Source organism: Vitis vinifera, chromosome 12, assembly GCF_030704535.1.
Source record: "Vitis vinifera cultivar Pinot Noir 40024 chromosome 12, ASM3070453v1".
In the NCBI taxonomy this organism is placed as follows: domain Eukaryota; kingdom Viridiplantae; phylum Streptophyta; class Magnoliopsida; order Vitales; family Vitaceae; genus Vitis; species Vitis vinifera.
This window is the reverse complement of record NC_081816.1, coordinates 14,639,836-14,711,924: the sequence shown is the minus strand read 5'-3', so window position 1 is coordinate 14,711,924 and position 72,089 is coordinate 14,639,836. Positions and strand designations below refer to the sequence as shown.

At 32.0% G+C, this 72,089-nt stretch overlaps 2 protein-coding genes and 1 pseudogene across 2 annotated transcripts; 2 read left to right on the top strand and 1 right to left on the bottom strand.

Moving 5' to 3' along the window:
* The first annotated feature begins 16,908 nt into the window (after nucleotides 1-16,908).
* On the top strand, nucleotides 16,909-18,081 carry LOC132254727 (disease resistance protein RGA2-like). Its single transcript, XM_059740934.1, has one exon. It carries the CDS (start codon nucleotides 16,909-16,911, stop codon nucleotides 18,079-18,081), a length of 1,173 nt encoding a protein of 390 aa, XP_059596917.1.
* A 1,774-nt stretch (nucleotides 18,082-19,855) lies between these two features.
* On the top strand, nucleotides 19,856-41,256 carry LOC104880965 (diacylglycerol kinase 1). Its single transcript, XM_059741342.1, has 11 exons — nucleotides 19,856-20,114; nucleotides 20,191-20,295; nucleotides 20,930-21,058; nucleotides 21,153-21,235; nucleotides 23,731-23,827; nucleotides 30,241-30,289; nucleotides 38,697-38,748; nucleotides 39,348-39,422; nucleotides 40,352-40,439; nucleotides 40,578-40,694; nucleotides 40,941-41,256. Exons 1-11 carry the CDS (start codon nucleotides 20,034-20,036, stop codon nucleotides 41,136-41,138), a joined length of 1,074 nt encoding a protein of 357 aa, XP_059597325.1. The 5' UTR covers nucleotides 19,856-20,033; the 3' UTR covers nucleotides 41,139-41,256.
* A 22,500-nt stretch (nucleotides 41,257-63,756) lies between these two features.
* LOC100262672 (beta-xylosidase/alpha-L-arabinofuranosidase 2-like) lies at nucleotides 63,757-67,915 on the bottom strand (annotated as a pseudogene).
* Between the last annotated feature and the right edge of the window lie 4,174 nt (nucleotides 67,916-72,089).

Genomic DNA, 72,089 nt, shown 5'->3' with positions numbered 1-72,089 from the left:
TCCCTTAACCAAAGTCTCCGAGGTGACTCAGAAAAAGGTAAGTGGTATGAGTAGCCATAGGCCACCAAGGAACTATTGTGGAGCATTGAAAACGAATTTTAAAGACATGTGCTAAAGGGACAAAATTGAGGGTCTACATCTACATACAATGGACAATAAGTCACATACCCAAGCTTTGTCTCGTTGTTATTTACGTAAAGGTGCTAGAGTGCAGTTGATTCTCTTTAGTGGAATGTTGAATCAACTTCAAAATTGGATTATGAAGGAGCTAATACTCCTATGGGTCCCAATAGTTCCCATTCTGAGCTCATATACCATGATGACATGGTTTATAATGGTTGGATTGGTTCTCAGTTCATTTTTATGCATAATGGTATTTTTGTAATTATGTAAGGTTCCACAGGGGATAATAAACAAGTTCTTTGAATTGGGCTAATCAATTAATTAGATGACCTTGTGTGGCTAATTAATCAATTAAGACCCATTTTGAGTTAGATTAAGTGACCCAAGCCTTGGTGGCTTAAGTCAGTTAAGCCCAATAGGGGAACCTTATAAATACCTCTTAGGGATTAGGATTCCCATCACTTTTTAGTGTAAAAGTCGTCTTCCACCTCTAGAGAGAGAAAGAGAGAGAGCCTAAGATTCATTCCTTCCAAAACCCACACTTTGGAGTGTCAAGATCATGGTTTAAGTCATTGACTAGAATATCTTGGGTGTATGAGACTTATAGGCATATTCTTCACCACTAGGAATTGATCTGAGAACATCCAGATCTAGGTATGAGTTTCAAATCTCTAGATCTTTATTCTAAAATGGTTTTTGAAGCCATTTTTTTCGTTATGTTAGATCTAAAGATTGTTAGGAATAGATGCATGCACCCTATGAAATTCAGGGATGAGGAATTGAGAAATTCAAGGTTCCCAACAACTGGTATTAGAGCCCTAAGATGGGTTTTTTCATGTCAGATATGTTCCCAGGGTGTGCTAACTCTATTTTGTAGGGTATTCTGATTTATCCCATGGCCTTAGGGATGAATGTCTATGGGCTTTCAATATAACATGATGGTTATAATTATGATTAGATTCTTTGTTTTCTCTAGATTAGGTTGTACAACCCATAAGGGGTAAAGGGTTTTTATTTCATTGTAATAATATTTTCTTTTCAATAGATGAGTTCTAAGCTCCATTATAGGAGCATAAGAATTTTTATTATTGTAAAAATTTCATCTTTTTATATCCATTTATGGTGACCCAAGAGAAAAGAAAGAATCTTGAAGTTTCTTTTTTGTAATCCTATGGTGATTTAAGAAAAGAGAAATATTCTTGGAAGTTCTTGTTTTGAGATCCATGGGAACACAACGACATCAACTTTAACTTAAAATCGGGACTATCTCCCATGAGTTTATTAGGGTAAGCCGCATATGGTTTTGAAGCTTGGGAATTTAGAGTGTCAAGATTGTGGTTTAAGTTATCGGTCAGAATATCTTGGGTGTATGAGACCTTCAAGCATGTTCTTCACAACTAGGAATTGATATGAGAACATCTAGATCCAAGTATGAGTTTCAAATCTCTATATCTTTATTCTAAAATGGTTTTTGAGCCATTTTTTTCCAATGTGTTAGATCTAAAGATCGTTAGGGATAGATGTATTCACCCTACGAGATTTAAAGATAGGGAATGAAGAAATTTAAGGTTCCCAACAACTGGTATCAGAGCCCTAAGGTAGGTTTTTGTGTGTTAGATCATCTCTAGGGCATGCTAACTCTATTTTATAGGGTATTTTGGTTTATTCCATGGCCTCGAGGACAATTATATGTGGGTTTTCAATATAACATGATGGTTATAATTACGATTGGATTCTTTGTTTTCTCTAGATTGGGTTGTACAATCCATAAAGGGTAAAAGATTTTTATTTGATTGTAAGAGGTTTTTTTTTTCCTCAATAGATGAGTTGTAAGCTCTATTAAAGGAGCATAATAATTTTTATTATTATAAAAATTTTAGTTTTTTACATTCATCTGTGGTGACCCAAGAGAAAAGAAAGAATCTTGAAGTTTCTTTTTGTAATCCTATTGTGATTTAAGAAAAAAATAATAATAAATATTCTTGGCAACATGGTGGCATCAACTTTAACTCAAACTTGAGACTATTTCTCATGAGGTTTTTGAAGCTTAGGAATTCAGGAATTCAATGCTTTAAATGGATCACAATTCAAAGTTGAAACAAGGGAGATATGACTAATTGAAGCAAGGCTGCACAAAGAGCATGATAACACAATGATGTTGACTTTGACTCAAAATTGGGGCTAAGTCCCATGAGTTTCTTAGGGCAAGCCATATATGGTTTTCAAGCTTAAGAAGTTGGGAATCCAACACTTTAAACGATTTGCAATTTGGAATTGAAACAAGAGATATAGTCTATTGAAGCAAGGCTGTGCAAAAATCAAGTTGTTTTAGGATTAAGTTCAGGCCAAATTGTTTTTGGTTGTTTGGGCATTTTCTTAGGCTCATTATTTTGTGGTAATTGGGTGTTTTGGGGGTTTTTCAATTTTTACTAAACTTAATCTTTGGCTATAAGGCTATTTTAGTAATTTGGATTTTGTCCTAATTTTAATTACCAAATATGCAATAAAATCCATAAAGGCCATGAGAAATATTTCTATTTAATTATTCCCTTGTTTTTATTATATGTTATCTTTATTAATTACATATGTGACCCTAAATAATAATGGTATTATTAATTAGAAATAAATTTTTAAGAATTTTTCAAAATTAGAAAACTTATTTAAATTGGAATGTGCATGGTTAGAAAATTTTATTTTAAGAAAAAATAAATTCGAAAAGGATCAAGAACTTTATTTCCCTTTTAAAATTAATTTTTAGAGATTTTAATTTTATTTAAAATCTTCTCAAATCTTTGAGATCTCTAAGAATAAAATCTTTCTTTTAAGGAAAAGCTTTTATTTTCCAAATCTTTATAAAATAATATTTTTCTTATTTTGAATAAGATTTTGAAATTAAAGAAAATAAGTTAATTTTGGAAATTAAGATAGATAATTTATAATTAAGAAAGTTACCAAAATAAGTGTTTAAACTATTAGCCCAATGGTTCTCCCAATTGTGTTTTGATGATAACAAATCATGGTTAAGTTGCTAATTGTTTTGAATTAAAAAGAATTTCAAGTTTTAGTTAAAATTCAAAAGGATATTCAAGAAATTCATTATAGGACCCAATGGATGCAAGATCAACACAAATGGAAGACCCTTTAATCATATGAAATATATGTAAGATGAATGCATGGTTGCACTTAGGATTTTCATATCTTTTCATGCATCTTTAAAAACTTGGTTTATGCATCAAAGTTAAATTTCCATTAAAACCCGAGTTTTAACATATGAACCTTAGGCAAATCGTTTCAAATTTTGCATATTCATTGACCTAAAGACCTTACTTAAGTGTTAGAAGTAAAAAGAAAAAAAAGAAAAGAAAAAGATAGGTTTTTGAGCAAAAAATAGTGAACCAATCGAGGCACTGGACAATCGACTCAATCGATTAAGGTACCAATCAACCGGTTACATTTTCCCGGTCAAGGTCCAGTTGAGAGATGCAAAAATCTTCTTTTTTTTCTAGTAACCTTGCATTTTCGATTGATGGTTATGCTTTCTTGGTCGAGGTTTGGTCGAGGCTTAATGGTCACCTATCATGCATTTATTGCCTAACGGCTAGTCAACTGGTCAACCCCTTACTCGACCAGTCGAGGCTATTTTTTGGCATTTCGGCTCCCTAGGTTAGAAATCTATAAATTGAGAGCTTCATTTCATTTATGAGCATAAGAACACCTGCATTTATTTTTTTACCTACCTATTCTTCATAAAAAAAACTCTCATTCTTTTCTTAGTGCATTAAATCTCCACTTGCATATTCCTTAGTGCATTCTTGTGATTCTTCCTAGCAATTGAGTTGTATTTGAGCCCTTGCTGAGCTACGTTGAGAGATTTAAATTTTTTATTTGAGTGTTAGAAGTTTCAAGTGAGTAGAGACTTGAAGGGATTGTGTAAGAGCTCATTGGAGTTAGAATCCAAGTGTAAAGGTGTTGGAAGCTTGGTTAAAATTTCAAGTATAGTGGAACCCTCACTCGTTTAAGAGCTTAAGGAGAGTGGACGTAGGCAAGGGGTGTTGAACCATTATAAAATCTGAGTTTGCTTTTTCTAACTTTATTTCTTTATATTTGTGCTCTTTTGCTTAAATATATTGTGTTTGAAAAAGATTTTTTTAAAACCCAATTCACATCCCCCCTCCCCCTTCCTTCCCCCTTTCTTGGGTATTTTCCTAATTAAGATTATTCTTTATTTTCTTAATTGGTATCAAAGTTAGGCCTCATGTTTAAGACTTAATCATCTAAAAGGAAATGACTAATCCATCAAACTTATCTCACATTGAAAGTTTTGCAACCAATAGACCTCAATTTTTTACGGGAACTGATTATCCCTATTAGAAAACTAAAATGACTTGGTTTCTACAGTCAACCAATTTAGACTTATGGGATGTCATTGAAGATGACCCAACTATTCCTTCAAGACTAGTTGATGGAGTCATGGTTTCAAAACCCAAACAAGAATGGGATGAGCGTGATAAAATAAATTTCCAATTAAATGTTAGAGTCATTTATACTTTGTAATGTGCTATAGATAGAAATGAATATAATATAATTTGTCAAAGCAAATCGGCTAAAGAAATTTGGAAATTATTTGAAGTAACTCATGAAACAAATCAAGTTACAAAGTCAAAAATCAATTTACTTGTTTATAGCTATGAATTGTTTTTTATGAAAGATAATGAAACTATTGTTGAGATGATCACCAGGTTCACTGATATTGTAAATGGTCTTAAAGCCTTGAGAAAGACCTACAAGGAATTGGAGAAGGTGATGAAGATCTTGAGGTCACTTCCATCAAAGTGGGATGCAAAGGCCACCGCAATTCAAGAAGCCAAAGACTTGATCAAGCTACCTTTGGAGGAGCTCATAAGGCCATTGATGACATATGAGATCACTTTGGCAAAGAAGCAACAAGAAGGAGAAGACAAAAATAAGAAGAGCATAGCTTTCAAGGCTACAACTAAGAAAGAAGAAGTTGAAGAAAAAAAAGAAAGTGAAAAAGATGAAAACTAAGCCTTCATCACAAGAAAGTTCAACAAGTTCACAAGGGGTGAAAAGTTTAGAGGAAGAAGACTCACTTCTAGAAGAGACTCCTCTAAAAAGGAATCTTCATCCAATGGTGACAAGAGATGAAATGAGAAAAGAGACTTGGTGTGCTTTAAGTGCAAGAAACCAGGACACATTAAATATGATTGTCTTCTCTACAAAAGTGAAGCCAAGATGAGAAATAGGAAGATAATGATGGCAACTTGGAGTGATAGTGAAGATGAATCTTCCAAAAAAGAAAATGAAAAAGAAGTGGCAAACATGTGCTTCATGGCAATAGATGAACTTGATGAGGTAAACTCTAACATTAGCTATGAAGATATACATGATTCTTTTGAAGAGTTGTATGAAGATTTTGAAAAACTTGGTTTGAAAAATACTTTTCTCAAAAAGAATGTTCAACAACTTGAAAAAGAACTTGGATAAGTAAAAGAAAATTTTTCAAAATTTGAAGATTCTAAAACTTATCTTCAAAAAGAGAATAAGATTTTAAGAAAGAAAAATGAATTGTTGATCTTCTCTCTTTCAATCTTTTCTTGTGGACAAAAATCTTTTGAAATGATCTTAGCTAGCCAAAAATGTATCTTTGACAAATAAGGGCTAGGATTCAAATCCTCAAAGAATTAAAAGTATTTTAAGAACTATTTTGTAAAAGAATCCACAAGTGTAAGTCCTTCCACTACTTGCAACTTTGGTGGAAGAGGAGGACACATTATTAGCACATTCTCTCTAAGAAATGATTCTCAAAAGAGTTTAAATGCAAAAGATGAGAAGATTTGGGTTGAAAAATCCAAGTTCACTAACACTCAAGGACCCAAAAAGATATGAATACCTAAATCAACTTGAGTTATGTGTTGTAGGGTTCAAAGAAAGACAAGTGGTTCTTGGATAGTGGATGCTCAAGACACATGACCAGAGATAAATCCGTGTTTGTCTTTCTTTCAAAGAAAAATGGAGGATATGTTACCTTTGGAGACAATGCAAAAGGAAAAAATCATTGGTCAAGGCAACATTGGTAATGACACATCCTCTCTCATTGAAAATGTTTTATTAGTAGATGATTTAAAACATAATCTTTAAAGCATTAGTGAACTTTGTGACAAAGGTTTTAAAGTGATTTTTGAAGTATCTCATTGCATTATCAAGGATATTCAAAATGATAAAACCATCTTCATGGGCCATAGATGTGATAATGTTTTCACTATAAACATTTAAAAATATGATGGTCATGATAGATGTTTTTCAAGCATGCACGATCAAAGTTGGCTGTGGCATAGGAGGTTGGGACATACTAACATGGATCTCATTTCACAACTTAACAAAAATGAACTTGTTAGAGGCCTTTCCAAAATAAATTTTCAAAAAGACAAAGTTTGTGAAGCTTGTCGAGTGGGAAAGCAAATCAAAAACTTTTTTAAAAATAAAAACTTCATTTCTACTATTACTCCACTTAAGTTGTTGCATATGGATTTATTTGAACCTTTGGGACACCAAGTCTTGGAGGAAAATCTTATGCTTATGTTATTGTGGATGACTTCTCTAGATACACATGGATGTTGTTTTTAAGCCAAAAGAATGAAGCCTTTTATGAGAATTCAAAGTTTTGCAACAAGGTTCAAAATGAAAAAGGTTTTGCAATTACTTGCATAAGAAGTGACTATGGGAGAGAATTTGAAAATATTGATTTTGAAAATTATTGCAATGAGCATGGAATTGACCACAATTTTTCAGCTCCTAAAACTCCTTAACAAAATGGGGTAGTTGAAAGGAAAAATAGAACTATTCAAGAAATGGCAAGAACCATGCTAAATAAAAACAACTTACCAAAATATTTTTGGGCCGAAGCGGTTAACACCTCTTGTTATGTTTTAAATAGAATTTTATTAAGGCTCATACTTAAGAAAACTCCCTATAAGATTTGGAAAAACAAGAAACCCAACATTAGCTATTTCAAAGTCTTTGGGTGAAAATGCTTTATTTTTAACACCAAGGACAACCTTGGAAAATTTGATGCAAAATCGGATGTTGGAATTTTCCTTGGTTATTCAACTTCAAGTAAAGCTTTTAGAGTTTTCAACAAAAGAACTATGGCTGTAGAGGAGTCCATCCATGTTATTTTTTATGAATCTAACAATTCTCTCCAAGAAAGAGAGAGTGTTGATGATGATTTAGGTTTGGAGACCTACATGGGAAGATTGAAAATTGAAGATAGAAGACAACAATAAGAGAAGGAAGTGGATCCTAATGAAGAAAGATCACCATTGGCTCTATCCCCTTCCTCAACAAGTGCAAGGTGAATCAAGCCAAGACCTTCCTAAAGAATGGAAGTTTGTCATCAATCACCCACATGATCAAATTATAGGTAATCCATCTAGTGGGGTAAGAACTAGATTCTCTCTTAGAAATATTTGTAATAATCTAGCTTTTATCTCTCAAATTGAGCCTAAAAATATAAATGATGATTTAGATGATGAAAATTGGATGATTGCTATGCAAGAAGAGATAAATCAATTTGAAATAAGTGAAATATGGAAATTAGTACCAAGGCCTTCAAATCAATGTGTTATTGGAATTGGATGGGTTTTTAGAAATAAAATGGATGAAAATGGCATAATTGTTATAAATAAAGCAAGGTTAGTTGCCCAAGGGTTTAATCAAGAAGAATGTATAGATTATGAAGAAACCTTTGCCCTTGTAGCTAGGTTGGAAGCCATTAGGATGCTACTTGCCTTAGCATATTTTAAAGACTTTGTTTTATATTAAATGGATGTGAAAAGTGTTTTTTTTAATGGTTTTATAAATGAAGAGGTGTATGTTGAACAACCACCCGTCTTTGAAAATTTTAATTTTCCTAACCATGTTTTTAAACTTAAAAAGACACTTTATCGTTTGAAACAAGCACCTAGAGCATGGTATGAAAGATTGGGCAAATTTATTTTAGAAAATGGTTTTTAAATGGGTCAAATTGACACAACTTTCTTCATAAAAACCAAAGAAAATGATATGCTCTTAGTACAAATATATGTTGATGATATCATTTTTGGTGCTACTAATGTCTCTCTTTGTGAATAATTTGCTAAGTGCATGCATAGTGAGTTTGAAATGAGCATGATGGGAGAGCTCAACTTCTTTCTTGGACTTCAAATCAAGCAACTAAGGAAGGAACCTTCATCAATCAAGCAAAGTATATTAGAGATCTTCTCAAAAGGTTTAACATGGAGGAAACCAAGACAATGAAGACTCGAATGAGCTCATTATGGACCTGCATTTTTCATGTGCATCCCCACTTGTTGGTGAGACTCGCATTTTTAAGTGAAAAAACTATTTTTTGAAAAGTTGGAGTCGTCACTTATTTTATTTTATTTTAAAAGGGAAAATAAAATAAGAAAGAAAAACCCTAAAAAATATGACTCCATAGTTTTGGAAAAACATGTCTTCGAAAAGCCTGAGTTTAGGTCCGGGGATCAAACTACCTATTAGGAATGTGCCTAAAAGAGATAGCACCCCTCTAAGCCTTAAAAAGGTCTCTACTAGCTAACTTGAGGGAAGTATGATAATTAATCAATTGATTATGGATACCTAAATAGGTTAAAGTGATTTTAAAATTATGTTAATTCTAGCATGCTAAATGAGGATTCAAATCAAAATCATAAAGAAAGGATAGTATGCGTACTTGGACTGCTTCTTAAGCGTTATCACAAGATATCAAAGTTAGTTTGACAATATAGTACAACATACCTCATGCATTCAATCCATTCAAATAATCAAGCAATAAATCAAAGCAATCAAGACAATATCAAACATGAGAGTATTCATACACAAAGTTTGCATATTTAAAAAATTAAAAAGAGAAGAGGTGTAAGGGACGTACCTGGGTAGCACACATAACTTACAATGTGCTTGCATATAGCTAGAGAGGGTTAGCTCACAAGTAATAACAAATAACTATAACAATAAACCCTAATATACATGGTATATATCCAACTCAAATGAAATGGTTTGAGTCTAAAGAAACAACAACTATCACATAAGATATGCATACAAGCTCATTGTTAAATTTAAATTAATGTTCAAGATAGCTATAAGTATCAAAATTAGTAACTAGGACAAAAACATGCAGCAAGGGGCAGAACAGTTGCATTCACTTAAAAAATCCTAAACAAGTATCTAAAAACATTATTTTGCCATGAAAAAAAATAAAATCGAACAACATCCTCATTATGTCTACATTAGAGAATAAAAGCCAAAACCAAGTCAAGATATGCCAAACAATACTAGGTTAAAACATAAGTTAAACATTATACAAAATTTCTAGTATGCTATCAAAATTGAAGCTTTCACAAAACAAATGTTAAAAAAATATTTAGGATGCGAATTAAATAGCAAAAAAAAAAAAAAAAAAAATTCTAGGGAACATATACTACATATCTAGTCTATCATCCATGTGGTTAATCAATAATTTAAATAACAAATTTAAACAAAAACGCCTAAAATTTCCAACAAGTCCAGAACTGGGCATAAAATAATGACATGCATATACTGAATTTTAAAAAACATGAAAAAGTCTCCTAAAATCATACAAAAAATCATACACATCATTTAAAGTGTCTAAATGACAAAAATAAAAAAAATAAAACCAGGGTCAGAGAGCACTCAAAACTATTTTTAAAACACTCAAACTCATTAGCTATCCAAAATCAATCATGTATAGTAAATGCAACTTTGAAAAAACATATCTCTCTAGAAAACATATATTTCAATATTGTAGGTGTAAAAATTCAATTTTAGGAAGTTAAAATTTTACGAAAAATATCAAAACAAATTTACAGAGTCATCTAATATTCTGTTTTATTTTCCTACCATAGGGTGGACATTGAGATGAGGTCTCCTATTACGAGGCATTCCTTATAAATTCCATTCTAACTAGGAGATAGATTCATTTGGGATATTTGATGATGATACACATGATTGCATGTTGCGAGAACATGACTCGTGTATTCCCCTATGGTCATTTCCTTTCTAGAGAATTCAAGGATGCCAGCATTGATCTTAGTAGAGAGACGAACTTTGAGGCCCCTAATATATATGACACATATGATGATCAGTTTATGGGAAGAATGAAATTTGAGAAGGCTCCAGATGGTTCTTGGATCATAAAAGCAAAGAGAACACAACGATAGGGACAGGTACACCCTGGAGTTGAGGAGGAGGTAGAGATTTGACGGATGAAGGGTGAAGTAGACCCTCAGGATGGCCTAGACCCTTAAAGTGGGCAACTGAGTAAGCCCGAGCTTGATATTTCCCTACTTCAAACTGAGTCGATGATGACTGAGCATGTTTTTACAAAGGGACCATCCACTCAGCCATCATACACCGAGCCCACTTATACTGAGATGCCATAACCTCATGCACCTCCTACTCCTAATCATACTCCTTGGATGGATTTATCATCTCAGATCAGCTCTCTTGGTACTCACATGGAGGAGCTTGCAATTGTTAGTGACACTCGCTTCTACTCTATGGAGAATAGGATAGACTAGCATCAGATTGGGTTCACTTCTCAGTTTGAGTATCTCCAGTAGAGGATTGATCATATTGAGGATTGCATGGAGCGTCAACATGAGGAGATGATGGCCTATCTGCGTTCCGTGTTTCCACCTCCACTTTCTCAACCTTGATCGTTAATTGGAGACCTCATTTGTCCATTTTTTATGTTGCCAAAGGGGGAGATATTTTACCATCTAGGAGGCTAGATATAATAGGCTCATACATGCATATCATTCTTCTGACATACACTTTTTGGATCATATACTGCTTATCTTTAGATAGTGATACATATGATGTACTAATTGATACACTTGACATATAATATATGATATGCCTATGTATTTGATGACTTACATTGGATGTTCCTTTTTGCAATACTCTCTAACATGTCTTGATTATCTTGCTTTAAATTCTTAAATATTAATTGTTGATCCATGATTGGTTTAAGGGAGAGATTCTTTTTCCTCATAGATAACCAAGGTTTGTCATCATAAAAAAAAAAGGGAGATTGTTAGCCCAAGGGTTTTCCTAATTATATTTTGATGATAACAAACCATGGTCAAGTTGCTAATCGTTTTGAATTAAAAGGAATTTTAGGTTTTAGTTTGAAAATTCAAAAGGATAGTCAAGAAATTCATCAAATAACCCAAAGGATGCAAGATCAAGACAAATGGAAAACCCTTTAATCATTAAAAACATATGTAAGATGAATGCATGAGTGCACTTAAGATTTTCATATCTTTTCATACATCTTTAAAAACTCGGTTTATGCATCAAAGTTAAATTTCCATTAAAACCCAAGTTTTAACATATGAACCTTAGGCAAATTGTTTCAAAATTGGCATATTCATTGACTTAAAGACCTTGCCTAAGTGTTACAAGTAAAAATGATAGAAAATATAGGTTTCAAGCTAAAAATGGTGAATCGATCGAGACACTGGTCAATCGGTTCAACCGGTTAGGGTACCGGTCGACTGATTACACTTTCCCAATCGAGGTCCGATCGAAAGATGCAAAAGTCTTCTTTCTTTTTCCAATAGCCTTGCATTCCCAGTTGATGATAATGCTTTCCCGGTCGAGGTCCGGTCAAGGTCTAACGATCACCTGTCATGCATTTATTGTCCAACAATTAGTCAACCAGTCGACCCTCTGCTTGATCGGTGAAGGCTACTTTTTGGCATTTTGGCTCCCGAGGCTAGAAGTCTATAATTTGAGAGCTCCACTTCATTTATGAGCATAAAAACACTTGCATTTATTTGTTTACCTACTTGTTCTTCATCAAAAAGCTCTCATTCTTTCCTTGGTGCATTAAATCTCCACATGCATATTCCTTAGTTCATCTTTGTGGTTTTTCCTAGCATTTGAGTTGTATTTGAGCTCTTGTTAAGTTAGGTTAAGATATTTAAATTTGTTATTTGAGTGTTAGAAGCTTCAAGTGAGTAAAAACTTGAAAGGATTGGAATCTAAGTGTAAAAATGTTAGAAAGCTTGGTTGAAGTTTTAAGTATAGTGGAACCCTCACTCGGTTAGGAGCTTGAGGAGAGTGAACATAGGTAAGGAGTGTCTAACCATTATAAAATCTGACTTTGCTTTCTGTAACTTTATTTTTTTATATTTGTGCTTTTTTTTGCCTAAATATATTGTGTTTGAAAAATATTTTTTTAAAAACCCAATTCACCCCCCCTCTTGGGTATTTTCTTAATTAAGATTAGCCTTTATTTTCTCACAAACCTTAAAAAAAAAAAAAATTAGTATTTTGATATTCTTAGTAAATTTTCATGAGAAAATTTTTCCCAGATTATTTATTTGAATTGGTTGTTGCTAATGAGAATGTTATTCATTTTTAAACTATCCACTTGGTTATGTATAGGTGGTTCTCTAGGCTTCTCCCCACCCACTCCCACCTCCCTTTCCCAAGAAAAGGAGAATTACACCTATATAGTCCTCCAATCTCCTCTCCCTCTAAGAGGATGAGGAAACCATTTAGTTTGAATATAGGTAGTTCAAGGATAAAGAATAAAAGAACAATTCTTTTAGCATAAGAGTCTTAGTTTAAAAGAAAAATAACATATTTGGAAAATTTCATGATAGAGAATTTATAATAAGAAGGGTTGTCAAAATATTTTTGGAAACTTTTAGTAATTTAATGGAGACATAATCCAAAATGCATTGTTTAATTCCTTTTAAGGACATAAACATATTTGGAAGTTTTTTTATAGAGAGTGTAATATCCATTAAGAAATTACTAAAAAGGTTGTGATTTTGGTAGTATTTAGTGAAATAAATTATTATGAAGTTTCTACGAGAATATTTATTGCATTGGAATGATGTAAGGATAAGGAAAGTAAATTTGTGACGAATTTTGAATGTGAGAAGTTGAAATTCCTTTCTTGGATAAGTCACTCTCAAGATTTTCAAAATCTCATAAATTGGTAATTTCCTTATTACACTAGAGTTTCTAATTTAGGAAATAAATATTTTGAAAATTTTCGTTAGAGATAATTTATCATTAAAAATTATTACCAAAATGCTTCATAATTTGAGGGAAATAAATTTCTTTGAAACATTTGCTAAATAAAACACTTATTAATTGGAATTGTATATAGAATGAGAGTTTTAGAAAAATAGATTTAAAAATTTTGAGAGTAGATATTTTATCAAAATTCATTTTGAAAAATATTCTTATGGAAATTTTAAAATTTTCATGATTGACATGATCCTATTACAATAGCTTTCTAATTAGGAAATGAATATTTTTGGAAATTCTCAAAGTAGATAATTATAATTTTTAATTCTAAAGCAGAATATGAGGAGATGAAAATGTTATATTTAAAACAATTTTAAGAATTACTTACAATTTCACAATTTTAATAATTTTAAGATTTTTTTTTGACTTGAAATAGTTTAATATTAGGAACTAAGTTAGAATTGAGGGAAATTAAAAAATAAAAAATAAAATTGGAAGAGGGTATGAAGAATCCTCACATTCTTCGTATTTTTCTCATATTCTTCATACCCTCCTCATTTTACATTCTTTTTAATTATAACAATTTTTCATATGAAGTTATAATAAAATAAATTAATAAAACAATATTAATTTTAAAAATATTAATTTGTTAAAAATAAAATTACAATATTAATTACTCGGTGTTGCTACAATATAGGGATTGTTTTTAATTTTAAGAATTATTTGTTCACTTCAAATTATTGATAGAAGATTTTAAAATAAATTATAAGATTATAAATGATTATTTTGACATGTTTTAGGGTTATAAGTTTGTGTAATAAAATAAAGGGAAAGTGAGATTTGATTCACTAATATGAAAATATTTGGTAAAAAGAACCCCAAATATTTTAAATTAGTATTAACTTCATCTATTTAAAAATAATTTAAAATACATGCAATTTTTAATGAGCTATTCAATTATTCTCAAAAATGTCATTTTACTTGTTATGTCATTTAAATCAATTGACAACTAGACTCCTCCATATAAATGTTTTCAAACAAACACCACGTAGAATTCTTATTTTAGTTTCCTAAAAGTTTAGGAAATATTGTGCAAAAAAATCCTATTTAAATAGGATTAATATATTTTTTTTTTATTACATAGAATTTTAAGAGGAAATATTGTCAAACAAATCCTATTTAATCATAATTACCAATTCAAAAAGTAATAATGTTGTTTATTAAATAATAAATAATAAATTTAATAAAATATAATTATTTTAATTATGATTAATTTATTTAATATAAATATTTATTTATTTATTTTTATACTATATATCAAAGTACAACCATATTGTAAAACATTTTATATCTAAAAAATTCTTACAACAAATTTTATTCACTATTATATTAAACAATTGTTAATATTATATAATAAATATAAATTTATTATTGGTTTATTTATTATCAAGAATATGAATTTAGTTTTAACTTAATACTACTATAATAAACTCTTTTTTTTTTTTTTTTTCAAATTCTTACTTTACAATGTTTTTAGAGAAAAAAAAATCCCAAATAATAAAATAATAAAATAAAATAAAATAATAATAATAAAATATCTAAAAAGAAAGAAAATATCTACATAAAAGAGTCTAATTGTCAATTGATTTGGATGACACGACAAGTAAATGAGCATTTTTGGAAATAATTGAATGACTCATTAAAAAAATGTATGCATTTCAAATTATTTTTAAATAGACGAAGATAATACTAATTTAAAATATTTGAGATTCTTTTTTCTATATATTTTTATATTAGTGAATCAAATTCCACTTTTCCCTCAAATAAATTGCAATTATTATTTGAATAAATTTTTGTTGTTGGATATTCACTATAGAAATGTGTATATATTTTTTTTAAATTACATTTTTTCCCCATAAATAATATCAATTAGAAAGAAAATAAGTTCGTTGTAACAAATGTTTAAAAAATTTACACTTAAACAAAATGTGTGAGTTAAAACAATGATTTCCTTAAATATTGAAAAAATAATATGATTTAATAAATAAATTTTCTTGTTTTAACAATCAAATCTTCAACTTTAGAATGTCTAGATCAGCACAAAATTCTTCAAATTTCTCATTCATCACTCCATTCTCAAACCCTCCTTTGATATTCTCCATTCAACTTTGGTATGGAAAAAAACAATTAAAATGGAAATAAATTCCCGGAATCATCACCAATCGGACTTCCATGTAATTTGGAGCATCAAACAAGTAAGCATCCATAATACTATTTTTGGTATATTTTGGTGGGTCACAATAAATTTGAAAGCTTAATAAATGAAAATTCAAATTCTTACATTATAATGTTTCTAGAGAAAAAAAAAATCAAAAAAAAAATAATAAAATAAAATAATAATAATAATAATAATAATAATAATAATAAAATATCTAAAAAAAAGGGAAATATCTACATGAAGGAGTCTAGTTGTCAATTGATTTGGATAACATGACAAGTAAATGAGCATTTTTGGGAATAATTGAATAACTCATTAAAAAGTACTCATATGTTTTAAATTATTTTTAAATAGATGAAGATAATATTAATTTAAAATATTTGAGGTTCTTTTTTTCTATATATTTTCATATTAGTGAATCAAATCTCACTTTTCCCTAAAATAAATAACAATTATTATTTGAATAAATTTTTGTTGTTGGATATTCACTATAGAAATGTGTTTTTTTTTTCAAATTATATTTTTCCCCATAAATAATATCAATTAGAAAGAAGATAAGTTCGTTTTAATAAATGTTTAAAAAATTTACACTTAAACATGTGAGTTAAAACAATGATTTCCTTACATATTGAAAAAATAATATGATTTAATAAATAAATTTTCTTATTTTAACAATTAAATCTTCAACTTTGGAATGTCTTGATCACAAAATTCTTCAAATTTCTCATTCATCACTTCATTCTCAAACCTTCCTCTTTGATATTCTCCACTCAACTTTGGCATGTTTTTCATTTTTCAAACTATGGTTGATAGGTGAGTTAAATAGTATTTTAAATTTTTTGTCACGTTTAGCAAAAAAAAAAAGAAATATCTTAATTGGTATATAAATACTATTTTTGGTATATTTTGGTGGGTCACAATAAATTTGAAAGCTTAATAAACGAAATTTGTAAGGAGTATAATAAAGTGAGAAACATAGGATTGCATCCATAATACTATTTTCATTTATATTTTATAGAAATATTGGACAAAATATTTTCACTTACATTTGTTAATTTTTTTTGTTTTTTTTGTTTATAAGTTGAAATACCAATAAAATAGTTTACATTTTACATTTTCTATAATTTTGTAAACTTCAAATACAATATATATATATATAAATACTATTTTCAATTAGAATTGACATAAATTATGAAAAAGAACAATTAAAATGGAAATAAATTCCGAGAATCATCACCAATGGGAATTCCATGTAGTTTGGAGTGTCAAACAAGTAAGCATCGGCATAAACCTCTTTCTTTTGCTTTAATTTCCTTCCTTTTTCTTTTTCTTTCTTTCTTTAAATGGCCTACTTTGGATTCTTGTCCGTTTCGTTAGACCACAAGAAATTCTCTTCATTTGTATAAGAAAAGCCTTATGCCGATGTAAGCAAATATTAATTGTGAGAGTTGGGAGATTAGGTTTTTACAGCCAAAATGTCAGCAGATATTCTTCAGTTTTTGAAGAACAAATTCATGGATGAATTGGAAGAAGCAGAGGAGGAACACCCTCCAGCTCATGACATCCCCCTCCATTCTTATTTTCTACAAATTCGAGAGCTTCTGGAAACTAAAAGCCTCACGCCGTCGACAGGAATGAAGGATTGTCTTTACGACCTCAGCATTGCATTGACCGACTGCATCCTCTTCCTGGAGAAGCGCAAAATGAAAATCAACAAGGATTCCTCACAAGGGCAAGGGCAAGGGCAAGGGCAAGGGCAAAGGCAAGGCCACTACTCTCTGCCTGAGCTGTGGTTTCTGTGCAAAACAAAAAGGAAGCTGATTCACATCAAGAAAAAGTTGCGTGTTGCTACAAGCCACCCAGTAGTACCAGAGCATACTTCCTTTTCTGCCGTCACGGATGTAGCCACAACTTCTTCTTCTTCTGGCTCTTTATCATTTGATGGACCAGAGATAGACGATCTCTATTCATTTCGAGACCAAGTCGAAAATATAGCAAATTTGGTTGTGGGTAGAAGAGATTTGGATGAAAAAGGATTTAGTAAGGAAATTGGAATTGTGGGGATTGGGGGTTGCGGTAAGACCCTTGTGGCCCGAATGGTTTTCGACAACAGCGATGACGTCGATTCTTACGATTGCGAATCCAGAATTTGGATCAACTTACAAGCGATACAGAAAGGAGAAGTAGATTTTAAGAAGATTCTCAAGGCTATGCTGAAGCAGTGTGATGGTGGGCAAAGAGATAGTGTGGAGGTGGAGGAGGAGGAGCTATTGGAGGCCCTCTGCAAAGCATTGTGGAGTAAGAGTTATTTATTAGTGTTTGATGGAATTTGGGATATCAACCTGGACTGGTACTTCAGGTTAAAGGAGAGACTCCAGTGGTGTAGCAAATCAAATCAGAGTAGACTCATCATCATTACAACCAGACTCCATGGTGTGGCTAAGAGGATGGTTGGGCCCAATAATTTATATCGTATGCAGCCCTTTTCCAATCTGGTTATTTGGGGCCATATTACGTACAGGGTTCCAACGAAGCATCCCATTGTGGTGAAAATGAAGGATGAAATGATATACCATTCTCATGGTCTCCCGTTAGCTGCAACAACGTTCTTCACTATTATGCGGAACCAAACCTATGGAGGGGAGTAAGTTTCTATGCTTTCAGCTTGATTTTATATACCACCTTTCTAATTTAATATTTTTTATGATGGTCACATGATTTTTAAGTGGGTTGCTATTTTCATATTTTCACATTTTTCATATACTAATCACATGTATATCATAATCACATTGTTGGTATATATATATATATATATATTTACCTATTATAATCAAAATATATATTTAAGATTTTTTGAGATTTAAATAAGAACTTGTTTATAGTATAATGTATTGATTAATACTCGAGATTTTATATATAAATAAGCAATCAATTACCAAATAAAGTATTAGAGGAATGGGTTAAATTATGTGTAATGATGCAATTATCTCATTAATGGAGTTTGTTCTTTGATTTTTGAGAATTTATTGAAGCCTGTGGGTTTTATATATATATATATATATATATATTATTTTTTTAACTTTTGTTCAGATTTTATGGAGACTATAAAATTTAAATAGGAAAAAATTTATAAGATTGTGGGCAAGTATTTCGAATTTTTTCATGTAGAAAATGGAGTAAGAGGATATGAATGAGGAAGCTAAGAAGGAGATTGACACTTTCCTTAACCAGTTTTTTTTTTTTTTTAAATTTTATTTTATTAATCAATGATTTATATTGAATGTTAAAATCCAATTATTTATATTAAAATATAGAATTTTCCTTCATTGGCATTCACAATGACTACATATATTTTTAGTTAATTATGAACATTATTATTCTTGAAGATGACTTCTAGTGTATGGGTTTACAAAAGAAGTAATTAAAAAAGGTAGAGAAATAAAGTTAAATAGAATAAATTTTGATTGATAAATAATATTTATTAATTTTTTTATTTTCTTTTTATTTTCTTTTTATTTGTAGTGAAATATTAAGAAAAAGAAAACTTAATCATGAGAAAAAATGTTTTGTTTTTAATTTAAATAAAGATAATTTTAAGGAAAAATAACTGATTTTTAATTTAGATAGCATAATATATATATATATGACTAATTAAGTCCTTATTTTATATTAGTATTATTTTAATTCTTTTTTTTTTTTTTTTGCCATTCACGTGCCTATCATGGTTTTCTTTTAAAAAGATTATCCTTATTTTATTTTAAACTTCTTTTTTTTAAAATAAAAAAAAAAAATTCTAAGTGTTTTGAATGGAAAATCATATTCACACGGCAAAAAGCACTCTTGCCTAATTTTTTAATCTCTACATGTTTTTTTTTTCTTTCATATTTCTTTTACTTTTTTTTGATAGGTTTTTATACTTTTGTAACTTCCTTTTTTTCATTTCTTAGAAATGTTAAAATAACTATTTTGATACATTTTTTTTCAGTATTTATCTATAATGTTTTTTTTTTTTTTTTATAAAAATTATCTTTTAAAATTTTTTATTTCATTTTTCCTAAAATTTCTAAGAATTGTGTTTACATACATAACAAAAAGAATTTTTGCCTCTTTTGTTGAATTTTGTTTTGAATTACTTCAATTTATAAATAATATTTTAAAAGATTGAATTTGAAAATTTACCAATTTATAGTTTTGAATTGTGATTTTATAAATATATAATTTATATTTTATTAAATTAAAAATATTTTATTTTAGAAATTTAAAATATATATAAAAAAATTAAAATCAATAATATTTATTTTTTTCATAGTTTATATAAAGGTATTAAGATTTGAATTTTATATTAAAAATGGAAGATATATATGGCGTATTATTTAATAAATTTAAAAGATGTTAGATTGTTTTAGTTATATTATAAGAATTTTTGATAATCCTTAAGATAAGTGAGGGATTCTTATGTTTCTTTAAATCATCTACTCGGGCATTCAACCATACTCATGGCTTTCCAATTCCTATTTTCATATACTAAACGTGTATTAACTGTAGCAGTTGGGATGACATAGATGAGTTACTAGACGAACACGAACTAGTATATTATGTAATGATCAACCCCAAAGACGATGCCAATCAGGGGAACGATTTGCTCCTATCTCTTCGTAGCATCTTCTGGGGCACATATTGGGTTAGATTTTAAAGCACCCTCAAGATTGATTCAGAGGATTTGTTTTAGTGCTGCTTTGAATAACTTTACTTTTCAGGTTGGTGACATTTCAGAGGTTGTTCCTCAATTGCCATTACATCACATTCAAGAGGCTTTCGGATTGAGAAGTGATTCTGAGGTTGTAGACAGAATGAGGATGGTGGTAAGTTGAGTAGTTGTGATCTTTAAGATTTAATCTTGTCTCAAATTTCAATTATAAGGCTTCCTTTGTACCCTCAAAACGCACCTGGGAATTGTGACTCAATTGGGCCCAATTTGGGCTTCGGCTCTTAAGAATTCTAAGGGCGCGTCATTCAAACTCTAGTAATAGTAGGAAAAAAATAAAACAAATTGTTAAGCTCAAACTCAAACATAATTTTATTTCATCCGACCCATACCTTATTAATTATTTCAAATATTCACAGAAAACTAAAATCATAAATCACTCTTAATTACTTAAATTATCTTCTATTCAAATTTTTAATCCACTTAAAATATAAAGTTGCTTATGTTAATTTAAAAAATTACAAAAAAAATAATTATTAATTAGCATAGAAAATTAATTTTTGTATGAATCATCATTATTCAAGTTTGTCAATAATTATAAAAATAGAGATATAATTAAAATGACATAAGTGATATAAGTGAATATGACACGAGTGAAATTAAAAATGGAGAATTCTCTCAAATTCAATAATTATTTATTCTAATAAAATATTAAACAAATTCATTAATTATTATATTAAAATCTTTTTTCTTTTATTTATCATAATTACTATATATATATGCTTCACCAGGTTTTTGGTGGCGATGCTACAACCAATCGGGTTTTACGAGCAGTTTGTGATATGGAACTCCATCCGACACCGCCAATTGGTTTGATGCCTTTGGGAACACAAGTTAACATTTCAATTTCTCTTGGATGGGTAATACAAGAATTATCATCTTTTCATATAAGTTGATAGCTTCATCCTATTTATATTACATAAAGAGATAACGCATAAGTTAACTACTTGACAGGGAAATCAAATTTCTGATACAGATGCTAGGCTTGTAGTTTACTTGACTAAATTAAGGGATGCTGAAGAGATATTGATAGACAGGTAATAAAGTTTGAATGTTACTAACAGAATGCATAATATATATAAGCCTTACCAATTGCCTCACTATAGTTCTGTACCTTTGAGCTTCAATGTGATCAACAGTTAACAAATAGCATTACTCCCTTGGCTGAGCATTTGGTACATATTCAAATTTATATTATGGGATAGAACCAATCTATTCCCCTAATTATGATTCAATTTTTCTTAATCCACCACTCATGGTCTCAGAAAAGAAAAAAAAAAGATTAAAAAAAGCCTTCCATGGGTTACTATTATGTAAAAAAATTTGCCTTCTTAATTCCTTCCATTTTGGTTGGTGACATGCTCCATATGCTGGCCTAAAGGGATTACTATTTAAACCTTGACGGGCCAGTTGCTTGATCTTCAATAACATCTATCTATCTCCTCATTCATGTGGTTAGATATCTGCTACATTAACCTAATTTTAGTTGGTTCTAAGCTTGGAAAATTATAGTTCTTTGCACTTGAGCCACAATTAATCTGTTAGTCTATTGAATTATTAGCTAGAAATGGAAGTTTAGCTTGTAACTTAATTTCAAGTCCTAATTAATTGCAAGTTAGGATCAAATAAACCTTTTAAAGTCAATAAAATAATTAATATTTCTTCTTGAACAAAACCTTAGGCAATCTGCTTCATTTATATATAATCGTTTGTTTCTGACTAAATAATTCCTTATTAAGCATCCTTCAAATTTGAGCACCATTTTGGTGCAACTTTTGGGCTACCCAAAAGCTCTTTTTGATTCTTGAAGTGCTCTATAGTGTTCTCTATTGCACTTATAAAACTCCAAAACATTTTGAAGTACAAGATTTTGGGATTGAAATGTTCTTTCTAGTGGGATACTTTTGTGGAAGTCTTTTTAATGAGATAGGTTTCAAAATTTTTTTATATTAAATAGTACTCTCTTTTGATTTTTTTTATATTAAATAATACTCTCTTGTTTAGATAGATTACTTCACTAAAAGTTACTAAAATTTATAGTTTAATACATTATGAATGCTTTTGCATTAATATGAAATTGTGGATCTGTCTAGAAATTTCTTGACTAAAGAGCATTAAAATCATGTGAAGAGTGGGCTAATTTTCCAGTTTTTTTTTTCACTTAATGCAACTTACAAAGCATATTGGCTTTCTTTTAATTAACTCAAACACTGATCTAGTACTAACTAGAACCATCTTAAAGGAAATCGATCTGAACTCTTTATCATCTTGATCAAATTCTATCAAGTTTATCTTTTATCTCTCTTTGATACACACTTTAATAAACATGTGTGAATCAAATCCTTACTCCCTGTCATAACTTCCGTTGTGCACCACACTCCTAAAATATCATTGTTACCTTTGTGCATCACAATCTTGTCATGTGCCATAATCCCATCATGTGCTATGTACTTAAATCATTTAAACACTTCATCATTGCTACCTTTTAGGATGTAATAAGTGTACAAGAGAAGCTATGGTTATCTTGGATAACGAAACCACATTTCTTGTATCACATTTTGATGAGAGAACAAATTGACTCTACTTTCAACTATAATTCTTTCTATACTCTACTTATGTGTGTTATTCCCTTTGTCTCTTCTAGAATTCTCAATTTGAGCTTTGATACCAATTTGTCATACTAGTGAAAGCTTTAGTGCTAATATATTAGTGTTAGAATACAAAGATAAAATAAACAACACACAACGGAATACAAGGTTTTAACATAGTTTAAAAGCCATGCCTATATCTACTAATAAGAGAAATCATTCTACTATATTATAGGAAATATTACAAAAGGTAGAAAAATATATACCAATATTAAGCCCTAAAAAATCTTATATTTCTTTGTTCTTTATATCCACATCTTGAATCTTGAACCTTCATTTCACTAGGTGTTTTCTTATTATCCTCATATCTCTATCTAGCATGTAGGCAAACCCATTTCATCCTATTACTTTTTCCCCCATATGACCTAGAATATTTATAAAGACATTCCTAGTAATTTTCCTTATTCTATATATATATATATAGATGTGGAATCTTGAACCTTCATTTCACTAGGTGTTTTCTTATTATTCCTCATATCTCTATCTAGCATGTAGACAAACCCATTTCATCCTATTACTTTTTCCCCCATATGACCTAGAATATTTATAAAGACATTCCTAGTAATTTTCCTTATTCTATATATATATATATATATATATCAACATAGGAAATCTTCTATATAATATTCTTCATAGAAATGAGTATATATTAATTAGAAATTTGAGTTACATTCCACCACCGACTAAGGTATACATTTCATAATAGAAGATTACCATTATTACACATTCTTAAATAATTGGTATTTGATTAGTTTGAGTACTTTGTTTTATGGTAATTAAGAATTCACATTCTTGTTCTAATTCTTGTTGGAAGTTTCCAAGAGCCAAATTTAAATGATTTTATTGTATGTTACTTATTGCTAATATAGTTGAATTTATTCCAGTTGGAATTTTGTAGTGAGGACATCAATTCCAAATTGTCTTGAGATACCGAATACTCTTCATGTTCGACATGTTTCCGAAGACAACTTATTGCACATGGTAATGTTTTGTCATATAGCATTTTTTAAATTTACAAAAGAATAAATATGTTGCTTGCAAATTGAGAACTTTTCTTTTGCACAAATAATTAATGTTTTAGTTTTCTACGATGCATATGCTTTGGGATCATTATCATTTTTGTAGTTGTATCAATATTTTCTAGTAAATTTATTAACTTATAGCATAAAATTTGTAACTATAATCAAAGTAAAAAGCCAAGCAAAAATATGCTTGGACCATCAATCAATGGAGTTAAAGTAACATTAAAAGGTTTAATATATATAAATAGATATAGCTAATATAAAAATCAATTAGCACAATGGACTTACTAAATATTCATACTTTTATGAATATGTCAAAAATTTAATCATGAGTACCAAGGTACTTCAATTCCACTTCTTCATTATGCATTTTTTTAAGAAAATGATATCTTTTTGTCAATGTTTTTGTTTTGATCATAGAATATCATATTTTTTACCAATGTAGATGCTAATTTATGGTCCATGTGGATCTTAATTGGTTTTTCTTATAGCATGTTAAGCTCTTTTATTAAAATTTTGTCAAATTACCTAACAAACACATTGATTGATGTCAAATATTGTAGGGACAACAAAGTAGAAATCAAATTATGTCTGATATTTGCATCAATTGTACTCTCCAATCACTCAATTTTGTGCTACCTTGCATATGCTCAACTTTCTTACATTTTTTCTCTATTTTTTAATGGTTTGCAACTATTTTGAGTGAGTAAGTGCATGTAAAGGAGCTTAGTCAAAGTATAAAAATGGAGTGAGAAGAGTACAAGTACATGAAATAGAGGAAAGAATGCACAAAGCCGTTTTCCATTTTGGGCCAATGACCCATGGTGCACAAAATTGCAACCTCCCCATTGCTTATTGCCACTTTGGGTGCCATAATTGGTCCTACGAGCCATGCTTCCTAAAGGTGGTGTCCTCTTTGTTAAAAAAAATTGTTTATGCTTGGACACACTTTTTTAGCATTTTTCTCCTAGCCTTTAGATCTTTGGGCTTAAGATGCCTCAACATGTCTCTACGTTAGGACAACCTTGGAATGGTATAAATATCCCATTTTGCAATTGTAGAGGGGTTGGTCTTCTCCTTCGGAAGGCCTCTTTGATATATTTCTAGGGTTTAGATTTCTTCATGTTTTAGTTTAGATTAATGTAGTCCCCCTTTTGATGTAATCTTGCTTTGGATGTTTTCCTCTATCTCTCGCTTCTGTGCTTGGATAAATTTTGATAAAAATCAAGTATTTTATATTTTTATTCTCTTTGTGTAGAGCACATGGTCATGAGGATATTTAGTAACAATATTATCTTGAAAATATCTATCAAATACTATTCCATACTCTTGACCCTTACTACTTTAAGCCATACAAAGCTTTTTTTACAATTCAAAACTTTATTTTTGTTTCCTTTTACGTTATAAGCCATGATTTGTTTCATATATAATTTTTCTTCATGATATCCATTTTAAAAAATTGATTTTGATCACATTTTAAATAAAATTTCCTTGTATTTTAATCTATTAAAGAAATTATAACTTATGGTTTCTATAGATGGTAACTAAATAAAATTACAACATCATGATCAAGGATTAAAATATCAGAAATTATGAAAATCTCAATTTTTAAATTTTACGAAAATATTAGGAAATATAAAAAATATTGAACAAGAATTTGGAAAAAAAAAGACAAAAATTTATGAAAATTACATAAATATGAAAAAAAAAACTCAAAAATGGTAAAATAGATAATAATAATACACATGGTATCAGAGCTTATTCTAGGTTATTGGTGTGCTTGGTAAAAACTTTGAGTGCCACCTATCCTTATTTTAAGTTTTTTTGTGGTGTTTTGATTCCTCGGGTTTCATTGTTGATTTCGTTTTTAGTTGGTTCATCTCCATTTATCACTACTATTATGTTTGAAATATTGGACCATACTCCCGCTATCAGTTCTATTAGGGCAACATTAAAAGCACTACTAAGCCAAACCATGAGGGAACTATAGAACTTCCAAGCTGCTTAGCACCTTATTGAAAAGAAATATCTTCAATAGTCTTAGTTGGTAAGGAAAACCGAGTCATTTGATTGGCATAGGACTAAAGCTTGGATATCCAAACTTTTAGAGCTGGAATGAAGAGGATTCCATATCATGTCTTGGTTATGGAATTCAATGTCCCTTAAAATTAGTGGAACATGTTTTTTACAACAACTAGGGAGGTTTACAAAGTCATTCGACAAACCTATTCAAAGGTTTGAGATTGTACTCAAATTTTTTAAATCAAGGTGAACTTTCAACTATAAAACAAGGAACCAGATTTGTAATTAAATTTGCCAATATTATGAAGAATTTGTGATAGAAAATTGACTGCTACCATAACATTCAAAATTAAATGTAGTGAAGATGCAATAGTGCAAAAAAAATATTATAGAAAGAGAATGAATTTTTGAATTTCTTGTTAGGCTCAATGTGGAGTTTGACCAAGGGCAAGTCTAAGTTTTGGGAAAAGAGGAGCCTCCATCCATGAATGAAATCATCTCCATCATTCGTGCTAAAGAAAATAAGAGAAGTGTGATGCTCAAACTGTCTTTTATTCATGGTTCTACAAAGCCACTCAAATTCAACCCAAATCTTGTTAGAGAAACTAGACCTTCTAATGAGTTGGTAAAAAATCTCAATCGTGAAGGACTTTGGTGTACTTACTACTAGAAGCCCCAACACACCAAAGAGAAATGTTGGAAACCTAATGGAAAACCTTAAAACTTGAATTGGAATGTGGGAAATAGAGCATGGAAGAAACATAATCAAGAAATTATGGCAAATTGTGAAGAAAGCCCTCGAGAAAAACATAGTTTCAACAATGAAGAATTTAGAAAACTAAACAAAGAAGAGATAGAAAGGTTAAGATATTTTTTGGTACTTTGAATAAACAATCAAGTATGTGTTCTTTGACAGAAACAAGTTTTCTATTTGTCATACTTTTAAGGGCCTTAGATTTGTTCTTCATTGGCTCTTGGGTCATTCGAAGACATAGACCACATGACCTACTCTTCTCTTAATACCACAAAGCTCGATTTAAACCAATTCTCAAACAACAATGAATTGGCATCATTCTGCTAACACTAGTCTAGAAACTATTGTTATAAAACCATTGCAAGTTTACTTAAGGAGAAAAATAACCACCATTAAACCCACACATAGTCAAGAGTCTAAACCAAGGCTAGACAATAGTTTTATCTCTCCTAGTACTTCAAATGTTGACAATGATCTTGATTTACCCATTCCGTTTAGGAACATTTTCTATCATTATTTATGTCATTTAATAACTTCTCCCAATCCCACAAAAATCCTCACTCATTTGTACAGCAAAACCACTCCACAAAACCTTTTTGAGGCACTTAATAATGAGAATTAGAGACAAGTCATGTGGGTAAGATAGAGGCCTTACAGAAAAATAGAACATGGGAAATAATAGAGATGTCTAAGAGGAAGAAACCATTTGGGTGTAAATGAGTATATCGAATCAAGTATAACTAAAAAGATATAAGTCTAGGTTAGTAGCGAAAGGCTAACACAAACCTAAGGGGTTGATTACCAAGCAACCTTTTCTTTCATAGCTATTATGAATATCGTAAGGGTGTTATTATCATTGGTGACTAATCTTAGTTGGAGCTTACAAAAATTTGATGTAAAACAAAAATGAATTTTTGCATGAGGACTTAGAAGAAGAGATCTATATGGAAATTTCTCCAGGATTTTACAAAACTCTTGGTAGAACCAATGCGTGAAAATTAAAGAAAACCTCATATGAATTAAAACAATCTCTAAGAACATGATTTATGAGATTTTCTAATGTGATGTTGGCAATGAAATACAAAGTCAAGGTGACCATACTTTGTTTATTAAGCATTGGACTTCAAAGGGACTGATAACTTTGTTCGTATCTATGGATGATATTATTATGATTGGTAATGATCCTAGAGAAAGGGAGGCTCTTTGACAGTATTTAACTAGAGAATTTGAGATTAAAGAACTTGTTAGATTGAAGTATTTCCTAAGAATCAATGTGGCTCATTCCAAGAAGGGTATCTTTGTTTCATAAAAGAAATATGTGATTGATATTCTTAAAAAAAAAAACCAAGAAACTTGGATGTAAGCTAGTGGACAACCCCATAGAACCAAACCATAAATTAGTAGAGGCCTTGGAGGATGGGATTGTAAATCATGGCATGCACTAATGACAAATGTGCAGACTTATTTACTTAGCACATACTAGACCAAAAGTTACATATGTTGTGAGCATTTTTAGTTTATGCACAATCCCAAAGACACTCATCTTCAAGCAATCTATCGGATCATATACTATGTTAAGGAATTTTTGGTAAAAGGTTGTTATTCAAACAAGCTATGGAGTTATGCTTGAAAGCCTACACTAATCCAAATTATGTTGGATTAATTTTAAATAGAAGATCAACCTTAGAGTACTATACTTTTCTTGGGGATATCTTGTTACTTAGAAAAGTAAAAAAAAACTAGTGGTTACAAAATCAAGTGTCAAGGTGGAGTTTCGAGTAATGACTCATGGAATTTGTGAATTGTTATGGCTTAAGATTATTTTAAATGATCCTAAAATCAAGTAGAGATACCCTATGAGATTCTACTGTGATAATAAGTCTGCATTCAACATCACTCATAATTAGGTACAATATGATCAAATAAAACATATGGAAGGAGATTGACATTTCATAAAGAAATAAGCTAGATAGTGGTTTTATTTGGACTCCATATATTGAGACATGTGACCAAATTATAGATGTTGTAACTAAAGATTAGCTAATACCAAATTATAGACATGTGTTTGAAGTTTAGGTCCTATAATTTAGGATTTTTCTCATTTTAGGACTCTTCTTGTACAACTATAAATTAGTTAGGAATTTTTCTCCTTTTAGGACTCCTCTTGTATAATTATAAATTAGTTAGAACTTTTTTCCTTAAAACCCCTTTATGTACAATAGTAAATTAGTTAGTAAGAGATTTGAATTACCATGTATGTAAGGAATTTCTAACTTTTTTTGAAGAGGTTTCCATTCTCTCCTATGCATCCTTAATGGCCTCACATGTTTCTTGAGTAAGGATTAAATTGTCATTTATTGCCAAAATTTTAGATGAAATATCAGCTCTCTGTGGCAATGCAAAAAATTTCACAATTTTATTTTCGACTATTGAATTTTGCCACTTTTTTCAGTTTTTTTTTTTTTTTTTTTTTAAAGTTTAGATTAATTGTTGATCAATTGGTGATTTTTTTATCATATGTCACCACATCAATAACACCTCTAAAATATAAAATCTCTCTTGTATGAATTGATTTATATACTTCAAACTCTAGTACTCACTATGACTTTAATGTAGTTGTTCATGCATACTTTTAGAGGAATCAATTCTACTATCATTTAAGTTTGCCCAAATATTAACTTATTAGGATTTAGGGTTATTGACATGGAAATTCCTACAGAAAAGTAGATTGGGAAAACGTTGTAGAGCATAACAAAACTACATTAGAATATTACAACTTTAGAGAAGTGGCCCAATTAACTGTGGAGATAGATCTCAGAATCTATAAGGTACACAAAATAAAACCTTAGTTAGCAATAATGAAATGCTAACATAGTTAATCAATATATTGGAGCTATATATAGAAATTCTTTAGAGACCATATTGTCATGCCAATAATTAGGTGTGACCTAACCAAGTTACTTCTACCAAGGTTCTTCTTTGCTACACTCCAATGCACGACAAAACTATCTAATATTTTCCATTCTACCATATTTAGCTTACCTCAACAATTGATAAGATTTTATGAACTTTTCTAAAATACTACTTTTAAGATTAATAAAATTTTATTTTAATAGATGAAACACATATTTCAATGGGTGAAAACATTTTTATACTCTTTTTTATTTGCTATGGTACCTTTACTATAAAATATATCATATTAGTTGTGAGGGTTTAAACTTGCTCCACCTTTTTTCTCCAAATAAGTCTAGATATTGCAAGTTATGTATATGGGAGAGAGATTGTGATCTATATCATATAAGTTAAAAATGTATAGTTCACATTTTCTTTACTAGCTTCATCGTAGAATTTTCTTTTATTGGTAAATTTTTTTTTTCCTTTCTCTTTTTTCCTAGTGGGACTCCAACCTATAATCATTTAACTTTGCTAAGTGAGTAACTCTCCTTAAACATCCATAAGCTTTAATTTCTTCTAAAGCAATCTTAAATTTAGAATAATCATTTATTAATAAATATGTCATTATTTGAATTAATACTTGAAGTGGATAAGATCGCTTAACTTATTAATTTGTACTTCTTATGATGATATTTTACCAGGGAGGTGACAAAGATCTTTGTGGAAGATTTTGGAACTATCTTATAATAGGTAATGGGTTTAATTTTCTTGTACTTTTTCTTTTCATGAATATTGTGCAATTCATTATAATATAAATGTTGTTAGGAAACATAAGTTGAAAGAAATTTAATAGTCTTGATATGATAAAACTACCAAAAGAGGGACAGGAGAGGGAAAGAGGTAGGTAGTCCATGAATTAATCCTAAGTTCAAACTTTATTACCCCACTACACATGTGCTCGAAAACATAGGTTTAACTATTGAGCCCACTCTGGCTCAGCATAGCAACTTAATTGGTGTAAAACACCATGAGTGTTGCCTTGACCGTAGATAATCCACTAAATATGAAAATATGGTATATAGATTTACTTAGTTGAATAAATACACTCCTTAGGATCTTAGATGGACAACACCTTTTTCTATCTTCCACGTTCTCAATGTAGTACTCTTTTGTACTTTTAGTGAATCATTTGAAGCCTTTATCATGGTTGAAACAATTAGAGCTTAGACCTTTGTTAACATCAGGAGTACTTTCAAGATTGCATTGAAAAGTGTCGAGATATGGAGTTTCAAGATTTGTAGATGACAATTTCTCTCTTTGGATTATCTTAACTTTTTTCTTCAAAACAAGTCAATACTCAAAAAACCCTAAACCCTAGATATGAAGAGTTAATTTCAAATTTTTATATATCTTAAAAATCAAGGTTTTGGAATTCAAAATGAAATTTGAAACTTCAAAAAATAACAAACTATTTGAACATGAAGAGGCGTTTAAACACCCTTCTTATGTTGTTGAACTTCTACTTAGTGCATTCTCCAATTTCACAAGTTTCAAGCTATTTTCAATTGCTTTTTCAACACTTTTGCATATAATTTCCATACCAAAAATGCATCCTTACCTCGAATTTGATGACTTTTTACCTTCCTAAACTCAATTCTATAGTAGCTCAAAGTTTTTTTAGTTGTTAAGACCTAAGAATAAATGCATCTTAATTAATAAGAAATGGAAGAAACTAGTCAATATAAAACTAATACATCAATAATATCCTCCTTTAATAATTTTGTGACAAAATAAATAATTATAATGAGGCTCCCCATAGTCTCATAAAAACCTTACTAAATCCAAAACAAGTTCTAATCTAAACTAGTTATTATGCTTGCATGTCTCTTTATAATCTATATACTTAAATAATATACAAGTAAAAAGCATAGAATGGCCAAAAATAGAATAAATAAAAATACATAAATACAATCAATGAACTCAAATAACATTTTTACAACCTTTTACTCCTTTTTTTTTTTTCACAAAAATGAAAAATAGAAAAAAAAATGCATGATTAGGCACATAAGGAAAATAACCAAGGAAAGGTCTATAACATGCCTGTGTAAATTGGAGCAATATCCAATATACAACCTAACATGAATCAGAGAGTAAACAAAGTAACAAAAGATAATCCAAAATACATATTGAGAAAACAAAGGCTATGCTTAGTTAAGAAAAACACCCAAAAGGTGGGGTGGGGGGGTGAATTGGGTTTTTAAAATCTTTTCAATCACAACAAATTCAAATACAATATAAGCAAAATAAAGAGATAGAGTTTAGAGTTATAGTGGTTCGGCATTTCCTTGCCTACGTCCACTCTCCTCAATCTCCTAACCGAGTGAGGGTTCCACTAACTTGAAGCTTCAACCAAGCTTCCAATCTTCTTACACTTGGATTCCGACTCCAATGGGTTCTTACACAATCTCTTCAAAATTCAAACCTCTTGAAGGCTTAGACACTCAGATTTTTACAAGAAATGATCCCTCAACCTAGCTTAAGGATAGCTCAAATACAAGACAAAGCTCGGATGACACACAAGAGTGCACTAAAGGATATGCAAGTGGTGATTTAATGTACTATGAAAGAAATGAGAGCTTTTTGATCAAGAACAGATAGGTAGGCTATTGAATGCAAGTGTTCTCTTATCAATAAATGAAGTGAAGCTCTCAATTTATAGGTTTCTTAGCCCGGGAGTCAAAAACAACAAAAGGTAACCTCGTTCGGTCGAGCTAGGGGTGACCGGTTCACTAGCCGTTGGAACATTTAATGCATGACAGGTTACCGTTGCCTCGATCAGACATCAACCGGATCTTGACCGGTAAGAGAATCCCCTCGATCGGGAAAAGAAGGCTATTGGGAGAGAGAGAAACTTTTTGGCCTCCCTCGACCGGTCTTCGATCGGACGAGCACAACCGGTCGACCAGTTCCTTAATCGGTTGAGCCGGTTGGCCATAATCTTGACCCATTGAGCCTTTTTGGCCTCGAAAACCTATTTTTTTAATTCCTTTCTTTTCTAACACTTAGTCAAGGTCTTTAGGTGAATTATTAAGCCAATTATAAAACATTTTGCCTAAGGTACATTAGTTAAAAACTCAGGTTTTAATGAAATCGAAGTTTTAAAGAATAAACCGAGTTTTCTAAGTTGCATGAAACGTATGAAAATCCTAAGTGCACTCATGCATTCATCTTGCATTAGTTTCCTATGATCACAAGTCTTCCAAGTGTCTCGATCTTGTATCCATTTGGTCATTTGATGAATTTTCGAGTTTATGCCTGAGATTCTTAACCATTAAACAAATTAGTCACTTAATCATGGTTTGTTATCATCAAAACCCGATTAGGAGAACCCTTGGGCTAACACATATAGAAACTCTCTTTCTCTCAACCTAATACATTAAGAAATTTAGAGATCCATGTTAGGAAGAGGAAAAACATGGGTACTCACTCCTCTGATCACAATGAAGTTCAAAATAAGTCCTAAAAAATTCCTTATTTTCACGAGGAGGTTTAAATAATTTCTTAAATTCCTAAAAATCAAGATTCAAAACTTTTGAACACTTTTGGAATATCTAAACACTAACAAGGATCAAAATTTTCTATCCAAGAAATTTCTTAATACTCATAGATTTATAATTTTTTAGAAAATTAGCCCTATATATATATATATATATATATATATATATATATATATATATATATATATATATCTTGACAACAAAGGCATGATAAACTATGAGCAGAATCAAAACAATTTTGATTTCAAGAAGACAAAAGATTATCTATATTTAAAAAAGTAAATAAAACATTAGTGAAAAAACTAAAACTTTCATTTTCAAGAGATGGAACTATTAAACACATGAAATTCTCATTTCATCTCTCCTTACTATTTCAACCACTTAATTTAAAGCCCTAAAGTAGAACTCATTTAATTTAAATTTCATCTAGTCAGATGTTTATTTAACATTACTTAATTTCTTTCACATAGATATACATACATATCATGTGATTTTAGAATTTCCCCAAAATTTTAATCTCTGCTCTTAATAATTTCTAATTTCTGTAAAGGCCACAAGTTATAAGCATTAATCACAAACATTCATTACACCTTTACCATAAATTTTAAGGGTTTTTCAACTTTTGCAAGTGATAGCTTTCAAGCTTAGAATAATGAAACTAAATTTAGAATTTGCTAAAAGTAGATTTTTCACTCCCAAAATTATTTTAATATTTTTAAAATCACAAATGAATGAATTAAACATGATGAACACTCTAAGAACCCATAAATTAAGTTGAAGAAATAACCTAGTTTGATTCCTTCTGAAAACTAGGAAGAAATAGATTCTCATAACTTTAAAACTTTAGGAACCACTTAAATCACATTATGAAGTATTCAAAAAAATATTTACTCTCTAGATCAATTATAATGTTTCTAATCATGGACGGAGATAATAAATTCAAGTCCATCTACCCTAAATTCCATGAAATGCCGAAATTTTTTAAGAAAACAATAACTTAGAGTATTTTAGATCTTCTAAGGAATATGAGTCTAGATCTTAGAACCCTAAAAAAATTTCTCCCTTAAATTCAAAAGCCTAAAATCTAAAAGAGATACAATCTTAATCTAGGATACTAATCCCTATGGATTTCCTAAGGTTCTCAAATCTAAGAGCATCTAAGGGATAAGACACTCCATAAAGAAAATTACTTCAACTAAGCATCAGGTCCTAATCTCATAAATTGATAAGCTCCCCCTAAATCTTACACCTAGACTCAATAAAAACTAACTAAAAACAAATTTTGAAATTAAAAATAAAATAAATAAAATAAAAAAAGACAAAAAGACTTAAGAACTCCTAAAATTGCATATTATAGGGATAAATGATGAAACATTAAAACTAAACCCTAGGCTATCAAAAAAATATGATAACTAAGAGGAAGCTCCCAAAGATTTCCTAGAGGATGAAATAGTAAGAGAATTTGAAGAAATGGACTTAGAACTCACTAGACCTAAACCTTGAGGAGTAATTAAGTCATCTTTCTTGATCCAAATTTATCTAGTCTTATGATTAATGCTATATTAACCTTTCCCAGGCATAAATTGAGATTTACTCTCCCTTTTAATATTCAAGATTTGATTGCTGAAGGAGTTTGACTCACTCATTAGCCCATTGACATGTGTTTAGAAGTTTTTGAAGAAACAACCATAGCACTTATTGCCAACATGTCTAGATCTATTGCAACTTTGTCTTTTTTGAGGTTGATTCCCTAGAAGAGTAACTTTCTTTATCTTTCATAAAAGAAGTCTTTCATTCATAGGAATTTTAGACTTGGTTATGTAACCTAGGTCTCTTTTATCTCCAAAGCCCTAATGTTTTTATGTCATTTCATTTAAGATCTTAGAGTTAGAGTGGAAGATTTTATTTTGACTTCCTAATTTATTTTTCCAACCATGTCAATTTAAGATTAACGACTTATTATTTTCAAGAACAATGTGAAATTTAAATGCAAGGAACTTAATTTTACTAAGAAGATTTTGATGTTCACTTATTACTTCCTTGATATTGCCATCCATGTCAACTTTTTTATATTCATAGGAATTTAATTTTTCTTTCAAATCAATTCTCTCAAATTCAAGACGTTCAATGAGAGTGATCATTTATTCAAGATCTTCTATAATTTCATATTCTCAATCTTTAGTTCATAATTCTCATAATACAATGTATTGTATGCCTCTTGGAGGTTATCAAAATCTAATTTTTCCTCACCACTTGATTCATGGGACTATCAATTTTAGAGGATGTGGGAAGTGAGACACTAGCAACAAGATTGTCGTTATCTGCACTTTCAGTTGATCCCATGGGCTCATTATCATTAAATTCAGAATCACTTTAAGTGACTTGCAATGTTTTCTTTTTTCTTTTGTTTTTTTAGGTGTAGGGCAACTAAATCAAAGTGTCATTTACCCTTATAGTTGAAACACTCAACTTGAGACAATTTTACTAACTCCTTTTTTTTTTTTTTTTTTTTTTTTATAGAAAGATTTCTTTCTTTTTTTTAGCCATATTTTGTGTTCTTATTTTGTATTTTCATAAAAAAATTTAAATTTTTTAAAAAAGGTTGAAATTTTTTATTGAGTGAGAACATGTTCACTCTCATCATTATAAACATTCTTTTCTTTTGAGGAGGCCTTAAAAGCTACACCTTTAGATCTCCTAGGGGATGGTAGAGTCATCTCATAGGTTTAAAGAGAAGTTGCAAATTCATTTATCAAGTCATATATTTACTTTGCTTTACTGTAGAAACTTTAGTCTAAATCTCTTTGGGAGAAATCTCAAGATTTTCCTAACCAATTTGGACCCAAAAATCTCAAAATTAATAATATCATTGAGTTCAATGTAGAACTCAAAGAAGGCCTCATCATCTTTCATCTTAATGTTTTCAAACTTAGCAGTCAACATTCAAAGTTTAGACAACTTCATAATGGAAGTGTTCTTATGACTTATTGCTAAGGTATAACAAGCCTCTTTAACACATTTGCAAGTGTCAAGGACTAATCTCATTGAAAATATAATAAAAGGCTTTGACATTCACCTTACTCTCTTTATTATCCAATTTATCCTCCTCTTACTTGGGTTTTAATTCAAAAGGATTACAATATTTTATTGGGGTAACAACGAAACTCAATTGTGTTCCATACAAGTTCTTCTAGTATTTTCTAGACGAACTCCATTTTAGCTTTCTAGTGAGGGTAGTTATGCTCACAAAAAAAGTGGAGGACAATTAATTTAAGTACCCTCTCTTCACAGACCAAGACCTGTAAGAATTGTTCAAAACTTGATTTTTAAAACCAACTTACTTTAATACCACTTGAAAAATGAATTTTGTAGTCTTAATATGATAAAACGATTTTTGGAGATAATGGTGTGAAAAGGTAGTCCTTGAATTAATCCTAAGCTCAAACTTTATTACCAATTTTTAGTTTGTCCTTTTTTATTAATTATTCAATGAGAGCTTATCAATCCCATGGATAGATGATAAATAAAATCAATCACCCAAAATCACATGGATGTAACATATAAAAACCACCTACCTACTATGACCATAATTTTCATGCTCACATGCCTTTAGGATCACCCAAGGGAATACATTGTCTCAAACTTATAAGATACCATGGTGTCTATCTTGAGAATACTTGTTGTCATCTATCTTAGAGTGTGTTTGGTTGTGATTTTAGGAAACATTTTTAACTTTTTTAATACTTTGAATGATAAAAAATTCAAGTGTTAGAAAGGTTAGAAACGTATCCTAGAATCACTATCAAATGGGCTCTTGATCAACAATAACCTAATCCACCTAAGGGTCTCACACATAGGTCAAAACCACTAAGCGCCTTAACACTAACTCAATATTCTCTCAAGGTTGAGAACTCATATAGCATAGTAACTTGGTGAAGTCATGACTACTTGAAACTCAATGTCATTATTCACCATAGGTCATGTCCAATGTGTAACCATACATACTAGTGCAATCACCATGGGAAACCTCATCCCAATGACCAAGACAAGTCATCCTTCCAATTAGTAGGTGGTGTTTTACAACCTCAAATGAATTTCCTAAGTCCATGAAACAGTTGTGAACCACTTATCTACTTGCAAGTAGCCCATTCATGACTTGGAATTTTCTATGCAACTCCTAATGTACCCAAGTCATATATAATGCAAGTGATATTAGGCCTGAATGTTTAACACGATTACTGCACAAACAAGATAGCAAATAGGAGACCAGAATCATCTTTAAATAATAATAAAATTTATTTATTATTATATCATGTCATGATTTTTAAAGGCTTTATCCTAACAAGATGGATGCAAATATTCCATTGTGATTAAAGTCCCCTATGAAGAAATATGTCATCGACCCCCTTAAAAAGAGATAAGAATGTTGTACTACCATAAAGCTATTGATACCTCAATTAATATAGAGATAGTGATGATTTCCCTATTGATACCAAACATACTAGAGGCTTTTAAGCAAAGTTTATCGATATGTTGTATAGTTGGCTCACATAGTGCTTATACTTGTAAGGGGTTAGCCAATTTATATATGCACATGGGAGGAGATCTATGGATGACATATACTTGATTGTGAATGGAAAAATCAACTAATTATAAAGAATAATGAGAGATTACATATGCACATATGTGTGTATAAATACATACACTTGAAGTCAACTCTAAGGAAAAATCTCTTGCTTATTAAATATGATGATTTATAAGGGAATTTTGTACATTTGTAGAAATAGAATGGTGGAGTTGTTATTAATAAAGACAATTTTGGATATGGTACTTATGTTGAGAGAGACTAAGTAGCTTAGAAGAGAAAGTTATTTGGTTTCCCCTAATCCCAAGGTAGCTTTTATAAATAAAAACACTCATGAAGCATGTAAGATATTTTGTTTGAGATTTTTTTTTTTTTTTTGTGGTGAAAGGGCTTTTCAACTAAATTTTTTTTTTATAAAATTTTTGTGGTTATAAGTTTGTCTTGCTCAAAATCTAATCTAGAATGATTGAAATAAACATATATATACTAATAAATTATGAACTCATCTAGAAAAAGTCAAAATTTGATTTAATTTGATTTTCATTTTTTTCACATTAGAATCAACTTGTTGGTGTCTTGGTTAAAAATGCAAGTAGTTCTAATTTTTCATACTACACTTGAGAAGCTAGCTATGCATGTTTATAGTTCATTTTATATAGGTGGTCAAATTTATGTGATTATTCTACTTGAATTTTCTCATTGTTAAGTCATCACATTTCATCATCTATAGTACATACTTTGGTTTTCAATTTTAAACAAGTGCAAAATATGATTTTAGTGATGAACAATTCACGTTGAGTCTTCTACATGGGATGAGTGTTTATATTCAAGTAATAATTTATCACCCTTACCTTTATCCAAATAAATTTAGGAATATTTTAACTTTTGGGCACAATGAGAGTACAAATGATATTTAGTTCCTTGTGCATTAGATCACATACAATAAGAATAAGATGATTGTTTATACCATATGCCTTAACTATATGATATTATATCTTTCTTATATTTGCATTAGGGTTGGATGCTCAAGAATTGTTTGGTGCTTCTCACTTTAAATCTTGGCCAAGGTAACTTTTTTAGGCATAATTTCTATCATTGTGATATTATTATATTACTATTTTTAATTAATTCTCTATGCTTTATAATAATTTTTCCGATTTAGTGTAATAATCAAGGGGTAGATGTTTACTATTTGGAATGCTTTGTGATACATTATTAACTTGCTAATTAATTTGGATGGAATGATAGTAAAAGGTAAGAACGTTTTTATTTTCTATAAAGACCATACCACAGCTTGAACTTCTAAAGTTAGTGGAAAATGAACTAAAAACATGTGAATCAATGATCGTATGTGTTGCCAACAATTATTTTATCATTAATATAGACTACCACTATAAATATTAGTAAGATTTAAATATATAATACAATACCCTTGAATTTTGTGAGTTCAACTAAAACTTGAGATGAATGGGTACGATTGATTTCTATAAATTTGTTTAAGCTATAAGGTGACTTATTAAGAGTGTTCAAGCATTTCTAATTGGTTATGGTATGGATCATATATTTTTCCCATAATTATATTTAAAAGTGTAGACCTTACTTACTATATTAATATTATTTTTTATTATTTGAAAAAAGCATGAAAGGAATAACTTCATTGATGCAGGAACATTGCTCTACCTATAAGTGTTAAAATCAAGGATCACCAACATCAATGGAAGAAATTAAACTTACCTCAAAGGTAAATTAATGACATTATTTTCTACCATTTTTGTCATGAGGTTGACATACATTGTAACTTCCATCTTTGTGTCACCCCATCTTAGGATTGGTGTCACATGCATATGTGCCTCTAAAATATAAGATGAGACTGAAAAATTATCTAGAATAAATAATGAAGATGTGATGAGTATCCATGAATCTCTGCCTTATTTCTACCATGAAAATGAAGAAACATCTTACAATATTGGAAAATAGAAAAAGGATATTGCAAGGAAAAAGAAATGAGTTTAGCATTTTTTTAAGAATAGGCATTAGTCAAACCTTTCATCTAGAGTTGGTTTTCTTTAAAATTTGAATTTGAAGAATGTAAAATGTTCAAAGAATAAGTAAATGTTAATGAATATTAGATAAAATAGTGAAGCTTAATGAAGATTTGGGAACAATTATTAGAGATTAGCTAAAATACTAAAGTTGGGTGAGGATAAGGAAGGTCAAAGTAATTTATAGAAAAGCAAGACCTATAATTTTTTAATTCATCAATAAAATTTTAAATCAAAAACTAAAATGGATTGTGACCATCCTTAGAAAATCCAAACAACAAGGTTGATCCCTTTGTGGATCATTTTTCATGCTAAATAATAAAAGCAAATGATGAAATGATTTTCAAATGTTTTTTGTTATTTACTAATTCTTCAATACATTAATACTAGATAGCCTCCTTAACATGAATAACAAATATATTTTCAGCTTTATATCTTTTTCATTTAAAAAGAACGGTCATTGAAAATGTCATCCTCCTTGACATGACCATACAAAATTTAATTACATTATATCATGCAATGCTATTTTTTCGGACTTCCACTTTTTGTAATTGATCTATTGTTAGCATTTAGTTCTCAATTGAATGAACATCAATAATATTTCTAATTACTTTTTTCGTATTTATAGCATAAGGTCAATTGTTTGTCTTAACATGCCTAGCTTCCCTGGTGGACTAGACCCTTGGGGCAAACCAAATTTTAGGAGAAAAAAAGAGGTGAGCTTTTGAAAGTCTTGTTTTACATTAAAAGAAATGAATAATGGAAACATTTTTTTTTCAGTTTCATTCAAGCTAACTTTATCTTTCTTAATTTAATTGTTTTATTGAAAATTCTAATGGGGTTGTAATTTGCAGAGAAACTTTACATCATCTTTTGTAGATGATGAACTTCTTGAGATAATTGGATTTAGAGATTCATGGCATGGGGAAATTTTTCTTCCTTTGAATGACCATGGGACTCGTCTTGCACAGGTTAGTTCTATGCATGTATATTTTTTTTTAATCAAACCAGGCCTAAAACATGTCTAAAATTGATCATATAATTTTTGTTACAACTATATGTTATAATATTAATAAGTATTTAAAGTTTTAGTTTTAATATATAATAGTGGTAGTGATGATGAAACTAATATGTTAATAAGATGCATCTTCAAATATCAAGTATAGACTAACTTCTGTTTTTTCTTCTTCCTCTTCTTTGTTTACTTCTCAATTCAGGCACACCAAATTCGCTTTGAGCTTCACAAAGGGGTAGCTAAGCATATTGACATGAATTTTGATGGGACAAGATGGAAACAACCTACCCCTATTGGTGATGACAACTTCCTGATTGAAATCTCTTATTCATGTAAAACCAAAATGCTTGCAACTTCAGCTTCAAAATGCAAACACAAATCTAAGTCCTACTCCAATTAAATCTTTTCAACAGGGTTGAAATCTTCAGTGAGGTTTTCATGCTAAACCTTTATATGAGGATAACATGATAAAAACTTTATATGTATATATATAAAGCCAAAAATATTTGATGGGTGGATATTGATGAAATTATATTTCATTTAAATTTATAAAATATAAACACTTTTAGGTTTCCTTATATAAACTTCTTTGTTATGGTATTGATTTATAAATGTCGATTATACAACCTTATGATGGATATTTTAATGATTTCATAAAAATCAAAGCAAGCACCACATGAGAGAAACTCTGATAGTCAAGATGAAGCTACTATTGTACCAATTTATAGAAATGCCAACTTCACAACCATATGATTGAAAAAGTAAACTATAAGAAATCTTGAATATGAGAGAATTCTACATAACCAAGAAGTTCTTCACATAACCATTTGTCATTGACTTTGACTTTGGATATTTGATTTCATTTATCACATACCTAAAGCACTTACTAACTTTGAAAACCCATTTCACAACATTAGTTTTATGTTCTTTTGTAATATCAATCACTTTTCATTAGCCATTTTGACAGGGTTTTATATCAAATTGTAGATTTGGCTACAAAGTTCAAGTTTTTATTTATGAATTTTATGCATCTAATTTGGTAGGTTATCAATTGTTGGGATAGAGCCCTTAGAAGTATGACATGATGTATTTATGAGTTTTTAGATTCACTTTACTATCTCACTTTGACATTATGGTTTATTTTAGCATTCAAGACTACATTATTTGTAATATACATGACTTAGGTGCATTAGGAGTTGCATAAAAAATTGAAGTCATGGTTCCTTGTATTTTGATGAGTAGTTCACACTTAGTTCATGAACTTAAGCAATTCATTTGAGGCTGAAGTGCACTACCTTCTAATTGGAGATATGACTTGTCTTGGTCATTAGATAGGTTTCCCATACTGAGTGCACTAGTGTGTATGGTTACACATTAGACAAAACCTATGGTGCATCATGACGTTAGCTATCGAGTAGTCATGATTTCACCAAGTGACTATGTCGCATGGTCTCTCAACCATGATAGAATATTGAGTTAGTTCTAAGGTCTTTATATTCCCTATGGATTGAGTTACTATTGATTAGGATAGGTAGCAATAGGTATTCTTAAGATAGACACCATGATATCTCATAGGTTTGAGATAGTGTGTCCTCTTAGGTTATCTTAAGGACTTGTAATCATGAAATCTGTAGTCATATTAATTCCTTTAGTAGAGATTGACATATGCTCTTTGTGAGATAGATTAAGTCAATTAATCAAGTAATATGAGGATTTGGGACTCAAGGATGGTAGAGCTAATCTTGAGAGAGTGATGGCTTTCACTACATTAGATTATGGATATCGGCTCAAAGTCCAATGGATAGTAGGTCACAAACCCGAGGAATTTATTAAATTAGCTTTAATCAATTTTCATCTTATGTAATGTTATAGATTATTGGAGCACAATTGACTTTCTTTAATGGAATATTGAGTCAACTTTATAATTAGATTCTAAGAGACTCGGTATTTTCCTATGGGTCTTAGTGATCCCCGCTTGAGCTCATAATCTTTGTTGGCATAAAGTTTTAAGGTTTTATGAAGAATTGATCATTTATGTGTAAGGACATTTTGGTAAAAATGAAAGATTGCTTAAAAATTTATGATTAATTATTTTGAGGTTTTTTTTAGATTAGATTAATTAATTAATAATTTAACTTCAATATGAAACTAATTTACAATTATTAAAATTATACATCTAAGTTAATTTGTCATTATTCTTAAACTTTATAAGTAACAGTACTAATTGAAATTAAAATTAAAATTGAATTATGCATACATATATATATATATATATATATATATATATATATATGATATTAATTACACAAATCACTTTAATTTAACTTTAATATAAAACTAATTTACAATTATTAAAATTAAAAATCTAAGTTAATTTACTATTATTCTTAAACTTTATAACTAGCATTACCAATTGAAATTGAAATTTATTAAAATTAATTTGACATTAATGTTAAAATTAATCAAATTAGACCATTAATTTAATTTCTTTAAAATGATTGAAAACATATTAATTAGATAATATCAATTAAACTATTGTATGTTTCACAATATAATATTAATATATTACTAACTAAAAATAAAATTGAACCATGCATATATAAAAGTACTATTTATTATAACATACCTTAGTTAGCCTTGAATTGGAGTTAATCCACAAATTCAACACCAAATTCCCAAAATTAAAGAATTTTGAGAGAAATTACAAATAACTATTGGAGCAATATAAGATCAAGAACCTTTCAATTCACTTGTGCATGAAATGGAATGAAATTTAGGTATTTATAGAAAAAAAATTTGGTTAAACTAGTCTTGGATGGTCAAAAAACCATTGCCTTTAAATTCTAACCATTGGATCAAAATTTAGATGAAATATGGCCATTAAATCTTCATCTATCTATTGGAAACCCTTCCTAAATGTTGGATCAAGTCAAGATTCATTTTCCACCCTTGGATTATAAATCTGACCGTTGAAGGCCTTCTTAAAAACATGAGTAAATTTTAGCCATTGGATCACCTTGGGTGAAATCTAGCCATTGATTAAAGAAGGGAGAAGCACTCGAAACATTGCTAACTTTTTGAGAAAAAATCATCTAAATATTATAGATTTCTTGCAACTAGCCCGATTCTTGGCGATGAATTGTCTATTTTATCGACCACACTGATATATCACTGATAACCCGACTCTTGGTAGCTTGGCATGTAAGGGTATCAACAAAATTTATATCTAAGGTCCTTACACTAAAGTAGCAAAGCTACTATAGCATAGTGGCTCTAGGATCGAACACTGGGAAGGGTTTTTACTTTAACTGGTGAAGTTCGGAGGATGGAGTGAACTTTTCTTAATAAAAATTAGGTTAAGATGAAAACATAAAAAAATGAAGGTGTTGTAAACTAAACTAACATGAAAATACGTTAAAAGATGGAAAAAGAAGTTTCTCAAAGCTTTGGATAGCCATGCTTAACTCACTGTGTAAAAATGGAGATTTTGGGACTTTTCACCTCGAGTTGGGGAAGTAACTAAGGTGATGCTTACTTCCCGAACTGGTATGAGTTTAACAACTGAGTTTTAGTCATTGAAAACTTACAAAAAGGGTAGTTGAACCTCATAAATGCTCTTTTATTGGTATAGGTCATCTCCTCGACTTGCAATACAATGGCTCGTAGGAGATAACTAATGAACGTCAGTGGATCTAACAATAAGAATCCACTGAGACCAAAATGTTATCAAGTATTGGCCATTCAATGTAAGTCAGAGGGATTAAAAACTTTACTTTGAATGAAAACATTTATGACACTCAGCTACTTACATTTATGGCTTGGAAATCTCCATCCTGACACGGGAGCTTCACATGGCATCCATTACTTCAAGAAACTAAAAGGTTTTAGCCTCTCATCCTTGGGGATTTCATCCACCAAGGATGTTTGGCTACTAAGAAAATGAGAAAGAAAAGAGAAAAGAAGCGTATGAACAAAAGTGCTCTTATAACTTATAAAGTTACAGGTTACAAGATGATCGTGTCTGAGGCTCTTCACCTCTATTTAAAGACAATAAAAAGCTAAATTACAAGAGCTATTACAAAAGCAACCTTTTCATTGGTTGATTACAAGGGTAAAATAGGTATTTACAAAGCTAAAAGTCAAGCAAAATATCTTGGAGAACCGGCAATGGAATATCATCAACAGCGTCTGAAAACAAGGGATTTCAAAGGCATTTCGCAAGGGGGAAGATGAAAGGTCCAAATTTCGCAAGGTGAAAAGCCACCTTGCGAAATTTGGCATTTCGCAAGGTGCCTAAATCCACCTTGTGAAATTTCGCAAGGTGGGCCAAATTTCGCACCATGAGGAAAATCCTTGCGAAATTTTGGCAAGGTGAAATTCACCTTGCGAAATTGGTCATTTGGCAAGTGAATTGCCTCCCCTTGCGAAATGGTGTTCCTATTGCTTGTGGTCGTGTTTCCACTTGAAATTCAAGCCTGTAAACGTCCAAAATCCTTGCTTAACTCGCCCAAGTAGCTCCTCCATCAATTGGCATGCTTGAATTGGTTCATAAGCTAATGAAAAACATGTAAACTTGCCACTAAAAATGGTTAGAACTAATTACTAAGGAGCTTAATGAATTAATTAGGTTAAATGAATATGATTACTACTCAAAGGTGCTTAAAACCCTTATAATTAGGTCTACAAAATAGCACTTTTCGGTAGTAATCACACCCCCCAATCGACTCATTGCTAGTCCCTTAGCAATGGAGGAGATAAAAACTAAGCAAACATAATAATATACATAAAAGATGTCATGCAAAATACTCCAAAAAATAATTGAGTGGCATGACTGATATCAAAACATATCTCACATGGTGAACTAAAGATATGAAGATTCAAAATGCAATAGGAGTTGTCAAAGCTAAAACTTAAACAAAAAGTACAAAGAATGGAGATTATGCAATTAAGTATCAAAAGAATCTCTACTGTCAAGGTTCCGGATCAAACTCTTCCATAATGAGCTAAGTGTTAATGAGATTAGCTTCCGGATATAGTATGTACAACTATCCTCTCCCCCCAACCTAAGCTTTTCTCAAACTTTGGCAAAATTAACCAACTCTTAATAGGTTAGAAATGCACCTTCTTATTCACAATTCTTTTTACTCACTAAACTTAACCAATTCACCTATGTAGCAAGCAGAGGATCGATGACTCCCAACCAATCAAGGTTTAGGGCATCGGGTTTTAAAGGCTTTCGCCACCCCTTCAGATCATGCTTAGGTTTCAAGGAAAGAATAGAAGCTTATTCTTTTTTTTTTTATTATTATTATTATTATTATTATTTTTTAAGACTCATTGGTCTTTTTGAGGTGTCCCAACACTATTAAAAAGAGGTTAAGTAATGAACCAAGTCAAAATTTTCCTAAGCTTAGAGGGTGAGAAAGTTTTACATCATATATCCGGGATCTAATGTGCACGGTGTGTGTAAAGCTTGAAATGGAAGAAATAAGTTCGAAATCAAAGAGGGCTTCAATAGATTATCAACTTTGAAAGCATAAAACAAACTCTAAGACTTAAGTAATTAAGTTAAAACTCGACTTATCCTATTTTATTTTGAGAAATTATCTTTAACAACCATAGAGAATGAAACAAAAATTTTTGAAAAAGGTCAAAAAATGCTAAATCAACAAAATAACTAACTAAAATAGGAAATACTTACTTCCTTAACTCTCCCTCCAACCGAGATGAACATTGTCCCCAATGTTTCTATCGAAAAAGACGAGGAAGGAATGATATACCTTATGGTGATGTGGTATTCAAGGCGTGTGAGTGCATTCACATGATTCAAAAACCATAAGAAACGTGAGAGAGGAAATAAGATACAAAAAATGATGCTTATATAAACTGAGAGAGTTGAGTACAAGATATAAGCATAAGGTACATACAATCTCAGAATATAAAACATGTATCATATACAAAAAACATATACAAAATGGAGATAGAAATATCCAATCATGGATGTGGCTCCTGAGGTGGAGGAGGTGATATGCCCAGGTGATGGTGGATCTGAGAGAGCATGGCGGAGTGCTGGTCCAGGATAGTTGTATGCTGAGCCTGAATAGCTGTATGCTGAGCCTGATGTGTCTGTATGGTATCCATCTGTCGTCTGATGGCCTGCATCTCACGGACTAAGGTGGCCTGAGAGGCGCTCAATGAGTGAAAGGACGACATGAGAGCTCTGAACTCTGTAGTGGAGACAGTGATGGATGGCCCGGCTGAAGACTCAGCATAGGCTGGAGTAGGAGTGACTGGTGGTGTGGGAGTATCAGTAGTGCAAGTCACTGGAGCAGGTACTGAAGAAGAAGGCTTTGTGGTATGTGGGTCCTGCTCTGGTGATGTCTGTACTGTAGGTGCTGAGGCTGCTGGAGAATCGGGAGGCGTTGGAGAAGCTGGAGGCGCGGGAGCTAATGGTCTAGGGATACCCTGGTCCATGGGTGAGCGGTCTAAGAAATGGGTCCAACTCTCACTGGTAAAGAGCTCTTGACAATGATGACGACGCTCTAGGTGGGGCTGAGAAGGGTATCCCATATCCTCTAAGACCTGAGAGATCAGCCTTGGAAATAAGAGTGGAATAGTACCAGCTTTGCGTAGGCGCTTCCTATGCACCTTCTCCTCAAAATAGGTAAGAGCAGCCATGACTAGATGGTGGGGTCCAAAGTAGAATCCCTCAGAGATGCGATAAAGCGCATCTAGGATAGCACTTCTCCTTTGGAAGACATGCTGGAGTGGAAAAAGATTGGTGCGGAGCACCAAATTGATAAGTAACATCCGTGGAGGAAGCTCCCTCCTCAAAATGGTCCTACCAGTGACTCTACCTCCTGATAAGGTAGACACCATGTCGGGCTCTGAATACTGAGATCAATGCCGGAAGGAACCAAGGTCCTCAGGGATAGGCGGAAAATGCATAACGGCGGCTATATCTCGGGCCTCTAAAATACCATGCTGGCCATCAATAAAAAAATGAATGGCTATGGGGTCCTGGACGCCTCTAGTAGTCATAGTTTGGTAGAAATCTAAGACTACCCTAGGGTAATAGAAGGACCTAGGAGTCATAAATGGCTCGATGTGGTACCTCTGCAGAAGGCGGTATGACTCCTCTAGCTCTGGTAATAGGCGGAGAGTCTCATGCTCCATACAGATCTCATCGTGAAATGACCTATCTCTGATATGAAGTTTGAAAATGAATTTAAAAAGAATCATATCCTTGGTAAGCATGAAGAAAAAATTTCGCAAGGTGAAAATTCACCTTGCCAAATTTTCGCACTGGTTACTCCCCTTAAAAACCAATCCCGAGAGGTTGCATTTTGATATTTGCTTTGAAAACAATTTCGCAAGGTGAAAAATGACTTGCGAAAATTTTCGCACTGGTTACTCCTTGCGAAAGTGCAATCCCGAGAGGTTGTAAATTGCATCTTGCCAAAATGTGCATTTTGCAAGGTGAAATTCACCTTGCCAAATTTTCGCAACTCACTTTTTGAGTTGCGAAATGGGCTTTTAAGCTTGGACTTAGATATATTTCTCCCCTATTTCACTTTTCTCTCCACATTTGTGAGCTTGTGAGCTTTCGTACCTGCTATTGGACATCAAAGCTCCATTAAAAACATAAAAAATCAAAATCAAAACTAAGAAACCTAAACAAAATATGTGCAAAAGTATTAAAAATGCAAAGTAAACAAGAATGTAATACTAAAATTAAAACAAAAAGAGATGAGCACTTAGCTTTTCATGCTAAGCTCATCAACTTACCACACTTTCTCAAGGATGTGATGGGTCATGGAGGATGAGTACCTCCTTGTCACGGGAAAATGGCTTGATGTAGGGCTTGAGTCTTTGCCCATTTACCTTGAAGGTCTTTGCACTTTTTGAGTTGAGTAACTCAATTACTCCATGTGAGTGTACTTGGTGGATGACAAAAGGCCCTACCCACCTTGATTTGAGCTTTCCCGGAAATAGGTGAAGCTTAGAGTCATATAGCAAGACTCTTTGTCCCTTGAAAAATTCTTTCTTGGTCACCAACTGATCATGCCATCTCTTTAGCTTTTCCTTAGCTATTTTTGAGTTGAGATAGGCATCATTTCTCAATTCCTCAAGCTCATTCAAATCCAAACTCCTCTTTAGCCCAACCTTAGTTAAATCCATGTTGAGCTTTTTAATGGCCCACCATGCCTTGAACTCAATCTCAACGGGAAGATGGCAAGCTTTGCCATAAACAAGACGGTACGGTGACATCCCAAGGATAGTCTTATAAGCCGTCCTATACGCCCATAGGGAATCAATGAGCTTAACAGACCAATCTTTCCTATTGGTGTTCACCACCTTCATCAAGATGTTCTTAATTTCCCGGTTGGCTAGCTCTACTTGGCCACTCGTCTGAGGATGATAAGGTGTAGCTACCTTATGCTTAATTCCGTACTTGGCCAAAAGAGCTTCAAAGGGCTTGTTGCAAAAGTGAGTGCCTCCATCACTGATGATTGCTTTAGGCACTCCAAACCTCAAGAAGATGTTTTCTTTTAGGAACTTGAGAACCACTTTGTGATCATTGGTTCTACAGGGTATAGCTTCAACCCACTTTGAAACATAATCAACTCATACCAAGATGTAGGAGTGGCCAAACGACATAGGGAAAGGTCTCATGAAGTCTATGCCCCAAACATAAAAAAGATCCACTATCAAGATGGGGTTCAAAGGCATCATGTTTCTCCTTGAAAGCTTGCCTAGTCTTTGGCACTTATCACATCCTTTACTTACCTCATGGGCATCCTTAAAAAGTGAGGGCCACTAAAAACCCGATTGAAGAACTCTCATTGCCATCTTTTGAGAGGCAAAGTGGCCTCCACATGCATTCCCATGGCAATGAGATAGGATCCCATGCTTCTCTTGTTCAGGCACACACTTCCTTATAATTTGGTTCGCACAATACTTGAAGAGAAAAGACTCCTCCCAATAATATGCATGGACCTTGGCAAAGAAATTCTTCTTGTCCTGAGAGCTCCATTCACTTGGTATTTCTCCCGTGACCAAGTAATTGGCAATGTGTGCAAACCATGACACTTTCTCCATAAGCATCAAGGATTCCTCAGGGAAATCATCATTTATGGGAAGTTCATGGGTGTCATGAGCGATGTTGAGCCTTGACAAGTGGTCAGCTACCACATTCTCAACACCTTTCTTATCTCTGATCTGGAGGTTGAACTCTTGAAGCAAAAGTATCCACCTAATCAACCTAGCCTTGGCATCTTGCTTGGTTAGCAAATACTTCAAAGCTGAATGATCCGTGAATACCACAATGGAAGACCCTATCAAATAAGCTCTGAACTTATCCAAAGCATACACCACAGCAAGTAATTCCTTCTCAGTGGTGGTGTAATTCCTTTGAGCATCATTCAAAGACTTGCTTGCATAGTAGATCACATAAGGTTTACCATCTTCTCTTTGTCCCAAAACAACCCCAATGGCATAATCACTTGAGTCACACATCACTTCAAATGGCAACTCCCAATTTGGTGCTCTCATAATGGGCGCTGATGTCAAGAATTGCTTAAGAAGCTCAAAACTCCTTTGACATTTATCATCCCACTCAAACTTGGCATCCTTCACCAATAATTCACAAAGAGGTTTGGCAATCTTGGAAAAATCCTTTATAAACCTCCTATAGAACCCGGCATGCCCAAGGAATTGCCTTATTCCTTTTACATTGGTGGGAGATGGCAACTTCACAATTTGTTCCACCTTAGCTCTATCTACCTCTATACCCTTCTTTGAGATTACGTGCCCAAGAACAATACCTTGATTTACCATAAAATGGCACTTCTCCCAATTGAGTACGAGGTCTTTCTCTATGCATCTTTTCAAAACATCTTCAAGATGTGACAAACAATCCTCAAAAGAAGTCCCATACACAGTTATGTCATCCATGAAGACTTCCATGATTCGTTCAACCATGTCACTGAAGATGCTAAGCATGCATCTTTGGAAGGTAGCAGGAGCGTTGCATAATCCAAAAGACATCTGCCTATAAGCATAGGTGCTGAATGGACAAGTGAAGGTAGTCTTCTCCTGGTCCTCCACATCAATCTCTATTTGAAAATACCCGGAATACCCATCCAAGAAGCAATAAAAAGGATGCCCAGATACTCTCTCAAGGACTTGATCCATGAAAGGTAAAGGGAAGTGATCATTTCTCGTTCCTGTGTTCAGTTTCTTGTAGTCAATGCACACCCTCCAACCAGTTGTGAGGCGTGTGGACACTTCATCTCCATTTTCCCCCTTGACCACGGTTATCCCGGACTTCTTTGGAACAACTTGGGTTGGACTCACCCAAGTGCTATCTGAAATGGGGTAAATGATGCCCGCTTGAAGAAGCTTCAACACTTCAGCCCTTACTACCTCTTGCATATGAGGATTCAATCTCCTCTGTGGCTGACGAGTTGGCTTAGCTCCCTCCTCCATATAAATATGGTGCGTGCAAATCAATGGGCTTATCCCCTTCAAATAAGAAATTTTTCATCTGATGGGCTTCTTGTGCTTTCTAAGGATTCTTAGAAGATTGTCCTCTTGTGAAACGGTTAAAGAAGAAGAAATTACCATTGGGGCTTTATTGCCTTCCTCCAAGTAAGCATACTTCAACTCGGCAGGAAGGGTCTTCAATTCAAGCTTAAGGATTGCATCCTTAGCTTCTTTCATCTCTTCCTCATCCTTGAACAAAGGGAGGATCACTGGCTTTTGTCTCCAGTTTGACATAACGGCATTCATTCCCATGGGTTCAGCTAACCCATCATCAAGATCTTCATGGATTTCATCTAGATTCTCTTCAAACTGATCAAGCATACTCTGATTACAATGCTCCTCCACCAGGGTATCTATCATACACACTTCTTCTGGGCCCTCATCTTCTTCAGGATGGATGTGCTTTTGACATAGATGGAAGATGTTGAGTTCCAATGTCATATTACCAAAAGTGAGTTGCATGACCCCATTCCTACAATTGATGATTGCATTGGATGTTGCAAGGAATGGTCTTCCAAGGATGATTGGAACATAGTTGATCCCTTTGACAATGGGATCCGTATCAAGCACCACAAAATCTACTAGATAGTAGAATTTGTCAACTTGAACCAATACATCCTCTATTACCCCCCTAGGGATTTTCACTGATCGGTCAGCTAAGGATAGGGTGATCGATGTTGGCTTGAGTTCTCCCAACCCCAGCTCCTTGTATACAGAGTATGGAAGCAAGTTAACACTTGCCCCCAAATCAAGCAATGCCTTCTCCACTTGGGTTCCTCCAATATTGACTGAGATTGTAGGACACCCCGGATCTTTGTATTTGATTGGAGACTTGCATTGGATTATAGCACTCACTTGCTCGGTTAGGAAGGCTTGCTTTGTAACATTGAGTCCTCTTTTCACAGTGCACAAGTCCTTCAAAAACTTTACATATGTGGGTACTTGCTTGATCATATCAAGTAAAGGAATATTCACCTTCACTTGTCTTAGCACATCAAGAATCTTAGAAGCATTCTTGATCGGTTTCTTCCCACGCAAGGCTTGAGGAAATGGAGGAGGCATGTGCTTCTTCATCATGCCTTCCTTTAAAAGAATTTGAGGTTCCTCATCCATGCTAGGAATGATGCTTTCTTTCATCTGAACTTCCTTTCCCTTTTGTTCTTTCTTCTTTTCTTCTTTTCTATCAGCCTTGTCTTCTTTGACTTTCCTCTGATCATGCTCCGGCTGATGCACTTCCTTACCACTTCTCAAAGTGATAATAGCTTGCATGTCCCTCACCTTTGAAGAATCCTCATCTTTGGATTCCACTTCATTTATCCCCTTAGGATTTTGGTGAGGCTGAGAGGGAAACTTCCCTTTCTCATTGACAGTGTTCAAATTTGTGAGTCTTGAGATGGAATATTGGATGTTGTCAATTTTCTGAGACAACTCATTATGCATCCCATCTATCTTCTTGTTCAATGTACTCTCTACATTGTCAATCTTCTGATTTAGTTGAGAGTTAATGGATTTTTGCTCACTCACAAAGTCACCCATAACCTTGCTAAGGCTTATGAGTGCTTGCTCAACTGAGGATTGACCTTGACTCTGTTGGCTTGATTGGGCTAGTGACTGATATGGGTTTGGCCTTGGCTTCCATGCAAAGTTTGGGTGGTTTCTCCAGCTAGAGTTGTATGTGTTGCCATAGGGAGCATTTGAATTTGGCTTCCATCGGCCAATCAGGTTAGCTTGTTCCCCGAACATTTCTCTTGCTGCTGGAATGGTGGGACATTCTTCCATCATATGTTCAAATGACAACTGACAGATGGAGCAAGGATTGGCTTGTTGTTGAGGTTCTGAAATAGCTTGTGATTCATGCCCGATTGGTGTCTCAGCTGATTCGTGTCCAGCTGGTGCTCCTTGATTGAGGGATTAATCAACAAAATTTATAACCTATTACACCATATACTAGGGTAGCAAAGACAAAGCTACTATAGCATAGTGGCTCTAGGATCGTTCACTGGGATGGGTTTTCACTTTGCAAATGATATTAATTCAAAGCTGAATTGGTGCCTTTTCATTTCAAGGTTAGCTTTAAAAGAAAACATAATCTTTAGCAGAAAAAGGTTTGGTTTTAAACTAACCAAAAGTAGTAACTGATTTTACTTACAAAGAAAAATGTTTCTTGGAGTTTCAGATCACTAGGCTCAGATTCCTCATACAAAAAGGGAGTTCCGGTCACTTGTTTCTTTTCCTCGCATTAGAGAATTAACATATAGTTAATTCTCTAACCGGTGTTGTACAGATGCTTCCCATTAATGGGTTCAAACACTAAATCCCTCTCACTGATGCACCTTGCAATGGCTCATACCTCTCACCTAGCACTTGCCATTCAAGGTGATCTTTAACCTTGGATTACCCGTCAAAAGCTCGCAAGAGATAACTAATGGATGTCTCCTTGGAGTCCAAAAGCTTACCAAGTGTTGGCTATTCTAGAAAATCCTACCTTCAAGTCACCTCCCAGAGGCTCGCAAGAGATAAACTAGTGAATCTCCATGGACGGAGATCATTTGCCTTACCAAGTGTTGGCCTAGGTGATTTAAAGGCGTTTTAAGTTAACTAAAAAGATAAAAACCATTAACGGGTCACACTTTCTCTTCATTAAAAACTAAAACAACAAAACTTCTAATTTATGCATGTGGAAACTTACCCGGCTTTCCTCACTCCAAGAGACAAAAAGCCTAGCCCCTCATCCTCTAAGGAAAAATCCTCAGAGTTTGTTTGGCTAACAAGAAAACTAACGAGAAAACAAGAATATATATGAAAAACAGAGAAGTGCTCTGTTCGTTGATTCTATATATGATATATCTATCTATTACATACTTCTATTACAGTGGATGCAAGGGAATATATATAGAGATGTTTTTCCAACCTTCCTAACTAAGAAATCTTATGGTTGGTGGATTACAAGGAGAGGAATGGAAATTCATACAAAAATATCTGAAGAAAAATATCCCAAAGTGTCGGTCGCAAATATTGGGAAGCACTAAGGACCATTTCGCAGGTGAAAACGAGGTCTACGAGATTTCGCAGACATCCAAAAAGGGCTGCGAAATCACTTCGCAGCAAAAGGTTATTCTCGCAGGGCTGCGAAGTTGGCTTTCATCTTGAGGTGCTCAGCTTCCAACTTGCGGCATATATCGGGCAACTTCAGGAGGGAATCCACAACACTGTACAAAAAGGCTGCGAAATCATTTCGCAACAAAAGGGTGATTCCGCAACACTTTTGCAAAATGCTTTCTTCAGCTTAGAGTGATTGACTTGAAATGGCTGTAACTCCTTTGTTTCAACTCCAAATTATGCATCGTTTGAAGCATTGGATTCTTGACTTCCTGAGCTTTGAAATGGTATATCGCATGTAGAAAATGGACTTCGGGAAGTGCCCCAAAAGTGCGAAAGAAGACTGCAGCTGCTGTCCTCTGTTTTCTTCACTCTGTTTTCCTCTCTCCAGTGCTCTTTCCTTGCATACTTTGAACGACTAAGGCAAAGGACTATGAGGCTCCAAATCTTGGTTTCTTCATGAATTTGAGCTTCCAAAAGCTTTTCCATGAACTATATACATCTCTCCCTCATTATTGGATTGCTTTGGTGATCAAAAAGCTATCAAAACACCAAAACTTAACACAATTTGATTAGAATTGATTGCAAGGGTCCTTAACATGTTAATTGGGTTAAAAGGCAATAACTACTACTCAAAAGTGTTTAAAAGAGTTAATTACAAGCTATCAAATAGCACTTTTTGAGTAGTAATCAGCTTGGACTTTGTGAACTTTTCTCAACTCCATTTCCTCTATTTTTCTAGCCATGGCAGCTACCTTGGCTTTCATCTCCATGTCTTCACTCAGATTGTACATCCCCCCTCTTGACATTTGCTGAACTGGCCTTTTCCCCATTTCTCTGCTATTGGGCTCATCCCATCCATAGGAAACCTCTGAGACATAACTTAGGAAATCCATAGCCTCCTCAGGGTTCTTGCTCATGAAATCACCCCCACACATTGTCTCCAATATCTGCTTCATTGAAGATGACATGCCATCATAAAAATAGCTCACCAAAACCCATGTATCAAAGCCGTGGTGAGGACATGCATTGATGGCCTCCATATACCTCTCCCAGCATTCATAAATTTTTTCATTCTCACGTGCTGAGAAGTTGGAGATTTGTCTCTTCAATCCATTTGTTCTGTGAGTAGGGAAAAACTTCTTCAAAAAATCAGCTTGAAGTTCTGTCCATGTTCTTATGCTTCTCGGCCTCAAGGAATTGAGCCATATCTTGGCTTTGTCCTTTAATGTGAATGGAAAGAGCTTCAACCTCATAAGCTCAATAGTTGTTCCCCCTTCTTGAAAAGTATTGCACACATCTTCGAATTCCTTTATGTGCGCATATGGATTTTCACTTTTCATCCCATGGAAAATAGGAAGCAAAGGCACGATGTGTGGCCTGATAATCAATTGCTCTGTAGGAGGAATGATGCAAGATGGTGCACTCATCCTCGGAGGGTGCATCCTGTCCCTCATGGACTTATACAAGTTCGGATCATTCTCCTGCCCGTGTTGTGAATGTTGATCCTCTGGCTGATTCTCCATGACTTCCAAAATAATCTCTAATTCAGTAGCTCATGGAGTCTCTATCCGCACTAACCTTCCCTCTTAGTCTCTAATCCAATAGGGCATGCACGGATTCAGCTGGAACAAAACAAATAAACAAAACAAAGAAAAAGAAAAAAAAAACAGAGCATGTGGAAGGAAAAACAGAGTATAAAAAATAAACTAAAAATGAAAGTTAAAAGCTAAAAGAAACTTATCTAAACTAAGTTAAAAATGTTCTAAAACTAAAATAAAAAGTTAGTAAATGAAAAATGAGATAGAATTCACCTCACTCATGAGAAGTCTCACAAGTTACCTCGGGCTGATGTATTCACAGTGAAGTAGCACCTTCCCCGGCAACGGCGCCATTTGATAACCCGACTCTTGGTAGCTTGGCATGTAAGGGTATCAACAAAATTTATACCTAAGGTCCTTACACTAAAGTAGCAAAGCTACTATAGCATAGTGGCTCTAGGATCGAACATTGGGAAGGGTTTTTACTTTAACTGGTGAAGTTCGGAGGATGGAGTGAACTTTTCTTAATAAAAATTAGGTTAAGATGAAAACATAAAAAGATGAAGGTGTTGTAAACTAAACTAACATGAAAATAGGTTAAAATATGGAAAAAGAAGTTTCTCAAAGCTTTGGATAGCCATGCTTAACTCACTGTGTAAAAATGGAGATTTTGGGACTTTTCACCTCGAGTTGGGGAAGTAACTAAGGTGATGCTTACTTCCCGAACTGGTATGAGTTTAACAACTGAGTTTTAGTCCTTGAAAACTTACAAAAAGGGTAGCTGGACCTCATAAATGCTCTTTTTATTGGTATAGGTCATCTCCTCGACTTGCAATACAATGGCTCGTAGGAGATAACTAATGAACGTCAGTGGATCTAACAATAAGAATCCACTGAGACCAAAATGTTATCAAGTATTGGCCATTCAAAGCAAGTCAGAGGGATTAAAAGCTTTACTTTGAATGAAAAAATTTATGACGCTCAGCTACTTACATTTATGGCTTGGAAATCTCCATCCTGACACGGGAGCTTCACATGACATCCATTACTTCAAGAAACTAAAAGGTTTTAGCCTCTCATCCTCCAAGGATGTTTGGCTACTAAGAAAATGAGAAAGAAAAGAGAAAAGAAGCGTATGAACAAAAGTGCTCTTATAACTTATAAAGTTATAGGTTACAAGATGATCGTGTCTAAGGCTCTTCACCTCTATTTAAAGACAATAAAAAGCTAAATTACAAGAGCTATTACAAAAGCAACCTTTTCATTGGTTGATTACAAGGGTAAAATAGGTATTTACAAAGCTAAAAGTCAAGCAAAATATCTTGGAGAACCGGCAGTGGAATATCATCAACAGCGTCTCAAAACAGGGGATTTCAAAGGCATTTCGCAAGGGGGAAGATGAAAGGTCCAAATTTCGCAAGGTGCCTAAATCCACTTGCGAAATTTTGGCAAGGTGAAATTCACCTTGCGAAATTGGTCATTTGGCAAGTGAATTGCCTCCCCTTGCGAAATGGTGTTCCCATTGCTTGTGGTCGTGTTTCCACTTGAAATTCAAGCTTGTAAACGTCCAAAATCCTTGCTTAACTCGCCCAAGTAGCTCCTCCATCAATTGGCATGCTTGAATTGGTTCATAAGCTGATGAAAAACATGTAAACTTGCCACTAAAAATGGTTAGAACTAATTACTAAGGAGCTTAATGAATTAATTAGGTTGAATGAATATGATTACTACTCAAAGGTGCTTAAAACCCTTATAATTAGGTCTACAAAATAGTACTTTTCGGTAGTAATCAATCACCGATATTATCCTATTTTTCCATTGATCGAGCTATCAATGAGGAATTTCACTTTAGGGGCCTCTAATATGCAAAATATCAACGAAATATCAATAATATTTCATGACATTTCAAACCTCAATCCTATCCCATCACTAATTAAACATGGGATAGGATATGATATCCTTTCTCTTATCCTATCCCATGCTATATCTAGCCAACCAAACATAGCCTAAAAGTTTTTGTATACACCTAACCTAATTTTGGGATAAGGAAAGGAGAGATTCGAGTATGTCTACAAAGATCGCAGGATTTTCAAGATTTGCACCATTCTCTTCTTCAATTGGAATTTATTTGGGAACATCCATTTCATAGGTAATATTTTTTAGCACCTAGATCTAGAGTGTTATTGTTTTTAATGCTTTCATTGCCTAGATCTAGTGTTCCTAGGAAGATAGTTGCATGTACCTTGATGATTCAAGGCTTGGAATGGATTTTTCCAATTATTCCAATATTTTACACAACAAAGAGGATCAATCACCTTCAAGTCATGCATCAAGTTTTCAATACAATAAGCACCTTCAACTAAAGTTGAAAAATGAGTTGAAGGGATAAATTACACAACCTAGTAGAGAATGATTTTATGTTAAAATTTAAGTTATAAAGTGCTAAGTGATGTATTCAATAAGTATGTACAATTAGTAGCATAACATTTCAAATCATATGGTATCAATAATAGCACCATAAGCATCATCAACCAAGGAAATTCAAATACACCAATCTCACAATAGCATTGGCCATTTAAACTTGTATTTTAGGGACATATATCTATACCCCTACTATCTAACTAAGATCTTCCAAAAATATGTTTTAGATCTTTCACTCTAAGGTACTTTGCTCTTCTTTCTATAAGGGCTCTTACCCAAGAACTATTGCTCCTTCATTCATTCACAAGTGCACCTAAAGCAATGCTAAAATCAGTTTTTTTTTTTTTTTTTTTCTAAGGGCTCTCACCCAACAATCATGCCTCCTTAAATTATAAGGCCAACCTTTCCTTGGTGTCAATCTCTATTTTTTTCTTGTTTTTTCCAATTCTTAGTCACGTTCAATACCAATGCAGGATTCACCATTTCCTGTGCCCTAAAGCACCATCTACAATACTCACCATTTACAATGTTGTTTATGCATGAGTCTTATGCTGGAGTTAGTTATTTGCATGGTTTGAAATATTAATAAACACAAATATATTGGAAAAATATTGATGGAGATTTTGACAAAAATATGGCTGAGACGAAAATTATGCAAAATTCATGGAATTATTTGGAAAAACTCCAAAAAAAATGATAAAATAAGTAAAAATACACACATTAAAGTTATTTTATAAGTGTAATTGATATACGTATGGTTAAGGAGAAAAATATCGGTAAAAAGGGATATATCGGTCTTAATAATTATTTATTTATCTTATCAAATTAATTTTAATTTATAAAATATTAGAAATTCATTATTATTATTGATATATCTTAGTATTTTTTTTGAATAAATTTGTATTTTTAATATTTTAAAATAAAAACATTCGAAATTAAATAAAATTAAAATGATAAATATAAAAAATTTAAATGTGAAGTGATAGTGTTTTTCAAAATAGGATTAATGAGATAAATGATAATACATTTAATATTAAAACTATAATTTATTTAATTCAAATGCATTATAAATGATGATACATATATAATTTTTAAAATATTTATATTTTTATATTTAATTATCATATGAATGATATAAAAAAAAAGACTTGTTAAGAAAATTATAATAATGATTTTTATACTTTCATTAATCAATTAATATAAAATATAAAATAAAATAATTAGAATTAATTTTTTTTAATAATGAACTTCAATATATTTATTGTAAACATATATTTTATAAACGTGGACTTGGCCTAGTGGTAACCAAGGTTCAACCCAAGCCTTTTGGCCTATGTTTGAACTTATCGATCTGTCGACCGACATAAGCGAAATATCACTGAAATTTCGTAACATTTCAAACCATGATTATTTGTATATATGTATCACAAAGTCCAGCACATGACCCACAACCCACAATGCATCTTATTCATATATTTAATAACTTCATCAAACAGTCACCAACTTTGAATTTTAACATATTAACTCCATTGAGTATAACTACCCATTAATATCATAATTCATAAGGATTAATAAAAGATATATCTCTTCCTTCATAAGGATTAATACTACTTTGTCATAGGATTTTATAAGTTTTAAACTAAAATCTTTCCTACTTGTGATGAAAATTACCAAGATTCGCTAACTTAGAGTTACCTATTCTAGCTTCAACCTTACTAGCTTTATGTTATAGCCTAAAAAATTTCATATAGGATAAAGAAAAAGAGAAGAAAAACTTATCAAAATTAGCCTCCCAACCTTTTATATCTCAGTCAAAGAGGTGCAAATAAGATGTTATTAACTTAAACAACCCTTAGGTTTCCTTTGCATGTGAATGATGAGTGTCCCTTACTTCATTTTGCATATGCCACCAGTATTTGCATTAAGGTTTATGTAGTTAGGTTGAAATGAAGGCAAGTGGGTTGTTTCCAGCCACACATTAGCGGTAATGTTATTATGTGCTTATAGAATGTTTATAACCTTGTGTCGGAATTCCCTTAGGCTATATTTGGTCCCATAAAATTTAAGAGAAAATGTAAGGAGAAGAAAATAAAGAGAAAAAAATAGAGTAAAGAAAAAATGAAAGAAAATAGAATAAAAAAAAATTTAAGCCAATAAATTATTTTGATATGTTATTTCAAACCTATTTTACTAATTTTCCTTCATTATATAAAAATTAAATAATTTTAAAATACGTAAATTTCTAATTAATTTTAAATATGTTTTTATTTTATTTTGTATTTTTCATAGTGAAATCAAATATAAGAAAATTATTTTCTCTGATTTTTTTTTCTTTAGTGCTTTCCAAAACCAAACCTATCCTTAGGAATTTGGTTGTTACCCTCTTTGTACATAGGACAATCATAGATGGTAAAGATGATTGAATCCTTGCAATATTAAATGGACCAAGGATTGTTCTAGCTTTTAATTGTTCTAGCTTAACACATAAATGTTTAATATTAAATGGACCAAGGATTTATCATTGCATTTCTTTTTAAAATGATTAAACATTCGTTGAGGTGTTGGATTTTTTTTTTTTTTTTTTTAACTTAATTCCAATGGAACTTAACTTAAAACTAAATAGTACTTAATATTATTAAGTATTAAATTGTTTATTTTTTAATATTTTATTTTTATCGAGTATTAAGTTGTTTGTCTTTTATATGCTAAAAATCAACATCTTAATGTATTAAGAAAAATAATTTTAAAATTAATTCTTATTTGATCAAAAATAATTTAACATATTTCTAAAAATTTTAAAATAATAGAAATTATTTTAAAGGTTATTGAAGTTGAAGCAGTGGAAGAAGAGAAAGAAGGTGGTGGTTCAAGTAAAGTGATGAAATAATGGGGAGACTCGTTATGATGACAAGGATTGGGGGTTCAGATTTTTGTGTGGGTTTAAAAATGTTACTTTTTTCATTAAAAGAAAAATAAATATTTTGGTTTAATTTATTCAATGAAAAATATTTAAGAATAAGTAATAAATTAAATAAAAATTAAAAAAAAAATTTAAAATCTGAAAACAAATTATTTTCAACAACCAGTAAAACAAAAAAAACAAATGTCCTATAAAACTTTAACATTTCAATTCAATCTTATCTTTGATATTCATAATAACGATTGATTATCCAGTAGATTATCAATCATTACTAGTGAATTTATTTCAAATATTAACTTCAAAACTTGCTTTCAATATTAAAGATTAACCGTTATTGAAAAGGTGTATAATAATGTTCTTTTTTGTTTAGTTAATCTTTTCTTGACTTAAATCCTTTCAAATTTCAACTTCCTTTCATAAATGAACTTCTAAACCAAAACCCCACTCGAGAAATTACCGAATAACAAAGAATTGAATGATTTATCTTAATAATGGAGTAAGACAATTAGCAACTAGACTAAACCGGTGTAATAAACCTTACTAGCCTCAACTATAAGGCCAACAATAATCTATTTAAGAAATTCTACTTATTATTTATATTGTAAATGATCACTTCCTAAAATAGAGCATCTTGTGTTATTTATTTATTTATTTAATTTTAAATAGAAATTAAAACTAAATAGTGTTTAATAGTATTAAGGATTAAATTATTTATTTTTATAATATTTTATTTCTATTAAACATTAAAAAATAAAGAAAAATCAATATGTTACTTTTTTTATTTAGAAAAAGTCAAATATTTTAATTTTTTTCTATTCAACCAAAAATTTATAATAAATCATGAAAAAGTAAATAATAATAATAATAATAATAATAATAATAATAATAAAACACTTGTAAAAAATAAATTGTTTTCAGTAAAAAAAACTAAAAAAACAAACATCCTCTTACTAAAATTTTGGGTCATTCGTATCTTAGTTTTATTCAATTTTTCTTTAAAACAACTTTGTTAATTTGTGGTCAATTGAATTGTTATGAAATTAAGGTGGTTTGATATATTTTTAGTCAATAAATACAAGAAACTTTTTAAATTGATTTTGAGTAAGAAGTTGGATTTGAGTGTTCCAAAAACTAAAGATCGAAAAGGAAAAAAGAAAAAAAAACAAAAAAGAATTTTTCAATCAAAATAAAGTCAAAATTTTCCACCTTATATCAATACAAAAATTTTCCACCTTAGTTAATCTTTTCTTGACTTAAATCCTTTCAAATTTCAACTTCCTTTCATAAATGAACTTCTAAACCAAAACCCCACTCGAGAAATTACCAGATAACAAAGAATGGAATGATTTATCTTAATAATGAAGTAAGGCAATTGGCAACTAGAATAAACTAGTGTAATAAACCTTAATAGCCTCAACTATAAGGCCAACAATAATCTATTTAAGAAATTCTGCTTATTATTTATATTGTAAATGATCACTTCCTAAAACAGTGCATCTTGTGTTTTTTTTTTTTTTCAAATAGAAATTAAAACTAAATAGTGTAATAGTATTAAGGATTAAATTATTTATTTTTATAATATCTTATTTCTATTAAATATTAAAAAATAAAGAAAAATCAATATGTTATTTTTTCTATTTAGAAAAAGTCAAATATTTTAATTTTTTTCCTATTCAACCAAAAATTTATAATAAATCACGAAAAAGTAAAAAAAAAAAAACACAAATAAAAAATAAATTGTTTTCAGTAAAAAAAACTAAAAAAACAAACATCCTCTTACTGAAATTTTGGTTCATTCGTATCTTAGTTTTATTCAATTTTTCTTTATAACAACTTTGTTAATTTATGGTAAATTGAATTGTTATGAAATTAAGGTGGTTTGATATATTTTAAGTCAATAAATACAAGAAATTTTTAAATTTGATTTTGAGTAAGAAGTTGGATTTGAGTGTTGCAAAAACTAAAGATCTAAAAGGAAAAAAAAAATCAATCAAAACAAAGTCAAATTTTTCCACCTTATATCAATACAAAATGAATCTCCTTTTTTTTATGAAAAAAAGAAATGATAAGTTGAGGCACAAATACCTCTATTAAGAAAGATTGTCGCCGTTAGAACTTATAATTCAATAATAAGCCTTTGGAATTTAATTTTTATTCTCAGTCAAACAAAGACTCATAGCCTTTAATCAACCCAATGTTGAATTTTAATGGATTGAGGTAAAACATTGCTCTTGAATCAAAAGAGATAAAACTCTAATCTATAGATATGAGATAAGAGATCAGAGATCATAGCAGTTGGTCCCACAGAAGCCAACCCTTGACCAGGCATTTTAAGCCAGCCAACCCAACAAAAACTTGTTTTTCAATAAATTAAAAACAGCAGAATATTAAGTTCAAATTAAACTCAATTAAACTTGGGTATTGATAATTTGCTTGTCTACGCTGAGAAACCATGCATTTTTTCCGCCTCTACAACACACAGGAAAACAGGAAGAAATTTCAAAATGGAAACTTCATTTGGATTTCAAAATTTTGATTTGAACAAATTGGGGCCAAATGACATATTTTTGAGAATTTGCTTTAACTCTCTCAACTTATTGTAGTTCAATTTCCATCTTGATCTTTACCCTTTTCATTTGAAGACCAGCATTTTTCTGCTGGAAGAGTACTCAAATCCTCACATTCAAGGAGTGTTTCAAGTTTCCCACATGAAGCACATGCAGTCCTAAGGCAACTTTTCGGGTTCCAAGCTCATCAACAATGCTCAAATCCTTGCAAACATCCACCTTGAACCTCACCAGGGCTTCAGCTTTTGCAGTCACAAAGACTTTCTCAAAGCCCAGTAAGTGCTTCTGGGGTGAGTTGTGTACTGATGGGGGAGAAGAAAATAAGAAAACTGTATGACTTCCGCTTATGTTTCCCGCATTGTTGACTCTTAGATGGATATCAAAGGCTAAATTCTGGCAACTTTCCTGCACAGCGTCCACAGACTTGCATTTTGATGAGTGACAACTGTGACCCTCCTCTATGGGGATGGAGACTGATTTAGGTGCTTGAATAAGGTGGTGGTTGAACTGGGTGTAGCTTAGTCCATCTCCAAATGTGTAAATGGTTTCCCCAGTGTAAAACCGGTAAGTCCGACCAGGATAGCCACTGGCAGGATCTGGTCTCATATTCATATTTGTCATCGGAACCTTGTCTACATACGACTGAGGATACCATGTCGTGGGTAGCCTTCCACCTGAAAGATAATGATTCATGGTTATAAGACTTATACCAAAATGAAAAATGTCTGATAAGTTGAAAACTAATCCAAGGAGAGATGGACTTACTTGGATTGTAAAAACCAAAGATCACATCTGCTATGGCAGCTCCACCAGCTTCACCAGGGTAACCGACCCACAGGATGCTTGTAATTTTGTCATCATTTTTAGCAAATGATATATCGAATCCCCCTCCAGACATTACAACAAGAATCACGTTTCCTTTGGATGCCTTGGCAACTTCTGTTATCAAAAGTGGCTGCTGTCCTGGAAGCTGAATGTTGACCCTGTCACGGCCCTCCGCCTCTATAGATTGATCAATACCGACTATAAGAACCGTGGCATCTGCTGCTGCTGCTATTTTCTTAGCTTCGTCTATTTGTGCAGTGCCACATGCCACATTGGAGCATCCCGGCAAATATGTAGTTGCAACCAAGGCCGTTAGGCCCTGCAAAGGGGTTGTATATTTACCTGGGGTGCCTGCAAAACTTTCCAATAATATCAGCAAAAGTAACAACACTTGAATCATTTGGCCACATGGCTAGTTGAGGAGAATGCAGAGATACATAGTGAGATTGCACTAATCATTGAATACCTTCATAGTTTCCGATCATTGTTTTGGTGACATTGGCATTGGGTCCTATTACTGCCAAGGTTTTGATGGCAGTGGGAGACAGAGGTAGGGATCCTTTGCTATTCTTAAGTAACACGATCCCTTGCCTGGCGGCTTCCCGAGCCAGCTCTTGGTGCTCTGATGCTCACACATCTTTTGGACCAAGCTTCCCATAAATTGCCTTACTTGGGTTGCCATCAAAGAAGCCAAGTCGCATCAGTGTAGCAAAATTGTTGGAGACAGCTTTATCAACTGCAGACTCATCCACAAGTCCACCTTTCACTGCAGCTTCAGTGTGTTGGCCAAGGAAAGATCCACAGTTGAGGTCCAACCCTGTTGCACTTCAGCAACAACACAAACCCCTTTATCAACTAACCACTAAGCATTTCTATTTGCGTAAATCATACTATTTAGTATTGTTCAGAGTCAAGAATTATGCTGTATTAATGTACATGAAGCAATAAATTTAAAGATGTAAGCAGTGAAGTCACCTGCCAATATAGCCTTGGCTACAGCCTCCTCAGGTGTCTTGGTGTAGTGTTGAGAATTGTAGAACACATCTACTGAATCACAATCCGAAACTAAGTATCTGCAGCAGCCCAAGATTCATGTAAATAGCATTAGCTCAGCCAAACTGTAAATGGTATTTATAGATTAGGTAGAACTCATAATACCCGTTTAGTTTCCATTCGCCTTGGACAATCCCTGAGAGGAGATCAGGATCAGCACAAGCTTTCTTCCCATTAACTTGGTTGTAAGAACACATAACACTGGCAACATTCCCATCAATAACACAGCTTTTGAATGGGGGTTGAAATGTATCATCCATATCTTGGTTTGTCACCTAACTCACCCAACAGAATATGCAAGAGTGTTGGTAGTACAAAACAGAAATATTAGTGAAATGGAACATACTTCAAACGAAAATTACCACTGCATTGAAGTGGAAGCAATCAACTCCTTTCCAATTATCCAAATCATAGGCAGTATAGTGTTTGCAGCAAGCAGCAACCTTAAGCCGGTCAGGGCTACCATCATCGCTTTGTTGCAGGCCTCTGACATAACCTGATGCATACTTGCTTGAAAGCAGTGGGTCCTCTCCTGGAGTCTCCTGGCCTCTTCCCCATCTGGGGTCTTGGAATATGTTGACGTTTGGGGACCAAAATGTCAACCCTGCTAATCCAACATTGTACATTGCTCTGGCTTCAGTGGAAACCACCTGCTCATGACCACTGATATCATCTTTCAAGCCATTAAACAGATAAAAATTAGCTGTAATTAACTTCAAAAGATCTGGGTATTAGATTTTCCAGCACATTATACAGTACAGCATCCCATTAATGTTGGGAAATTGTCTACTTCATACGTTTTGCAAATGAAGCTGGAAGTCATCCACAAAAGTCCTGTTGCAGGTGGAAGTTTTCAGGTAAATTTAAAATTCCACCTACTTCCTGTGACCAACCATTAAAAGATGATATACATCTCTGGAGTAGAAAATTGCCTGGAAACGGCAGAAATACATAATTTCGAGCCCAATAACTATGGCTTCAGCTACTACATCTAAACAATTATTTCAATCAATTTGAGAAAAATCCTCAGATTTTTTTATTATTTGATAATCTGTTTCACTAGTGAATCAAATTTAAGATACGGGTGAACAGAGCAAAACCACAATCCAAGTCCTTAAGACAACAATAATAGTATAAGCATAATCGAAATCCACAAACAACAAAGACAGTCAAAATCTAATCCAAAAAGTTCCCAATTGGCCGAGCCAAGGATCATCATGTAAAAAGCTTATCCGAATAGAACCCATTAACTATAAAGAAATGAATAAAGAACGCAAAATATGGTAGCCACTTGATGTAGTAATTGTTTATGGTACACAAAGACATGGATATAATCGAAGACTAGACCTCCTTGTCTTGTTCATGTGATCAGGGGCTCCTTTTTTCTAAAGATGGAAACAGAACTGAATATATAGCATACCTTTCTCAACCTCATAAATTTACTTACAATCTTTGTCCCCCACCAAAAAATACCCCAAAATGCAAATATAAATCCAACCCCATTACTGAATCCAATTGTGGAAGCAAGCAAATGTGCTTATATGCAATTTATACTATCGAAAACCCATATCCAAAATCAAGTTTTTGAATCAAAAACTCATTATCTGGAAGATCAAACATTGGATGAAGTGAGAGGAAAACAGGGAGAGGAGAGAAATACTAGTAAAGGTTACCTTTCCAATGGCTTCAAAGAGAGATGCATAGAAAGAGGCCGCAGGGAGGATAACCTGAGGAAAGCTGGTGGCTCCAGGGACGACACTGTTGAAATGTGTCCCTGGACCCACATAAGAAACTCCATGTAACGCCTGAGACCACCACTCATACTTGGGAATCCCAAGCCTGCTGACCCGGGCAGCACTGTTCACCAAGAACCCAATCTTCTCCTCCAATGTCAGCCTCTTCACCAAATCTGCGACCCTTGCGGCGTGTCCAATGAAGTGTTACAGAACCCAAACTGCCCCAACGTGGGGTTCTTGTCAACATCACAGGAAAAAACAGGGGAAGACTGGGCCAAAACCCACTTGGGGCTCAACAAAAAATAAGAGAAGCAAGAAAGAAAGCATAGGAAAACAGTGACCTTCGGTGCACTGTTGATTACAGAAGCCTTTGAAGAATTTTACACCAAGCTTATCTTGAATGTAGTTTTAGTAGCAAGAGTCAGTTTCTCTTATAATAAATTGGGTTTTAAACGGATGTTTTTTAGCAGCCCGTGATGAATAATGGGAGGGAGACACTGAAACTCAATTAAATGCGGTTGTTTGGCTGACCAGAAAGAAAGAGAATCTAGTTGCTGCAGTTTGTAAATCATATAAGAGTCCGTGAATGATCAATTTTCCTTCTTTAATTCATTAATTAATTAACGTTTTTTTTTCTCTCTTTTTCAGAGGACTGCATTGTATGGAGAAGCCTTTTTTGTTTGTTTGGAAGCTCTGTTTGGTTGGAGCATGCGCATATACTCACGAGTCGTATACACGGTTTTTTTGGATTTTACCATTACTCACGCGTGAGCTACAATGGCTAATATTTCGGCTACATAATAGCCAAGCTGGAACTGAAAGAAGAAAAGGCCTTTTCTGATTTGGGGTTTCCAAACATGGCCTTAGAGGATGAGTAAACGTAAGGGGAACACCTAAAAACAAAGGCTCCCACAACTATGACATGGAAAATTAGTACAAAAATTGTGAAAGTTTCTGAAAAGTCTATTCTGAAAAAATAAAGACTTATTTTCAAATAATTTACTTTAATAAAATGGTCTACCTTGCAAACCCAAAAAACAAACAAAAGAAGAGAGAGAAAGAGAGAGAGAGAAAGAGAGAGAGAGAGAGAGAGAGAGAGAGAGAGAGTAAGCTTGTTGGGCAATTGTTTTGAAAAACAGATTTTTGTTCTCAAAAACAGATTTTTGTTCTACACAACAAAAATAAAAAAAAATATATATATTTGACAACTAAAAACTATTTTATAATATTTTCAGTTATTTTTTTTAGGCTTGTTTTAAAAAATAATTTTAAAAATATATCAAATAATTAAAAATAAAGTACTAGATATAACAAATGTTTTTAAAAATATTAAAAACGGGTTAAAGATATTTCAGGTTCGAAAATAGATTTTTGTTATATAAAACATCATAAAACAAATTTAAAAAATTGTTTTTAAAAACTATTTTTCATAAATATTTTTAAAAAAAATTTATGAAGAGTTTTCTTTCATTTTTAAAATTAATTCTTAAAGATTTTAATTTTACTTAAAATCTTATCAAATCTTTGAGATCTCTAAGAATAATTTTTTTTTTTTAAAAAAAAAAGCTCTTGTTTCTCTAATTCTTTTTAAAATAATATTTTTCTTATTTTTCACAAGATTCTAATTTAAAGAAAATAAGTTAATTTTGGAAATTCAATATTGATAATTTATAATTAAAAATTTTACCGAAATAAATTTTCAAATCTAAAAAAAAAATTGTATTTTGGTCTTCTTAGTAAATTTTTATGAGAAGTTTTTTCTAATATTATGTATTTAAATTGGTTGTTGCTAATGAGAATGATATTCCTTTTGAAACTATTTACTTGATTGTGGATAGGTGGTTTTCCAAGATCTTCCCCTTAGAGAAGAAGGAAACCGTTCAATTTGGATATGGATAGTTCAAGGATAAGGAATAAGAGAGCAATTGTTTTAACATAGGAGTTCTAGTTTAAAAGATAAATAATGAATTTGGAAAATCTCATGATAGAGAGTTTATGATAAGAAGGGTCTGCTAAAATATTTTTGGAAACTTTTAGTAATTTAATGGAAGTATAAAAAAAATTTGAAAATACTTTCCATAATGGATTGTTTAATTCCTTTTAAGGACATAAACATTTTTGAAAGTTTTTCATAGAAAATATTTTATCAATTAAGGAATTACTAAAAAGGTTGTGATTTTGATAGTATTTAATGAAATAAATTTTATGAAGTTTCCATGAGAATATTTTTTAGATTGGAAAGGTATAATGACAAGGAAAGTAAATTTGTGAGGAATTTTGAATGTGAGAAGCTAAAGTTCCTTTCTTGGAGAATGCGAGATAATTTATCATTAAAAGATTATTACCAAAAGGCTTAGTAATTTGATAGAAATAAATTTATTTGAAACATTTTCTACATAAAATATTTATTAATTATAATTGCGTATAAAAGGATAACTTTATGAAAATAGTTTTAAAATTTTGAGAGTAGATATTTTATCAAAATTTATTTTGAAAAACACTCTCATGAAAATTTAAAATTTTTCATGATTGAGATTCTCCTATTACACTTGCTTTCCAATTTGGAAATAATATTTTAAAAAAATTCTCAAAATAGATAATTTATTCATTAAGGTAATTACTAATGATTTAAAATGCTTTTATCTATCTTAAAAGATTAAGTGGGAGAGGGCTTTAGCCAAAGGAATCAAAGGATATGGAGTCTCCATTAGGATGAGATTAAACATGTTTATAATGGGAGCAACCACTCCACTGGTGGGGTTCCTTACTTGGTGACATTGATAGTTCAAGGATGATGGTTATACATTTATTATTGGATATGAAGTGGTTGAATCACCCACCACAATCCCACTTGCATAATCTATGCCTCACTTGCATAGTCCGTGTTGATCTTGCCTTTAGATACATTTCATGGTTAAGGTAGTGAGATCAATCTAAGAGGGTCTCTAACTAGTAATAAGATTATGACTTGCCCATTGTAGGCTTGATTCTTATGATAGTAGGATACTTTGCAAAAGGATATGTAGTTTGAAAGTACTACATTTTTGCTAAATTAATTATCAATTGCCTTGAATGCTTAACTATCTCATATGAATGGTTTTATTCTTTGTTACAGATATCATTTGGGTTATTTATTATCACTCTTTTTCTCACTTTGGACCAAGCTCAACTAATCATTTGAACTTAATTTTATTCTAAATATAGTAATTAATTGTATAGAAGCTAGTTTAGGTACAACTAGCTATTCCTTACGAACTAAACTAGCAAAATGAAAGAGTGGTATATCAAGGTGGTATTAAATGGATCAAAAAACCAAGTATCTAATACTTGGATCTTTGGATAATGTGTTGCAATAGCAATGCATGCCTATTACCAAGGATTTTGATATTTTCTTTCTAATCCACAAGCTAGAGGATTTTGATATTTGGTGATGAGGATATGTCAACTTAGACAAGCTACCCTTAGAACTATTGTGAACACCAAAGTTCATATGATCTTAAACCTTGCCAGTTTCATTTAGAATGGTTAAGGGGATTCTCAAAGAACACAAGGGTGTTCATATGGGAGTCAAAGTTGTTTCAAGATCTTCTACTAAGAAGAATAACAATAACACTAAATAAGGAAAGTTCAGGAGAAGGAATAAGAAAGTAAGCTCAAGGTTAGTTAATTCCTTTGTGACTTTTTAGGACACTAGAAAAGGAATGCCTCATTCATCTAAGGAAAAAAGGAAAGTATATATCATTTTGTCGCTATTGAATATTTAGTAGTGGATTTACCGTTTATGGTGAATAGATTCCAAGCCTACTGTTTGTAAGTCTTTACAAGGTATTTAACAAGTGAGAAGGTTAAAGGATGAAATTATACTTAGCTTAACTTCAATTGTAAGGATAGTTGTGCAGGTTAATGGGAAGTAATATTTTTTTCTTTTATATGTATTCCATATCACTTTACCAAGTAATGAGAATAGTCAAATCTTAGGATTGAACTTAGTACTAATTAAACATTTGGTATCTAGACCTAGGTTATATTAATCTAAATAGGATCCAAAGACTGGTCAAGTCTAAACTCTTTGATATAAGAAAATCTTCGAGTTTGTATAACCTATATAGATGGTAAAATGACTAAGAGGACTAGAGCCATGAAATGTTTGGAGTTAGTGCATACTGGCATGAATGGAACTTTTAGTGTCCATGCATGGGGAGGGTATGGATATTTCATCACTTTTACTGATGAGTACTCTAGGTTTAGATATGTTCATCACTTTTACTGATGAGTACTCTAGGTTTAGATATGCATGTGTATAGGAAGTCCAATGCCTTGGATAAATTCTTTTAATCTAAAGTAGAATTGGATAACCTATAAGTAAACATATCAAGCACTTTAATTAGATCGAGGTGGTACACTTAGTAAGTTTGAGTCTTTTCGTTGGAGCACGAGATTATTTCCCATTAACGTGTACCAAGGTCTCCATTACAAATTGGAGAGGTGAAAAGAAGATATCAAACTTTGATGGACAATAGTGATCATGTATAGACTTTTTATTATTTCCCAAATTCTTTTAGGGATATGTCTTACAGATTATGTAATACCTCTTTTTCTTTAAGAGATATATTAGTTTATGAGATATCCAAGAGGATTTTA

Bases quoted from the DNA above. Each gene is read 5' to 3' on its own strand.
- LOC132254727 (XM_059740934.1), top strand. From the start codon at position 16,909: ATGTCAGCAGATATTCTTCAGTTTTTGAAGAACAAATTCATGGATGAA.
- LOC104880965 (XM_059741342.1), top strand. From the start codon at position 20,034: ATGATCAACCCCAAAGACGATGCCAATCAGGGGAACGATTTGCTCCTA. The intron at 20,296-20,929 runs GTAAGTTGAGTA...ATGCTTCACCAG, and splicing joins TAGACAGAATGAGGATGGTG to GTTTTTGGTGGCGATGCTAC. The intron at 39,423-40,351 runs GTAAATTAATGA...TCGTATTTATAG, and splicing joins AAATTAAACTTACCTCAAAG to CATAAGGTCAATTGTTTGTC.